At 43.4% G+C, this 72089-nt stretch overlaps 1 protein-coding gene across 1 annotated transcript; it reads right to left on the bottom strand.

The window, feature by feature from the left end:
* Window positions 1-1857: 1857 nt before the first annotated feature.
* On the bottom strand, window positions 1858-49536 carry PROX1 (prospero homeobox 1). The gene is made up of 5 exons (XM_068538421.1): window positions 49506-49536; window positions 39971-41762; window positions 32958-33065; window positions 26924-27118; window positions 1858-2326 (listed from the first exon to the last, which is right to left on the bottom strand). Exons 2-5 carry the CDS (start codon window positions 41693-41695, stop codon window positions 2141-2143), a joined length of 2214 nt encoding a protein of 737 aa, XP_068394522.1. The 5' UTR covers window positions 41696-41762; window positions 49506-49536; the 3' UTR covers window positions 1858-2140.
* Between the last annotated feature and the right edge of the window lie 22553 nt (window positions 49537-72089).

Here is a 72089-nt window from a genome sequence, read left to right on the forward strand (position 1 = left end):
ACTCTTGGGCGTGAAGCAAGGCGAAAGAGTGTGACCACAAGTTGAGATTGCTTCCCTACTTTGTGCTGATTTGATTTTTTTTTTTTTTTTTTTGGTTTTCATTTTATTCCAATGTGATGATTATCCGAACACTTCTTTTTTTATTTTTTTCCAAACAAGCCAGAACAAGAACAAATTGGCTCTGATAGCTCTGTGTAGGAGCCTGCGAGCTGGGCCATGTGTTTGGCTGTGGGTGCAGAGCAAGGCCCAGGGTGTTCCCGCCCGGGCCACTGCACTCTGTCCACACCGCAAGAGGCCGTGTCTCCTGAATGACGCAGGCATCATAGGACCGCGCCGTTTAACTTAAAGTCAGCAGGTTTTAAGGCTTTGTGCTGACAATAATTGCCTTCATACATTCCTGTCCATCAGCAGAATTTATAAATGATGTTAAATTACAGCGATTGGGTCACCTAGTTACATGGGTCAACCTACAGTCTCCAAAGTCAAATGTAATTTTTATAAAAATCAAAGAAAAAATGATATTTATGTTGTATACGATCTAAATACCAGGTTTTTTTTGTTTTTTTTTTTTTTTACTTTGTCACTTTAGGAGATGTAGATCAAGTTACCAAAGGGGAGGGAGGGTTCTGGAAAACACTATTAGAAAAAAAAAGGAATTCTTACTGCATCTGCACACAAAACCCATCTAAGAAAACAAGTGTGAATGCCATATGGCTTTTTAAAAGCAAGTATGGGACTTTGTACACCTTTGAAAAACTGGAAAAAAAAAATAAAGAAAAAGAAAAAAGAGGAGAACCATTGAAGAAAGCATGAAATAGCAGCTAGCTTTCTTATGTGTGCTGAAATTGTGTCTTTTGGGTTAACTCCCAAACTCTCCTATTCTATACACTCTTCACGTTTTGGTCAATTACTAGCTTCTGAATTAGAAGAGACTGTATCAATTTCTTTAAAACGCTGTACCTAAAATGAAGAAACACTTAAAAATTAGACTGTCACCACTTTGAATATCCATCAGGGTAGAGTGGAAATGTATAGGAAAATAGGTCATTCTCATATGTACTCCTCTCAGGAGGGGAAGATCGCATCAGCTAGCAGCTGTTAACAAACTTATAGTGTAGGCAGGAATTTTATGGTCAAGTTGGGATGTCCTTTATTCCTTACCATAGAAAGGAATTCGGAAAATAGTGTTTTTTGGAAAAAAAAGTGTTAAATATTAAACAGAAATGATAATTCTTTTAAACCACATAAACAGAGTTTAGCAAAGAATAAATTTGAAACTTATGTGCCTTTTAGTATCTGAAGCAAGATAAATAGAAAATGATAACACGTTATAGGGGTTTTTCTGTATGAAGAACGATAGATACTCACTTATTACCAAGAAGAACCTATTGCAAAATTTCGAGAGGTGACTAGAAATCACATGAATTTCCAGTCTCATTTTGAAAGAGTCAGTTTTGTACAAAACTGCTTTGCCTCCAAAGAAAATGGTACTAGCTTGTGGTGTTTGCCATTTCTCTTAGGAAAGACTTGACGGTTAATGATTATGTTTCTTTTTAAAATTTGGCCTTTTGGGGTACTTTTGAAAAGTGAGTTGTTCATCTGCCACCGGCATTATTTTTAAATGTGTGATAAAAAGCGACTTACTGAGTTCAAACCAAACAAAATATTTAAGTTTATCAAGTGGTTTCATTGAGCTTTCCGACCTTCTCAGCAGTAAAAACAAGAGACACATCACTAACTACAGAGTAGTGTTGTGTCACGGGTCTCCCTCCGCCAACCGCCATGCGCAATAAACCATCAATCCAGCAGAAGCATCTTTTAAAAATGCCCTTCCTTGCTAATATAGACTTTACACACGTCAACATTCTTTTTCCCTGAAAATTAACCCTATTTTAAGTCTCCAAATGTTAAGGGCCTTGGGCAAAAGTAAACTAAAGGCGGAAGGAAAAGAACCATCCCCTTGCAATGGAAAACAGAAGAAAATGAGAGAAAGATGATGAGGAGGAATTACCAGCTGATTTTGTAACACATCCATGCCTCCCATACACATATATATGAAATCAAAATCTAGACACGGATAACTTGGACATCCAAAGGGGACTGCTACTATTCATACATTCGAAAAGAGTTGTTGAAATTTCTACTCATGAAGCAGCTCTTGTAGGCAGTTTGGGGATTTGAAAATCTCAGGGACTTCACTATCCAGCTTGCAGATGACCTTGTATATAGCCTTCTTCCAGGAAGGATCAACATCTTTGCCTGCGATAATGGCATTGAAAAACTCCCGTAATGTGATCTGCGCAACTTCCAGGAATCTCTCTGGAACCTGCTGATACAAGGAGACAATGGCATTAATAAAGTTTTCAGTTTCAAGTCTCCAGTTCTTCAAAGGAAATTGAGCTAAGTTCTTTCTTTCAGAAAGGGGCTTACATGACACCTGCATTTTCTAAAAATGGCCGGCCTCTATTCTCTTATGTAAAGTCGTTATATATAGTAGCATTGTAATGTGGGGTTGACAGCTTTATAGAGTTTTAGAAAAAGACTTGTGCAAAGGATACATGCAGAACTACTGAAAAACTGGGATTCCATTGTGAATATCTGAGTAGAAAAAAGGGGACATACCTCTGGGATTCCTCATTTCATTAAATAGGTGTATTCCAGAAGCAAGTCTCCACCTAATCGTTCAGAATTTGAATCATATTTCCATTATGAAAACAAAGTGTGTTCTCAAAAGTAGAATAATAATTGGCCTTTGATATAAACTAAACTAAACCCACACTATAGATGAAGATAGATAGCGAAAATCTTAGTTTCCTGCTTGTAGCAGAGGATTGTTGACTCAGATGTTAAATTGTATATTAAAATAATCTGCACTATAAAGTGCAGGCATACCTTGTTTTATTGCGCTTTGCTTCACTTTATTGTGCTTCATAGATAGTGCGGTTTTTACAAATTGCAGGTTTGTGGCAGCCCTGTGTGGAGCAAGTCTATCGGCGCCATTTTTCCAACAGTATCTGCTCACTTCATGTCTCTGTGTCACGTTTTGGTAATTCTCGAAATATTTCAAACTTTTTCATTAATATTATATTTGTCATGGTTATATGTGATCAGTGCTCTTTGATGTTACTATTGCGAAAAGATGCAACTCAAGGCTCAGCTAATGCTTAGCATTTTTAGCAATTAAGTATTTTTAATTAAGGTATGTACTTTTTAAGACAAAATGCTATTGCACACTTGATAGACTACAATATAGTATAAACATAACTTTTATATGCACTGGAAAATCAAAAAAATTACAACTCGCTTTATTGCGACATTTGCTTTATTGCGGTAGTCTGGAATGGAACCTGCAATATCTCTGAGGTATGCCTGTCCTCTATGTACAAAAAAAAGAGTAAGATAATGATATTAACACTGAGTCCCAAAATACAAAATTTGTACTGAATCTTAAAATCCTACATTGAAAAATACTTTACCTTGAGATTAGAATTGCTCCATGAGAGAGTGATTTATGCAGCTGATAGCAATAATAAAACCCCACATTTTTGGACTGCTTATTATGTGTCAGGCACTGTGTTATGTACTGAGTGTGAATTATGTCATTCAGTTCCCCCAACATCTCTGTGATTATTAACCCCATTTTACAGTGAGAAAATGGAGGCTCAGAGAAATTAAGGGAATTGTTCAAAGTCATTGTACTCTAAGGTAAACATTCTTCAAATATTCTTTTCAGAATCCCTATCTGTTAATCCTTTTCTCCCAGAGCAGTGAGTATATATGTGGGTGTTTTGTGTGTGTGTTTATTAATTGTTTATTAATAGTTGTTTATTTAATAGTCTAACCTCTGTCTAGGGAAAGGAATAGCTATTGATGTACTTATTCAGTATTCTTTGTAAGTTACATGGTAAAGCATGGCCTGTCTTTCCCCACAACAAGGAAATGGATTCACAGAATCATTCCATGTACTCATAATTTTCCAAATACACAATGACACTCTGTAGATTTCTTTTAGTGGGGTACTTATACATTAATAATGTTTTATTTTTACAGTTAAGTGTAGACCTATGAGAAGTAAAATGCACTGCAGTTATATGTGTAGACAGATCTGTCTACACATATACAAGAGGTATATATTTTCATCTTGGTTCATACTTACCCCTCACCAAAGTAAAAGGGAGGGATTGTCATTTTGAACACATTTGATCCCTTTCTCCACACCTTTTCTCAATTTGTGCAGTGGACCTTTTTATAATGATAGTAACTGTTAAAGAAAACGAAAAAGATACCAGACATCCCTGTCTTAGATATTTGGAGTTGGACAAAGAAGTTCAGTGCATCCCATGGCAAGTCACTTGTCCTTTGAAGGAAACCTAATAACACCCCAGAAAAAAAGGGCCCCCATCTGGGGCTGATCAGAATCTAGAAAAAGTGAAAAGCTTGAGAAGCCCCTCCCAAAGATATTGGCTAGTTTCTTAGGACACAGTCCCCACCACTGCCTGGAAAATCATGGAAACATCACCTTGTCCCCCATGGATGTGCAAACCCATATACCCCAAAGGCCACTCCCTGCTGAGAATTCATCTGCATTTTCAACTGAACTTTGATGATTTTCTCCCCAACCTCCTGCACGTACATGAGTATTTGTGGGATGGGAAGGGCCTGGAAGAGCAATCACCCCTCCTAGTCACCTTATACTAAATAAAAAGTCATTAAGCAGCCTTTTTGAGTACTCCTCCCTCTTCCCCAAAGATGATCCTTCACATTTTATCAAGTGGGCATTATTGAGAGAGGGATTCTGGCTGGAGAACAGTTATGCAGTGCAACTACCCGCTCTAACTACTAGGTTTGGGAGCTGTTAGCCAAATGCTACAGAAACATCATCAGAGTGGTTTTCCTGGCCATTGGCAACAGACCCACGATGAAGATCTATGTTCCTTGAATACTCGGGGATGCGGCCTGGCCTGGCGGAGAGCTGTAGGGACAGAGGGTATGGCAGCGGCTCCAGATGAAGTCCCACCCACTCCAAGGACCCCCAAGAGATCTGGGGAGCCAGGGGCCAAGGGAGCAGGCCTGATGTTTAAGACAGTCAGAGGAGGGAGGTGCATCTAGAATAGCATCAGCCCTGGAGGAGGGAAGAAGCGTAGTTCTAGGGTTTGCGTGAGAACACCTCAAAGTAATTTCTTTGGGGGTGTGTGCAGTCTCCACCCTGTTATTACTTATCATTCACCATGCTGGTTACTGGTTTTTAGTGGGTCTTACCCTGTGTTAAACATTCATTTCTTTTGGCAGTAATCTTGGGCTATCCTTTAACATCTTTTGTATTTGTGTCTTGATGTTATTTAACTTTTCACCTACTTATATCTAGTTGTAATGAATTTATCATAAGATGTCTTTAGAGAAGAAGTCCTGGCTTCTATTCTGCGTATCCCTCACAATGCTTCACAGAGTTCTTTCGCATCATCTTTGATAAACAGCTCATAATGAGACCCTGCCTTCTGCTTTGTTCTACACTGCTCTAGAGTCACACTTATCTTCTCCCTAAAGACTTAAAAAAAAAAAGGAATTTTAAAGTAAGGATAGAAAACAGAATTTAAAGACTTGAAATAGATCTCAGAACTCATTTTATAGATGGAGAAACAGATTCTATGAGATGAAGAAATTATGAGATGAAGAGACTCATGTGAAATAACTTATCCAGGTGTCTTTCCATTAAACCATGCTGGTTCCTTTTTAATGCAATTTCCTACTTATAAAAGGCATCAAAACCTTGACAAGCTGTGGATCTGTGGTTTAGAAAAACCACGGAAGAGCTAGTAACTTCAAAATAAGTGCAAATGACACAAAAGATTCCCAAGAGGAGACTATGGTTATTGGTTTATGTTTGGGAAGGGATGAATTCTTTGCAAATGGTTTGCTAATTTCTTGCTTACTTTGAGGCAATACTCATGCAATTGATTGGGCTAGGTAAGAGAAAGTTATAATGAGACCCTCTAGTACTAGAGCAATTAATCTTTTTTGGTGGCTCCAGAGAGGTAAATTGATGGGTAGCAACTGATCTGAGTGCCAAGGAATTCCATCCACAGGTAGAACTATCACCCATGAAAAAGAGACCCTTACCTCTCTGCCAGAAGTTTCCCCAACTGCATTTAACAGAGTAAGGGGCGGGGGAGTCCTTTCTGATGTTTTTTTGGGGGTATCTTAGAATTCAGGGTTATGAGAACGGTGTTGCCCATATTTTTTCAGTACCTCTTCACACCTAATGGATTTCCAATCACTAATAAACATCTGCAGAAAATCCCTTAGTGACAAGTAATCCCTTATCTAGGTTTCTTTTAATAGAACCCAACAATCTGCAGAATGAACCCTAGAGTATCTCCTCAGCATCAGGTGGCAACAGTCAATCAAGTCCCTGGAATGCAAGACAATGCAGGCCACTGGGAGGGGGAGGGAAGGCCATGCCTTTGGACATGCCACAGGGGAAAAACAAAAGGCTTCCAAAGTCTCTGGCTGGGACTCTGAGGCTATTGTGGGAGCTGCAGTGCTGAGTGTTCTTCAGGAGAGGAGAGTGGAAACTTTGCTTTGATAAAAGGCGTCCCAATATAGGAACCTCACCCCAAATGGTCTTGCCTCTCCTTGACTTGATATTTGGAGGAGAATAGAACTGCGGGGAGGTACTTGAATGCACTCATACATTTCAAGGGGGTTGGCTATCAGCATCCACCCATTTCATCACAATTGTTTGCACTTGAGTCTCCTCAGAGCACATGAGGGCCCTGTGGGCTTAGATGAAACGGGAGAAACGGGAGGATGTTTTCAAGTCCGTCAGCCCGTGTCTGAGTTGCCCATATGTGCACACAGGCGCGCGCACACACAGGCGAGCGCACACACGGTGTGTTGGGTGGGTGGTTGTTTTGCTGTTCTTTTTTTTTTTTGTTTTAATCAGAATGAGTGGCAAAGACACATTTTCCCCCCGTCTTCCTCCTCCTCTTCCCAGTTGCTTTACCTTCAAGGATGATTTGTTTTATTAAACTGACTGTCCCTAGCCTCTGCAGTACATAATAAAAGCCTGACATAGCAGGCTGCCTGCCTTCTGTGTCCTGCAGACACTCATCATAAGTGTCAGGACATACCAAGGTTAGCGGTCACTGGAAGTGTGCTCACTGGCCCAAACCTTGCCAAACGCTCTTGGCAGCTGAATGAATGTCACAGAGAATAGAAGGGGAATTACAAAGGTTAAAAAGAAGACAGCCTCTCCTATTTTCTGGAGATAGAGAAGCTGATTTTTCACACCTCTGAAACATCCATAGGCTCGTCCATCGGCCTCTTGCAGGGGACCTAAACCCTGCCCCTTTCACAGCTCCCTGTGGATACCTTTCCATCCTCCATCCCCTTTAAAAACTGGTCCACTGGCCTAATTTCATCAGTGGAATGATCTTTGCTGAAATGGACAGAAAACAAACCAGGCATTGACCTCTCTCCCTGGCCCCTCCCCAATAACCAATGGCTCAAATGGCTTATCAAGCTAATCAATCAGTAGATTACGATCTTATCAAGAGAGATCATCTTTTAGGTTCATATTTTAAACAATTTTTTTTTTCAAACTTCAGTGGGGAAATGGAAAAGGAAACATATATATGGGCAGAAGTGGCTAACTGATGGGAAAGTAAAATCCTGGCTAGTATTCTGGTGAATTAGTTTGCGTGTGTGGGTTTTCTTTCTTCATCCTCCTCCATTTAAAAAAAAAATACTATAAAAGGGCAATAAAATGCTGACTGTAAGAAGACCATGTCAAGGAGAAAAGGGTACTGGTATTTTGGATACTCTTCACTGCTCGCCTTGGAGAGAGAGTTATTCTTGTCACAAACCCTTTTGTCTGCATCTGCTGACTGCTTGCCTGTAGCCAGCAGCATACTTTAACTGTTTTGTCACCTCCTAACATCACATGCATCAGCTGTTGGGCTTTTGTTACGGGTATTGTAGAACTAATCCGCTGTGGCTGGTCTACTGTGCAGTAAATAAAACAGAAACGGGCTTCTCAGACAATTCTGCATGAATATTTCAGATGGCTTTTACAACTCCGATTCACAAAATCAAATAAATAAATAACTCCCACAGTCCCCCCCAGCCTCTACCCACACAGAAACAAAACCCCTCAAACTAGACCCAGATGCCTCCAACTCAACTGCATTGAAGGCACTGACTTGAGCCTTCAAGCAATTGTTTGAGTGAAGTTGAAAGAATAGCGATCTCTAAACTTCAACACTGTGGTGTTTGTATTTATTATTAGAGTTAAACACGTCTGATTCCGAAAACTGGGTAAGAGGCTTTGAAAATCTCGAGAGCTACTTTTCTCCTTGGGCTTTCTAAAAAAAAGATGTAATGCCATCAGTAGTATATAGTTAAAGTTGCCCTATCAAACCGCTTTTATTGTTTCCATCTGCATTTTCTTCCCTTCCACTCATCTGAAAGGGGTCAAAGGAAGATGCTTGTGCATCTAATTCATCCTAAGAGCCTTTCCAAAATGTTTAACCTGTACTGGAGCACGAAAGGAAAAGCAAACTTTGGGCCGGGATTTTTGAAACTGAATTGACGTCGTGAGTTCTCTTAAGGGATAAATAATGTACTAACCATATACAGTGAGGCATTTTTCTAGACGACTTCTAAGTGTCTTTGGAGAAGTTAAAAAGAAAAAGGGCATCTGTACGTGGCTGCGTGCATGTGCACACACACAAACATCAAGATCCTAGGAAAGGAGACAAAGTTGAAGTACTTTCCCGAGCATTCATTCACCCTAGTGTGCACGTGATTCCTCTAAACAAATTCTCCCATCCCTGATGTTTGTTAAGTAAATATTGATCAAGGAGAGACATATCTCCTGACGGCAGTGGCACAAGCTGGGGACTTAGACTGCAGACAGAGTGGACTTAAATGGATAAACTCAGATGCTTTAGTAACTCCTCATTGAGATTATCAGACAAAAAGGGAAGAACAGATATGTTATTGCTGTTCCTCTCCACTGTCTCACTCTCACTGAATTCTCCTGCCAGAGGTGGAAGAGGGCAATCGCGGAGCTATGAAAGATGGTGACAAGATGCTGTGACTAGGGGGTCTCCCTTAGCAGTCACACACGCATTTATCCTGTGTGTACAGCCGCAGACTAACTGGCCCTTCAGAAGGGCAGAAAGGGTGCAGGGAATGGTGAGATTGTGTTCCAATGCCCTCTCATTATGGGGAAGGATTGGATGGGAAAACAAGCACGAATGTACTTTGCAAAGTGTAAAACAGTATCCAAGTGTAAGGTGGTGGTTAGAACCTTAAGGAGGAGTCCATCCACTTCCTAGGAGCCATTTCACTGTGATTATTAAGGGTATGCAAAGCAGTGTCTTGAGAGATGCTTTGAGGTGGTTCATGTGGCTGATTTTATTGGCCGAGTCAACACACTGAGAAAACTTGTTTTGTGTTGCCCAAGTTTTATTTCAGTCGTTTCATGATTGTGACTAGAATCCTGTCAGGGGCTGAACGGCCACATAAGCTTCCCTGGAAAGGCCAATTTTAAAATCAACTCCAGAGACTAGGTTTTGTGTATTAGGCACTGAGCACCACAGTCAAAGAGCAAGGTGTTGTATTTAAGAGTTCCTACCAAATGGCTACATGGCGTTTAAATTTTAATAGGATGCTCGCACCTCTGTTTCAAAGGACTGGAATTATTCAGGGAGCATCGGCTACAAAACTGCTTGCAGACGCTACACTGAATGAGGCCGAGGAAGATTCTGCGGCCACAACTGGGCTTCAGACTAAAGTCTCTTTGACTCTGACGCTCCAGGTGGTTTCAGCTTTCAGGGACCTTACGGGATTAGGTTAGCGTGATGCCCACACAACTTTAGGCCTATGAGTGGGCTCACCTCCTACTTACGTGTTTTGCTACTTAAATATGTGAAGGCTAAATGCTTATAGGAAGTGGCTAGAGTTCAAGGCTATCCTTAAAACAAAACAACGAAAAAAGAACCCCCCCCCCCGCCATGTTTCCTCCGTCTAAGCAAAGGAACACATGGCAGTAACAGTCTGTATCATTTTTTTTTTTGTAAACCTTCAAAAGAACAATGTTCTGTTGAGCAAAATTCAGTAGCATTCTGTAAACATTAATTTAAGGAAATCAATAGACTCAGTGAACTAAAGCCATATTGCAAGATAAACTGGCCAGAGTGCCACTTTGTCAAATAGATTTTCGTTTTCTCGGCCTGATAAAGACAGTTTCAAAACGGGGCAAACGTGTTGCAACCAAGGTTTGAAAAGTATGTGGCCTTCAAACAGCCTGCTCATTCTTCCTACAAAGCTGGATAAACATACTTTAAAAATGATAAGATAGTTTAGAATTGATCTGGCTTTCAAATTTTACATAGGGTAGATTTCTTGGTTGTCTCACAGGAAAAGAGAAAAACAAAATAATGCGCGCGTTCAGAGTAGAAAATAAATGTACTTGGGAGAAGGGGTTAAATTGTCTTGAGAAAACGAGCTCTGGGGGCAGTGTCAGTTGATGCTCGACTTTAAAAAAAGAAAGGAAGAAAGAAATCTTTATTCATGCTGACCTGATGGGCAACAGGCTTTCTTGCCAAAATCCAAAAGCCAAAGTCTCTAGTGGGTTTGGGATCAGAGGTTTCAGCTGGTGCAAGCCGCTCCGTTCTGGGAGTACCATGCAATGTCATGTTAATATGCAAGGGAGGGGCTGGGGGCGGGGAGGCCAACCTGGGGAAGGGCCGGGGAAGGACCCTGAGTGAGCAAGATCCACGCAACAGCCTCAAGGTTTCTCTCAGCCAGCCTGCAAGAACTGCAGGGATAATTAGGAAAAGTGGCAAAAGGAAAGCCTGTCTCTTGTCTGTGGCCACAGCAGGGGCCTGCACTGAGCTTGTGGGAATACACTTCCAAGTGAAATTGCCCACCATACCCTGATGCCACACCAGCTCTTATAAATGCCGGCAAAGTGGCGCCTGGCTAGGACATGGTGCAAACAGTCCGTTGGAGGGAATGTAATAAAAAGAACGAATAGTCACATGGGAACTGCAAGGAGGGAGTTAAGGATCTACCTTGACTGGACAGTGGAACGCCATGGAAAAGGATGCCAGGCAGTGGACTCTGGTCTGCGGTGTGGCCGTATGGCCCTGGCCATCACCCCTCACACGGACTTCCCTCAACAGCACGAAGGAAGGGCCAAGGCTGCCCTGAGGAGTTTCTTTGTTTCCTCATCTGAATTTGCATCTTTTACCTTTTAAGAGTGGGTATTCACAAAATACAGAATTCACAATAAAATTCCTATACCTTTCAGATGTTGATAACATACACATTGATAAAATGTGCTGGGATTGAGCATTTTGAAAAATTGTGACTTTAGGTAATAAAAAAGACTGTCTTCACATTGATGCTACCTGTTAATAATTTGTGTATACATTTTAAACTGTGTAAACATTCCATTGGCAGCTTTGCCTATAGATACCAAGATAAATAAAACCATCTCTCCCACAGCCCCAGAAAAGGAAGTACTAGCTTGCTGGGAATGGAATGACAAATGTCTTTATAATAAACTCTATGAGGCTGTCAAAATTATTTTGTGCCGCTGAAATCTGGTTCACCAAATATACCTAAAGCGGCTAGTTTGTTTGCTCATGCTTGTCTTGGTGTTGTATGTATTAGGAAATACAATAGTTGTCGTGTTATTTGTTGTAATGAGTTAAATTTTCCTTCTCTCCCAAACATGTCTTAACACATGACTCCAAGTTTAAATGAGCATCAATCAAAATAAAACAAAAACAAAATCATAGAAAAGGCATCAAAAACTAAAATCTAATATTTTCTCCCATCCTTCCACCCCCGAGAGACTATAAAGATACTCTCCCATCTTAAAAACAAGGGTGAGGGCTTCCCTGGTGGTGCAGTGGTTGAGAATCCACCTGCCAATGCAGGGGACACGGGTTCGAGCCCTGGTTTGGGAATATCCCACATGCCGCGGAGCAACTGGGCCCGTGAGCCACAACTACTGAGCCTGCGCGTCTGGAGCCCGTGCTCCGCAACAAGAGAGGCTGCGATAATGAGAGGCCCACGCACCGCGATGAAGAGTGGCCCCCGCTTGCCACAACTAGAGAAGGCCCTCGCACAGAAACGAAGACCCAACACAGCCAAAAATAAATAAATAAAAACAGCAAAAAAAACAAGGGTGAGCTCTCTGCTGGAATGACACATCTGGTAGGCTGTTCGGATAAGATCTGGACCGAGACTACTGCATCAAAGAAGCATAGTTTTGGAACTTCAGAACTAGAAAGGATCTCAGAGAGTTCATGTTCTACCAAAGAGAGAAAAAGCCTCAGCCAGGGGTCGGCAAACTTTTTCTATAAAGGGCTGGACAGTAAATACATAGGCTTTGTGGACTACATTTGGTCTCTGTTGCATATTCTTCTTTTTCACAATGCTTTACAAATATAAAAACCCTTCTTAGCAAGGGTCATAAAAAAACAGATTCAGTGCCAGATCTGGCCTGTAGGCCAGAGTGTGCCAAACCCTGCTCTCAGCCAAACTTAAGAGCTAACCACTTTTCTGAAGGCCTAATGCTCTTTCATTCTTCTCTAATCCTGTGTCCCTCACTGGGTCAGCAGACTAGTTGTTCTTGCAAGGGTAGCTGGGATCAACATACCCGAATTCAACCTACATTGTCACGCCACTCCTCAGATGCGTGTAAGGCTGGCCGTGTCTACAGGAATAGTTAATGGACCACACAGAGAGATGCGAAGAGCCAGGTGGACCTCAGTCTTGCCCTGCTTTGACAGGGAGCTTTTCGTTAGGAGCTTTCCTGCCAGCAAATATTCAAACGAACTACACGGAGGAATCTATCCCTCCCTCGTGACACAGGTAATGAATCGGCTTCGATGGAAAAATAAGCAGTATACCAGTCACTCTGCAGCCTTAACTAACTTCCCTTCAAGTCAACCCCATGAATTATGTGCCAACCGCGTCTGAGTTCAAGACAGGCTGATAGTGCTTGAAGTTTAACTTTTGCTACCATTATTGGGTGAGGCAGTAGGATAAATAGGGCCAAGCTTGCTGCCCTTCTTGGATGGGAGATTATTCAAAAACAACATGGCATCAACTCTCCAATATTGCATGAAGGAAGCTGGGGCACAGATAATCCACAGTTACTCCTGTTTCGTTGGAGAATGCATTACGTGATTGTTTTCTGCAGGGGTTTACCTTCATGATCAAGCTTTGCCCAGGCTAACATCAAAATTAGTCTGTGTGCCCTTTATTCATGTGGATGGAGCAATGTGAGTGAGAAGCCTAGGGAGGAATTGCTAGGAAGTGGGGTTGAGGCAGGACAATGAGAATAGCATTGCTCAGAGTAAGCACCAAAGAAGGCACTGGGAGATACGGATGTTAAATGAACAGAGCTTCGGAGAACACCAGGTCACGGGAGACACCGCCTCTCTGCTGACAACAGCTGATGCATCCCCAATAATATCTGGGTTGTTTTGGGAAGGGACTGGGATGAAAGGCAAAAAAGTCAGAAAAATTCTGCTTTGTGTTCTAGGGAACTCTATGGGTTTCTCCTCCAGGATTACCCTTTGCAAAACTAAGCATGAGCTGTATTTCAAAAGCAACCTAAGAGTTTTGTGAAGGGCTTTGACATTCCTTTTTCAAGAAAGGTAAATATCTTGGAAAGTCAGAGAAATAGATTCCAGAAGGGCCCCGGGAGCCTTTGGAAGTCCTCTCGAACACCTCATGGGTCCTACCGACACCTCATGGGTCTTGAGGTAATGTTTGCGGTGGGAAGACTTAGGATGCTGTTGAGACCTGGGACTGGCCCTGCTGAAAGGCAGGGTCAGGAGTCTACATACAAATTATTTTGTACACCTTCAGGTCATTTAAGATGATAAATCTTTGGGAATTCCCTGGCAGTCCAGTGGTTAGGACTCCACGCTTTCGCTGCTGAGGGCACGGGTTCAGTCCCTGGTTGGGGAACTAAGATCCCGCAAGCTGCGCAGCACAGCCAAAAAAAAAAAAAAAGATGATAAATCTTTGAAAAATACTCTCTGTATTAAAGGAAGTACAGTGGCCTTGAAAGCATAGCTGACTTCTGCTTTTGATCATGCCTCTGCCTTCACCCCTACTCAAACCCCCATATCTGTTCTTAGTGAATATATTACGTTTTACTAAAAGTCATTTTTAGTACCAGATTTTATTTTCCACCGTTAAGGTCGCCTTAAAAAAAAAACAGAGGTTGGGTACAATTACCGTAAGAAAGATAGAAAAAACATATCCAAGTGACCTGTGTGAGGATTTGATACCTCCCAAACACAAACTTGTACATACAAAATCCCAGTGGAAAAGACATTCCTGATTGATTACTATCATTTGGGACGTGCTTAAAGGGAAGGGTGATGTTGCTTTTACAAAAACTATCAACCAAGCCTAGTAGTGACGGTAGTTATACCATCTAAAACAACGAGTTCTGTCTCGAAAGAGGGGAGATGTTGTATAGTCTACAGAAGTTAATACGTATTACACAGGCCGATTGCCTGGGCTGAGTTGTGGCCTCGGTGGAATGTGTGTGGGGACAGGTATACAGGCTCTCTGTTAGTTTGTTCAGGTCCACATCGTCTCCTAGAAAACCCACAGGCTTGAGGGCTTCTCGGATGAATGACCTCACTGTTTGGCTGCCCTAGCCACCACAACAAAGTGAGCAGCAAATATAATGCCAATAAATTGTCTATGAATTTGAAAAATTCGCCTCTATAATCCCAGCAAGGGAGTTGCCACATCTCCAAGGGCACTGTTAAAAGATCTGCAAAGAGGGCCATGGGAGAACACTAAACTGGGCACCCTGGAGATTTTTACTGAGATAATTAAGCCACAGCAGCACCCCAAGGGTGGAAGTGGTTCCACCTGGTTGCCATCTGTATTCCCAGGGTCTCCACAGTCACTGCTTAAAGCTTTGCATCCTGCACAGGACTTATGTAGAGAAGGCAGAATGTCTTCTGTTCTAGAATCGCAGAATTTCAGAGCTAGAACAAAGCTCTGTCTTGAATCTTATCACTTTACAGGTGAACAAAGTGGAGCCCACAGAGGCAGGTGTTGCCAGGGGCAGACCCTCCAATCTGGGGCTCCTTCCACACTACCCTGTCATCTCGTGGCTGCCCTTCTCATCTGGAACCCATGACTCCAGAAGCCCGGAGCTGTTCCGGGCTGCTGTCATCTTTATAGCCAACCCTGGGGCAGGAGGAATCACTTTCTCTTTTCAAAACCAGTTTTGCACTGACTCTTTGTCCCAATTCTAACGGGAGCTCTCTGTTTGCTCTTCTGTTTGTTTGTTTTCCTGTTTAGGGTCAGCAGGAAATGATGCAAGAGTTGGATTACTGACAGTGGCGACAAGGTAACTTTTCTTTGGCTTGACAAATGAATGAAAGCAAATGCTTATATAGCGCTGACTTTGGGCTAACATATTCATGGGCATTCATTTAATTCTCACAACAACTCTGTGAGGTAGGCACTATCATTTCCCCCATTTTACAGATGAGGACACTGAGGCAGGCACAGAGAGGGTAAGACACTTGCCAAGGTTTCACTGCTAGAAAGTGTCAGTGCTGGGATTTGATCCCAGGGACTTGTTCCAGAAACCATGCTCTTAAGTTCTACACTATTATTAGTCCAGGACCACTGACATTGGAAAGACTCCCCCAAAGGAAGTCCCTTTTAAGATCTCAAGGTGACGTTTTTATATAAAATTATACCTACTTGTAAGTGAACATTTTGTTTCCTGCTTGAGAATAATACAGAGATCAGAGCTTTCTTGCCTTAGTTGTCATTTTTATAGACTCAAGCCCAAGGCTAAGGCTGTGTCTTCATGATGTCAAACACTCCAATACGTTACCTACAAAAACACTGAAAACATCTGCACAGCAGGGTGGATCTGTGCAATTTTTATTTGGCTGGATATGTTCCGTAGACACAATCAGATCTGCAAGAATACTTGCCAAGGGTCTCATAAATTGGTCTCATAGGATCATTTTAACCAGTAAGTGCTACTGAGATGCTAGTCAAGAAATCCAGCTTCTGAGGATGAACCTTGGGGGCAATCAAAAAAGTCACATTGGAGGTGTATGTGAGGTATAAAACCCGTGATGTGGCCGCCCACTGGAATTCTGCCCTGTTGTCCTGTAATTGTAACTGTCCCTCAGGAAAACATGGTCCTGCCGGAAGAGCATTACAGAAGGGCTGCTAAAATGATCAAGCACAGCCCACTTATTGTATGAGATTAGACTTTTAAAAAGGATTAGAGCTCCTTAATCTGGAGAGATGAAGATTAAGAGGGAGTAATGATCAAAGTCTATAAAATCAGAGAGGAAATGGAGAATATGGCCCCAGTCCTGTTCACAAATCCCAGGATATTCTAACAAGGGATATCCCTTTGGAGTTCCAGGGAAATCACTTTAACATCCATACAAAGAAGATACTATTTTCACAGCAGGTAAGAAATTTAGAGAATTACTACCTTGAGAAGTGGTGTATTCTGAGAATGGAGTTACATTCTTAAAATGGTTTAAATAAACCCAGGGGTGATAAAACCATAATGATCTAAAAATGGCAGGTTAGGAATGTTCTGGGGACATCCTGAGTCTTTTGAAAATGATGCAATCAGTGACAGGTACCCGCCTCTCTCTACATGCTCCCTGCCCAGGGCTGGTGGCCTACTGATCTGGCCACCTCTGTCCTCACTTTGTTACCTGGCTTGTTCCTAATATTCAGAACAGGGGTCAATGACTGGTAAGCTCAGAAACCTAGTACAAAACAGCAACTCGGGCTTCCCTGGTGGCGCAGTGGTTGAGAATCTGCCTGTCCCTGCAGGGGACACGGGTTCGAGCCCTGGTCTGGGAAGATCCCACATGCTGCAGAGCAACTAGGCCCGTGAGCCACAACTACTGAGCCTGCGCGTCTGGAGCCTGTGCTCCGCAACAAGAGAGGCCGCAATGGTGAGAGGCCCGCGCACCGCGATGAAGAGTGACCCCCGCTTGCCGCAACTAGAGAAAGCCCTCGCACAGAAACGAAGACCCAACACGGCCAAAAATAAATATAAAAATAAATAAATAAATAAAAAAGATTACTATTAAAAAAAAAAACAAAAACAGCAACTCATTCCTCGGAGGGGGTTTTCTTTAATCCTTGCCAGGGTCTTTGTCCTAGGATTCCGAATTAGAATTCAGGACAATGATCTGACCATGCTTCCCATAAAAATATGAACTTATTCCTTTCGGTAGACCTTAAAATTAAAATCTACATTTTACTCAAACAGAGGGACGTTGGAAACATCTTATGTTGCAGTGGTGGGGGGATAGAACTGGTTAAACTCTCGATTGGAGAAGCTGCTAACACAGATCAATTAATTCACATTTAAGGGGAAATTAAACATACCGATTATGTAGTACCCATCACAGCCCAAGATATTAAGCTCTAAAATTTACTGCAGTTAATGTAGAAATCAGCACACCTTAACAAAAGCTGTGGCTCTGTCAAATATATAGAATAAAACTTGAGAGAAATGTTTTAGCTCGTTTCCAAAACAGCCACGTGTTCGTCACTTTCAATATCTAATAATAGGTCATTGTTGGGGAGCCAAAGGCAGCCAAAAATAAATAAATTTAAAAAAAAAAAGGTTATGACAGCAGGAGGAGGGAGCAGGGGATTTTGGGAGGGGGTAGAGTGCAGACGAAGATTCCATGCAGAGAAAAAGAACCTTCAGATGACTATAACATGCTCAGCGAGGCATGAAGAATATTTTCTGTACTCACATTTTAGACTGCTTGCTGAAGATTGGTAATACGTGGCAATGTGCAGAAGGAAATAAAAGAGCCAAGGAGAGGGAAGGGGCTGCGGGAGAAAGGCATCCATCTCCAAGCAATGTCTAATAACTCCTCATTCTAACCCTAAGTACCATTGTAAGTTGGGAGCAATCCTGTGGTATCTTTTCAAACCGCAAGTTTGAAAACGTTAGTCCTCACGTTGGGGAGATATTCAGAATCACTATTCGTTTGGGGAGGAGAAAAGTAGGAAGGTGGGAAGGGGTGAGGATGGGTTAAGGGGTAAAGAGTCGCCTTGTTTCGCGTCGTACACTTTCAAGGGCTCTGGGCAAAAACACTGGGACATCTGGAGTTCAGAAGTCGAGGAAAATGGGGAAGAACCAGGAAGATGAATACGCGATCATCAGCTACACAAAAGAACGGAGCAGAAAGAAGCCTGGATTTGGGCACTCGCGTCTGGCAAGGAGGCCGCCAGCAGGGCTAATGAAGCATTTGTGGTGCAGGACGATTGCCAGCGCAACAAAGAAGATGTGCTTGGGCTCTGCAGATGTGCCAGGGCCCCCAGAGCAAAATAATGACATAATCACCATCAGTGTCACAGACCAGACTGTACACAAGGTGACAGGGGAGCAGGGGGGCTGTAATACACACACGGGGAGGACTCGCCAGGGCCCATGGCGTCTGCGCCCTGAGGCCTGGGATGCAGGCAGGACTACCTGCCTACCTCTCTCTAGCTGTATCTCACATCCTAAGGTGAGGGTTGTTCCCCACCATTGGTGGCTGTGTTTTATCCAATCCCAGCTACTCCTGAAGAGGCCACAGAAATCTGAAAAGCTTACGAGAGATTCAGACTGGTTGGAAAGGCTGGAAAAAGAGAAGGAAGGGGAGAAACGGAAGGAAAGAGTTTTGAGTCAAACTCCCTGTGATTCTGCTAAGTTCTGTGCTCCAACTTCCACGAGCCCGACCCTAGCCATACAACCCGAGGGACAAACATTAGCATGAGTGTCAAGGTTTCCTGCTGCAAAGAAAATGCAAGAAATATTTGGGGGCGCCTGGGAGGGAGGATCACACAGTAGCAATAAATGGTCCACCTCAAAGCGAGCACGAAAACAACAGGAAGGCAGGAGGGAGCTGCCCCTGCCCATTTTAAACAAGGTCTCTCAGCTGGCCTCGGCACCTGCCCTGTCTCCGGCTTCGTAAGGTGGGTGTGTTAGTACAGCTGTCTGGCTTTTAAGTGACTTTTGTCAGTTTGAAAGTGAAAAGTCTGTTTGAGGAGCTGAAAGAACAATAGCCCAGAGGCCGGAAGAAGGGCTGGCAACACAAAGGACTTAGACTACACTACTGTCCCTTTTCATTGCTTCTAATGAAAGATTCATAAGAATAACTTTAATTTTTTATGATCCCCTTTTTGGTATGACTCTATTCGTTGTGTCAACTTCCAGATCCAGGTTCTCTTTAAATAGCAAAGGGTCTGTGGTGAAAGTGTCTTCAAAGAGCAACAGGGACAGAATAGATTCTGGCCATCCTGTAGGCCCCTTTCTCCAGAAGACGCTGCTCTCAGGGACACAGAAATGCTCTTTAAATACGGTTTCCTTCTGCCTTGAGGTCTCCGTGAACACTGCAGGGAAGCGATCTTAAACCTCTCTAACGTGCTAGTTCAACTGCTCCTAGGAAGAACGATTCTATTTGTTTTCTTGGCTTCACTCTATTTAACAGGAACAGTGGTATAATCATCATTAATCGCTCTCTTTTCCCTTTACTTTTCAAATAGCTGTCTCCATAGTGCATCTTTATTTGGTATCTCAGCCAAAAGGGCAGGGGTGGGGGGGGGGGGCGGGGCGGCGGGGAACAGGTTGTATTTGTTTTATGTCCTGTTACCAAATAGCACTGAAGACTGGCTTGAGGCAATCGTTGAAGGTGAAACAATATTTTAAAACGAGGATGATCTACTTTCAAGAACCAAAGTCCTACGCTTCATCAAAAGAATGTTTGCAAAAACACTCATTCTGGCAAATGTACACTGAAGTGGTTAAGAGAAGAGAGTGCATGATCATTTCATTTTCTGCCCTATGGCTGAAAAAGAACCAAACAGTTAAAAGTGCAATAAAATCCTGGGGGCGGGGCTGGGGTGGGATGGGGTGAGGAAATGTGATTTAAAATGTTATCTGCCACGTGAAAAGGGATCACCAACTTTTGAACAAGCCTGGGGTTCGCTCAATGAGTTTGTTTAATCTAGGCGAAATAAACAGGCTGCTTTTCAAAAGGTGGTTAGACCTGCAGACATTTAATCCAGGATGGGCCGAACACAATGATACCGACCCACTGAAAGCTCCAACCACCACCGGCGGCTCTCAGCAGAGGATGGGCTCCCTTTCTCCTATTGATAACCCTTTGTGGGGCACAGAGAAAGAGGCGAGGCGAGGAGAACTGAACGTCAGACAATGGCCATCATGCCACACACTGTCTCTGAACTTTCCTCGTCTCTGAAGGACAATTAATTATGAAGGCCTTAGGGGTAGGTCGAAGCAAGGGAAAAACCCAATGCTGTCCCAGCAGTGGACACGGCTGCCACCTCTGTGTTTGCTAAATGGCTTTGCCTGTTGGGGTACAGCCACCAAGAGAGCCAATAGATCACTGGGCGGGGGGAGGTGTGGGAGGAAAGCAAAAGATTTTTTTGTGTGTGCGCCTGCCCTTGTATAATTCTATTCTCACTGTGAACTCATCCATACACAAAACACAAGGACAATTTTTTTTTTTTTTTTAAAGAGAGAAAAGCCACAGGGTAGGTTGCAGCAGAAACGGCCTCTCAGTGGTGTGTTAAAAAGGATGGTCTTTTCACCAAATCATTTCACAGAGGCAAAACAGACAAACACAAAGAGTTGAGACTTTTTCTCTGACATTAAATGGAGTAACTGATAAGGTCAGACATATGATACCTAAAGACATGAATCTGTGAACTCTTGAAGTCAAAGGGCCTCTCTGTGCCGAGGAACAATCTTTCAAAGGAAATAGATCATAGAACTCCACTGAATCTGCTTTAAACTTTATGAAGCAGGAGGAGAAAAAGCTCTAAGTAGGGAAGCTTGACAGAAGAGCCTTGAACTATTTTCTGAAGGAAAGATGAGACCCTCCCTAGGCTGCCACAAAACATCTTTTTTTTTTTTTTTTTTCTAAAGGCTCCTCTGAACTTTGATACCAAGACACTGCCATTGAAAGCTGTATAATTATGTGCTATAGCCACTGTAGAAAATGCTTTGTTCCCCCCAACAAAGGACAATAAGCAAAGTAAAGCGACATTACACTGTATCTTTTTCTTTAAGAATGTTGAGAAAGGTCATGGAATGCTATAACTAATAAAGCTGTTGAGTAAGGAGGTTTTAACGTTGATCTTACTGTGCCTGAATGTAACCCAAAGACAAAAAAGACACAGGGCGCTAAAAAATGCAATGACATTACCAAATAGATGATAAACCAATGGGCCTGCTTCATTATACTGATCAACACCTTGAATCCCAAATGGACAGAGGTGCAAAAATGAAGCTTCAGGCACACCTGTGCCTGAGGGCACCCTGTGCCCTCCCCCACCCCTGCCAAAATCCACCCCCCCTTCCCCACCCAGCCTGGCGTCTTTACTGCTCCCTCCTTCAAATTTCAGGCAATCATTCTGTACAAGGAATATGTTCCCAGACAGCCATGTGTGTACATATATTTAGAGAACATTCATTTAGTCTCTTAAAAGATCAGTTTGGCTTGTCAACGGGGGGACTGACAGGGAAAGAAATGGTAAAGGTTTCTTTTCCTCCTCGCCACCCACCAAGAGTGCGTTGTGTGATCGTTTAAACGGCACCTCGGCTTTGAGGCCAAAAGACTGCCAGAGCAGTAAAAGGGTTTCCCTCCTGTGCCAGTTTTCCAAATGATCACTCATATTTAAGTATCTATTTGGAGCCGAGGGAAGCGCTCCCTAAATCCACCTGTCCTCATTTTTTTTTAAAGAGGTGACAGGGCGAATGAAAGACTTCCAAATATATTAAATCTTCTTAAACGCGCGTCGTGTGGAAAACGGGAGTGGGCTGGGCATGGGGGTGAGCCTGGTGGAGGAAGTAGATGCACTATATGTGTTTAAGTGTCATGTGTCTGGGTGGGTGTGTGCGTGGGGGGATGTGAGGAGTGCTGCCTTTTCATTTTCTCTTTCCAAGAGGAGAGTGAGAAGACACAGAGAGAGGCCTGCAGAAGCACCCTTCTTGCCTGTCACGTGACACCTAGAGAAAAGTCAAACCACAGGCTCCACGATGGAGCGTCTGCCCCGTGAGTTATTAGTATCTTAGGAAATGACATTTACAAGCCCGCTAATCAATGAATCAAGTTCTCTTTTCTATTTGTTTCTAAGCCTTCCATCCAAAACCCTGGGTCTTTATGGAAGGCAAGGGAAGTTAGTCACTCCTCCTGTGAGTTTGGACCCTGCCCGTAGTTAACTGGCTAGCCACTAATGGCCCACGGGGGACGCCTGGTTGACCATGGCTGGGGAAGAGCTAGCTCATGGGAATGGAGAAGGAGAAGGAGTGTTCAGGGCAGTCTTGGAAATTGATCGTGAGCCTTGCCTTCTTTCCTGCCCCAGTTGTGAGGGAAACAAGAAAAGCAATACAGTCCAAGGCACATGCCCCTACGGTCAGAAGGATCAGCCCGGATGAAGGTGTCTGCTACATTCTCTCCCCAACCTCCACGCAGGCCAGCCCAGACCCCAATCTCTGGGTCATCCTGCCTTTCTCAGCGGCCAGCCTACCTCAGTCAACCTAGGGTAGTGGTCTTCTGGCTCCATGAGCAGTGCGTTTAACCTTTGTGACTTACACAGATCGGTTGCCTTAGTCGAGTTCTTTGCAAAAACGTGTAAACCTGCCTTGGAAACTGACAGCACGCATTGCCTTCTTTCCTTGCCACAGTTGTGAGGGAAACAGAAGTAATAAAATTCAACTCCTATGCCCCTGAAGTCAGAAGTATCAGTGATTTAAAAACTGGGAAGGAATCCCAAACCTCCTTTCCCTCCCTATAAAAATCAATTTTGGAAGCTCTTCAAAATGAAGTGAGAATGAAGCATGGAAATATATACCATAACACCTGGAACGACAAATTTATTGTTACCAATCTCATTTAACGTGAGAAGCAGGAGTTAAAAATGCGGCCTGTCGCTGAACGTGCCTCTCTGAACACCTTCACGGGCTCGTGTTGGGAGGGAGATGCCCGACCCCTGTCCTGTAGCCAACTTTCTTCCCTTGAGCACAAGCTGAAAGCGTGGTTCTTCCCCCCCTACCCGCCCCCTTCAGTGTCTTCTTCCACATCCCCTGGGTCTTCTCAAGCTCTCACCACCCCAAGTCTGAATGCCGTGCCAAGAATCTTGGCAATTGTGTAAACTGATACAAAAGGCAGAACAGGCTCTCCTGTCACTTAGAAGGTTCTGACTCATACAAGCCAGGAAATGTGCAGGGTCTAGAAGAGCAGGGAGATGCAAGCCACTCCCTCTGCACTAGTGATAAACCTTCCCCATCTGCTTTATTTTCCCGCAGGCCAGGGGTCAGCAGCCACTCCAGCCTTGAGAGCCATCAGCAGCAGGGGCTGGAGGGGGGTGGTGCTTAGCAGTGACAGAGGTGCCACCAGCAAGCTTATGACAGAGGCAGAGATGGAGCAGAAAGCTGAGAAAAGACAAGGGTAGGAGGAGGGAAAGAAGGAAGGAGAAGGTAGCAAAGGACAGAAAAGCGTTAGCCTCACCCTCGCTCTCTCTCCCTGGCTCCCCTGTTCCCACCCATTTAGAACTACTTTAAAAACAGTATAAAGCTTTAGGCAAGCTGAAGTATTTCTTGTATTAATATCCATATCATTAGTACTCACATTAAATTAGTTAATATTGGTAGACCACTTAGAAGAGTGCCCAGAACATACTAAACAGTCAATAAATGTGAGCTATTTTATCATTGCTACAAACCACTGATTAACTGATTGAGAAATTTTAAAATGCAATCAAGAAGACGTTTTATTATTTGGCCAGCCAATAGTTGGTTTAATATATTCCTTTAAATTGATTGGATCTTTGGGCATCATGTAGGCATAACTTCAGTCTCTCTACTAGGCCCCATCTCTGTTTAAAAATTTAAAAATAAACCAGGTGTACAGTTCTCTACTTTGCCATCTTCTTCACTTGCTCATTTTAGGCTACAGATTCACTTGACTTGCCCTTCAGGGGAGAAACTTAGATGCAAAAGTCAAGCAATGCATGCAATAGCAGCTGAGGTATCAGATAGAGGTGCTGGGTCTACTTCTGGCTCAAAGCCACGGTCCACACCAGAAGAGCAACAATGATAAGACCAGTGGCTTTTTTTTTTTTTTTTTTTACAAATTTATTTATTCATTTTTGGCTGTGTTGGGTCTTCGTTGCTATGTGTGGGCTTTTTTTAGCCACAACTACTGAGCCCGCGTGCCACAACTACTGAAGTCTGCGCGCCTACAGCCCCTGCTCCGCAACAACAGAAACCACCGCTATGAGAAGCCCGCGCACTGCAACGAAGAGTAGCCCCCACTCACCGCAACTAGACCAGTGGTTTTCTAAGCATTTCACTTAAGCACTGACCTCCATGCACAAAGGCACAGAAAAGAAGGATCATCTTATCTGAAGCTTTTATTAGTAAGTGCCCCAAACTGAGAGGCTAAATTAAAATCTATTTCATGATATTAGGATCATACATGGTGGTAGGGGTGTGTATGTGCATATGTGTGGGTAAGTGGAGGGGGCAGGGCAGAATCCAGCTCCTGCTTTGTTCTCAGCACATTTCCGGAAAGAGCCTAGTTTTTACCGAAGGAGGAATAAGGCCCAGAATAGTCCAATAACTTGTCTGAAGTCACATGAGAAGTGACAAAATTGCTCCCTGGGCCCCATACTCTTTGCACTGAAGCAGTCTTAAAATAGACACTGCAGATAAAGGAGAGGTGGCCTGGCTGGAAGTGGATATGATTCACAAAGAGAGGAATATCAGATGTTAATCATATTAAAGGAGGATTTAGATGATGCTAAATGGAGCAGCTTGTTGGGTATCTCTTGATTCCAGCCATCCCTTGTTTGTGTCATTTTGGCCCTTGCGCTGAGTAGGGGATTAAAACCAACCAGGTAAGGTTTAAACGACCCTAAAAAGTCCTAATGGGCACTGTCAGGGTTTGTTCTCTTGAGTATGTTCCTGGGCAAAAATGCACAAACCATCCCATGGATCTCGGGCAATTCTTTTATGAAGCTTGACGCATGCTGCCAAACGAATATTTATCATAATAAACTGTAATTAGTTCACTAGCACACCGTTGAATTCTCTTAGCTCAAAGTTGACAACAATAGACTTATCAGAAAGGGGGTGGGGAGAAGTGAAGCTTTTAATAAGATTTCTTTAAAATGTGTAGCCATCATCATCATGCAGGGGAAACGGGTTCGATCCCTGGTCAGGGAACTAAGATCCTGCATGCCACAAAGTGTGGCCAAAAAAAAAAAAAAAAAGTTTAGCCATTGTCACATTCTTCAGCTTTAGAAGAAATCTTGCTAGAGTGTTCTGTCGAAACAGTAAACCAGTGCTCTATTCCAACAGAGACTTTAAAATACTGAAGCAGTAAGTACAAGAAGGATCCTCACTTTTAATGTGTTTGGCCAAAGAAAAACTTTGCTTATAACCCATTTGGCAAGAAAAATACATTTGTATTGGATAGCAAAGAGAAATTGGTGGCTTGCAGTATAAACACTCCAACTTTCAAGGAAAAACCATGACTTTCCCGCTGCTAAACTTCCCCATTCAGTTCTTCACAAGCCACAAAAACTGATCTGCTAAGACCACTGGGAGAAGGGTCCCCAAAGGAATGGGCAAGCAGTTGGGGGCAGTGGGGGTCAGGTCATTATTGACAAGGCCAGACCAAGGTGGCCCTTTCTCCTTTGACACTGAGAGCTTTGTGGGCATTTGGGGGTACCTATCTGCGTAAGGAAAGCAAGAATATTAACATAAGGTCCGCGCATGAGCAGATGTAGGGGAAAAAATTCTCCTCCTCAAGGTACTACAAGAGAAGGACCACCTTTGTCAAGCCACAGCCTGTCCATTCTCCTCATCAGAGGTTCAGCCTGCAGAACCCTTCCCACATTCCCACTTCCAGCCATCATTGCCCCAGTCAGCAGGGCTCAGCAAAATGCTTTTGTGGGTACTGGGAGATTCGCTAGTGTTGTCTCATGGAAAGTCATCATGTTCAATGAAAAATGCTTGCTGAGGCACCACATCAGCCAGTAAAGAAATGCCTTACTCATAACCACACATCTCTTATTGTTGCATAGATACGGCTTTCTGGGAATCATCTATACTGCTTCATATGTGCCTGGAATATGCAGGTTGCAGACGCATACAAGTATGTATAAGACCGTATGAATGAAGAGCAGCAAGCTCGTGAAGCTGCACGTATGCAAAATGAACACACAAGGTTGTCCTCCCAAAAGAACAAAAACAGAAACAAACGAACAAAGATGTCCATGGGTCTCTTATAATAGGTACTTGGTAAATTCTCACACCATTTCTTCCAGAAAGGAAATGAATGCTGATGAAAGTTTGAAACCATGGAATCACTTCCCCATCAATCTTTCTAGACTTTTTAAGAAAACAGCTTTTGAAGCTACCACTGAACACAGCATATGTCAACTCAATCCACATGCCAGAACCTAAATGTGAAAAAGGCCTATTGGGGTAGGGACCTCTTCTCTGGAAAGGGAATCACTCTGTGTGTGTTCCTTGCTGCCGTTTCTTTGGATTCGCCAGTTCCCTCTTGTGTGGCCACATGGGTCTTCCAAGCAAGCAGGAGAGGCAGGGGATGGGAAAGGAAACGGAAGTGGGTCAGCTCCCAGGACTCTGACGGGACCCACGGGGGGCTCTTCATTGCCACTCGACCTCTTAACCCTACTGGGGGATGCTTGTGTGAGATACCAAAGCAAAAAAAAAAAAAAAAAAAAAAGACAGATTTGGGGCATTTCTAAAGAAAATAATTTTTTTTTAAAAAAGGGAGATGACCGAAAAACAAAGATGAGTTCCTACCTCAAAGTCATTTGCTTTATTGTAGTGCATGTTCAGAGCCCTGTACAGCTCACAGTCTCTGGTTATAGACAGCTCTTCGGTACTGGTCACCCCATCGTTGATGGCTTGACGCGCATACTTCTCCATCTGAATGTAGTAAAACTCACGGAAATTGCTAAACCACTTGATGAGCTGAGAGGTAATGCATCTGTTGAACTGTTAAATTTAAATGTTGAAAAGGATAAGAACATTGCCATTTTTCTTCATTCATTCTTTAAGCATTTGAAGAATTTCCCCTCCCTTCCTTACTTGGAAAGGTATGTTTTTAATTCCACCAAAATGGTGGCAAGAGTGGCAAGAGCAATGATATACTTACGGGATATTATAAAACCGACTAACGATGGAAACTGCGTCACGACCCTCCACATCTCAAATGGAAACCTCATGTTTTAAATCTGATTTTCCTTAAGGTGAATATCTTATTTGAAACGTTCTTCATCTTTCAGCAGAACAAACTGCGTTTGTATACTTCTTATGGAAATTCGTTCAAGCCATAGAATCCTGGGAAGTCGTTATATTCAAGTACCAGAGATGGTGAGTCACATGACTTCACCACTAGCATGATTTTTTTTTTTTAAAGAGAATTTGTGTCACCACATGACAATCTCATTCAATGCTGGAAAATGGCTTTCACACAAAAGGGGAGGAATCTGCCACTTGCTTAGTTTTTGGTAATGGGTGATCCCCGTGGCCATCGGCTATGATTCCACTTAATGTCTGCACCCGGTACTCACGGCTGGTGCTGTCTGGTCAAACCTCCGTACTTGTTCATACACTTCCTACAGCCAGCAATGGAGAGGAGCCATGCCCCCTTCCCACTGGAGTCTATGCAGTTTGGGAGGTGTGCTTAAGACACAGTCCACAGACAGCATAGACAGAATCTTTATTACATTTTTTTAAAATGCCAAGTTACAACAACATGATTAGGCTTTAAAACTTTGTTTACCAAGGTTTCCCGATGACCTTTTAAATGAAGATGTCTTCCTGGATTCACTGCAAGTGATACCGCTCTTATTGACAGTCCTCTGTGCACGTAAAGGACAGATGCATCTCAACTTGCCAAGTCAAAACCAATAAATCCATAGCTTTATATCAGGCAGGCTGACAGACAACCCCCTGCCTTTTGTCATCACAGGCATTCCCTTCCCTGGGCCCCCAGAAAAAGATGTACATTCATCAAAAATCAACAAAGACCACTTATCAAACACTGGCCATGAGAACATCCAGACTCCAACAAGATGACAGCTAAAGTGTGTATCGGGGCTGTAATTACTACACAGAAAGTTGTTTCTATACCAGCAAAGATAATAAATGAATGAAAATTTATGGCAGAGAATGGAAGTAACAAGGAAACAGAAGCAGGGAGACTGGTGTTTCTCCCAAAAGGCCAACTTGCATCATAATTGCCATGGAGTTGCAAGGGCCCTTACAGATAATTGACCAGAAAATGATTAAGTCATCAGCAAATCGCTTCTGCTTGCTAGAGTTCAAACATGTACTTAACCTATCCAAGAATTATATTTTCACTCTGTGTGTCTGCTCTGTCTCTATTCAGCCTTGCGGGGAACCCGATTAAAAAGACAACTGAAGGACCCCCGTTATCTGATCTTCTGGTTGCCGATTTCAATAGAACTTAAACCCATTACGATTTGCTGAACTTGGAGTTCTTTCCATTTTATCTCAGCAGTAAAATACACTGTCCAAATTTCCAGACACTGAGATAAGGACTACAGGCCCCCGTGACGGCTTACTGTTCCTTTTTAATTCTTTTAGAATAAGAAACAAAACATTACAAAATGATAGCAGGCTGTGCACTGGGGAATGAAAATTGCTTTGACATGGAGATTAGGCTTCTGTATTGTTACAAGACATTGTCTCATATGGACAAGAGTACTGTAGAGGAAAAAAATAGAACGGTATTTTTTTTCTAGAATGGTCATGAATGACCTAATGGGGAAGGACAAAAAAGTAAGTGCACTTGCCATTATTTAGGAATGGGACATAAAGGGAGATTTAAAGCTTATTGTTAGAGAATGGAAATACCAGAGAGGAAGAATGGGCAAAAACAACAGACTCCCCAAACATGAGACAAGGGAAATGACCAGCGCAACAGCTTGAAGAGCAGGGTTTGCTCCACAGGGAGGGAACTGAAATGTACTGAAATTCGTTCGGTTTGGGCTGCTGGCCACACCAGCAGAGGCCGGCCCCCTCTTTTCCAGATAGTCACCTTGGGGGAGAAAAAAGTGTGCAACTTGAAAGAGTTAATGTCCCCCATTCCGTAGTGGCTTCCCAGGAAAGGATCAATTGTTCTATCAAGGCAAGCTCTGTCGTGTTAATGTGTTACTGCAAAAAACGATCGCTACAATAAAGAGGCTGTGTTTCCACAGCATACGAGTCTCTGTGACTTTGATTAATGCTTCCCACGGGACATCTCAGCCTCAATATGGGCTGGAGAAACTTCCTAAATATTCAATGAGCACGGTCAAAAGATGTATAAAACAAATCAATCTGACACCTTAATCTGGCCGGGCAGCAGTTGACTCAAGGGGTGGAGGGAATGAGATACATCATTTAACACCGCCGGCTTGAAAAGCCGTGCGCGTCTGTTCTTCAAAGCTAAAATGGCACTGAATCTGTTGTACTTAGTGGTCTAAGAGTTCTTAGTTTGTACATTAAAATCAGCACCCAGCAGTGCCCAGGAAGACGGTGGAGGCCCGTGGATCCTCGGCCTCTGTCTCCCACTTGCCCCCTTGCCCTTCTTAAAGGAGCTGAAGGCCCATGAGCTGAGCTTTTTGTCCAGCTGAATGTTGGGATGAGGGAATTAACTCGGACTGTCTGTGAGAACACGGAACTTTGTTTAGATTCTTACTCTGGGAGTTCAACTAAGACGGCCCTGGTTCCGTCCTTCATGTATATCATCACCATAAAAGAATTTTTCTCACCGAGCCAACGTCTCTGAATTGTATAGGATTGCCTCCTACCTCTTTTTTTCCCAAGGTAATTTAAAAGCCTTCACTTCCTTCCCAGAGTGGAGAGTGAAGCACTGTCTCCCTTCCTAAGGAAAAATACAAGGGAGGGAGGATCGTTCTGGTGGGGCTCACCTACCAGGAGCTGGTTGGAGATTAACTCAGTCCAGCACTACCTCCCAACTGTGTCTTGGATGGACACCTAGGTTACACCTTATTCATGAAACAAAATATTTTCCACTCGTGTGAGTCTCTTGGTTTTTTTACTTGCAAAACGACCTTCTGATCACTATTTGAAATGAAGTGACTCTGTGATTCAGAAAGGGACATTTTGCTAGAATTAGGAATTTTCTCTTCACGTATGTGGCCACAAACAAGTATATGCTTGTATCATTGCGACAAGTATTACTTGGTCCAGAGTCACAAGAATATGTCCTTTTCAAGATATATGATGCAGGGTTTCATTTCTGATAAAACGCTAAGTTCTCTTCTCCAATTTCTAGGGACTTCTCAATTCTGTGGTTTCTTGAATCCAGACTGAAATAAAATTTTGGATCGTATATCTATATAGTTATTTCAGCCTTGCAAATAAGTATCCACATTTATATATCTATATCTAGATAGAGATATGTATATATATATATATATATATATATATATACACACATACATACACACTACATATATATATATAACATAACATACATATGCATGAGTATATGCATTGTCAACATTCAAATTCTGGATTTTCCTTAATATTAAAGAAATCCAAGAATGCTCTGCCATTGCTTCCTAGAAAGTTTCTGGAACACCTTGCCTGGACTATCCTTCCCTTTCTATGCATGACTTTCCACTATCATTAGTGTAAGCTCAGGGAATATAAATTCATTTATTACTAGCCAAAAAACACAATTAGGAAAGTTAAAAATGTATAATTCATTCCAAAAATAAAAGAGGAATGACCTTCGGTGATTTCCTGCTTTGCATTATATGCCCTACTGTTTCCCCTCCATTAGAGTGGATAATTGGGAGTTAACCAGACTCACGTACACTCTAACAACCTTCTTTCCCAGTATGGATAGAATATGGATGGAATCTATAATCTGAATATTAATGCTTTTTTAAATGAAATAGTCACCCAGGTATTTAATTGTTATTTACATAGAGTGAGTGATTATTTGCAAAGCTGAATTACTAGATGTATTCTAATGGAATGGGAACAATTTCTTGTTGGTTTACAGTGCCCGGTATTTCTAAAGCTACAAATCCACAATCTCCCCCACCCTTGCCCTTCCCCCCGCCACACGTGTGCAAAAACACGAATGCTTCTAATATTTACATCTACTGTTGGATAGTGTTGCTGGCTCAGAATGGCTGCTACTTTCCACCCTCCAGGTGTCTGCATGTCAGTGGTAGATGAGTGATCCCTATGTATGCAGTTTGTAAAGCTCTTTGGCCTCCTGAATGAAAGGATATTATATTATAGATAATATAAGGTGTTGTTATCATTATATCACAATACTGCAGATCACAGCAGCAAGAGGAGGGAAGGAGGTAACATGGACATCTACACACACACACACACACACAAAATAACAATTTTCTCCCTCTCCTCCATGTCCCCCCCACAGAACTAAAGTGTCGGGAGGATGCCCTGGAAGAAGAACTAGTCTCTAGAAGCTGGTTGGTCCTCAACCAATCGACAAATGCCCTGCAGTTTGTCAGTTTCAGATGGTCCCCCACAAGGTCCAAACCCTGTTGTGCTTAATGATTCTTATCCAGCTGTTTAAGTAACTGCCTCTCTCTGCCTTCCCATCCTGCACAGTTTGCTGGCACTGAAGGAGGAGGAAACATGCCTTCCTTAAGGAGCTCAGCCAGGGAAGGAGAGAGATAAAAGGCTGAAGTTGCTACACAATTTAAAAGCAAACAGGAGGGAAAACAGAACTTTTCTTACATGGCCAAGTAAAACATCAGTGAAGGCAAGACTGAAATGGGTCGGCCTGCGAAAGGGGCCAATGAAACAACTCAGGCATTGGGCACAAAACCCACTGCAGAGAGAGGGGAGCCGTGGAGGAAGGAGCACATTTTGGCAGCTCGTGGGTTCCCCGTGGCAGAAATAAGAACTTGTACACACGGGGGTGGGCAGGAGAGGGTGGGGGGAAGAGCACCCAGCCTTAATAAACTAATCTCGGCTAATGTAATGTTTATCGAGTTCGTTGGATAATGATACCATGTGTGTCATTATCATCATCAAAACCCAATCTATGTTTTAAAAAGTTACAGATGATTAACACAACATCAAGTTGTTGCAAACAATTACTTAAAACCCACACATAGACACAGACGCATACACACACACACACACACACACACACACACACACGCAGAACCAGGAGGTCCCCATATTCTGTAGAATGAGGGAGGCTGCAGCTGTAGGCCGACAGCTTTCATATCCTCATTTGAATAATGTGTCCTGAATCTGTCACTTTATTCATTCTCCTTATGCTCAGTGTACTCTACATCAACAACAAATTAAGTTGTAAATAAGAGACAATCATCACTTTTGTTTTTAAGCAGCTACTGCAGAGAGAATTTCAATGTACGCTCCTTTCGACAGGGGGAAAAAGAGGTGCTAGTGTTTGCTTTCCTAAGCACAAATATGGGGAAACTAACAGAAACAAAAACAGAAACAGTTTACTGTGGCTGAGGGGAGGAAAATAAAATTCTCTAAAGCACGTCCCTCCAGGACCAACTGAAATTTCTCCCAAGGAGTTAAGACATATAAAGACAGAGGTTAAGTTTCCCGGACTAGAATGAAAATCTGTGCACCCAGTCCTTTGGTCTTAACACACAAGGAGCCTCCTCTTTGCTTGGCAAAGCCTTAGACCAAAGGACAAATGCATTAAATCAATTACAGCGTAGGTGTATTCACCAACCAACTCCACACTCATCTCCATTAACTTCCAAGAGTTCAAATCACTACCTCATGCACAGAAATTGAAAACGTTAATAATGAAAGATGTCCTTACCTTTACATCAGAGAAGTAGGTTTTCAGCATGTTGGAGCTGGGATAACGGGTGTAAAAGAACATGAGCTTTGCTTTTTTCAAGTGATTGGGTGACAATCCTTCCTGCATGTAGGATGCAATTGGTTAAGGAAACAATTTCTTGAAACACAAGCACCTACCATCCCTCCCTTCCCCCCCCCCCCCCAGGAATCTGGAGGCCCACCCAGCAGCCATAGGAATTCTGGAAGATAAATGGCGCTGGCCATGACATCCATCACTAACTTGCTGCTGCCTGCTCAGAATGACCACTGCCGGTCAGAAATTGCCAAATATAATGGTGAGGATGCACAATTTAGTTGCGGAATCCTGGAGACTTCGCGGTGAGGATGGCAAAACATTCCCCCTGTTTGAGGTCCTTTTGCTATCTATACGTTCACTTGTTGCTAAGGAGACAAATGCACCCAACAGGTACTGCACGACTCTTATCGTGAGAGTTTTTTTCCTTCTTCACAATTACAGTTCTGTTTGTTCTCTCTGCTCTCTGCAGGCGACATCCAATTATTATACTAATGTACATGAAAATATAAAATGCATTATTTTGAACACTGTTAGGCAGGCTTCACATCTACCTTTCAGCGCTAACATAATGGAGCAACTTGACTCACTTTCTTCCTGTCTTATCATTATATCCTTTTAATTGTTTCCTTTTCAATAACAGCTAAAACTTGGGAGGGGTAGTTTGGGCACCGAGAGAACAGGGAGGGGGTGTCGCTTTTGTTAGAGCAACGATCCAAAACCAAATACATTTTGCCCCTCCTGGATTTATAGTTAACTCCTTCGAGAGTGGCACAGTGGTTGGAGCTAACAAATCAATAAATGTGGGTTAGCAGATCAATAAATGGCCACTTACCCAAAATAAGAAGGTCTATTTATCTGGAAACATCATTACCTTTTAGATCTGTAAACAGCAGCAACTAAAACAGTTCCCAAGAGAATGTTGAGCCTAACCATAACAATCCAGGCTTCCTGATTCTCCCCCAGATTCTTGGCACGACTCAGCAGACTCGGAGCTGGGATGGCTCTGGTCACATCTGTGCCGCAGCCTGGCCCTGCCATTTCCTCAGCAAATTAATGGCTTTATAATTTATCAGAAATGAAGATGCACGTGGAGAAAATCAATGTGGTCCCCCACAAGGTCAATTAAGGGTCCTTCCTAGAAGCTTCTCTAAGGATTTTCTCTTAAAAGAGAGTCTGGGAAAAAATAAGGGAAAAAAAGAAAAGAAAATATGCACGTGTGGGTGTGTGCACACACACACACACACACACATAAGCACACACACACACTTGGCTAACAAACCCAACAAAAATTTCACACCGTATGAAGCAAGGTCAAATAAACACAGATATTTAGGAAAGGTGAAAGTTTCTAAATTACCACCATCAAGTACAGCATGACCAATCTTGGGAACAGAGGGAAACCAGAAAGTTCCTAGAGAAGCATAATCGAATTAATATTGATAAGTTCTTGACTACTTATAACAGGGGGTTTAACCAGATATTCTGCTGAGAATTTGATCAATTAGCATTCCCGTTAATATCACGCAGTTTGAAAAAGATCACCTTAGTTTGTAAATTGAAAAGTTAAATATTGAGCCTTTTGTTTTCACTGAAAATAAACACTGAAGAAAGAAATTTTGATGTTTTATCTGTAAGCCAAAGCAGTTTAACTGAACTTGTGTTTTTGTTTGAGATCCTTAATGATTACAAAGACGATAATTTATGACTGACATACTTCTTGTGCCAAGGAAAGGGCTGAAAGGCCCTCCAGTAACCTCCATTAGACTGAGAGAGGGGACTAAAGGAGCCCGGCACACTTCAGGACCATCTGTCCAAATGGATAAGTGAAATAATAGTTGCAAGCTGTCTCCTATTGCCTCGTGATAAGAGTTTTAGGCAAGTCCAAACTTTGACAAACATCCTCAGATCTGGGTTCTAATCTGTTCTTTCAGAAGGCTACATCCAAACAACCTAGTACAATTAATTATTAGCAGGGAAAAGTTCCAAACCTTTTCAAATTTGGTCTCATACAAAACGAATTGTTTTGCTGTGGTTCTCAGTTATTGAGCCACCAAAACTTCCTGAAGCTTTCAGTGTCTTTAAATTATGCTAAGATGTTTTCCTCTTTTTTATTTAAAAAAACAGAGCAAAGTATCCATCGTATTTTGGTTGGGATTTAGAGGCTTTTTATTTCATGAAAAAAAATCATCCTCATTTGAATTTCTCAAGTCCGTTTTTTTGCTTTAAAATGCTTCCTGTTGGAAATACTTGGAATCAATCAGTGGAAATGAAACACAGAATACATCTTTATTTCTTGCTCATCGTGTAATTAAGATAAAATTCCCATAAAATATATGTTTCTAATAAACTATTAAAAATAGCTAATGAAAGATTTAAAAGCCAACAGTTAGATAATCCTTTTTTTTTCTCTTCAAAATAAATCTGAACTGACCAATTGGTTAATTTCCCTTTTAAGTGCTTGTGCTGAAAAGCAACTGTTCTTCCAAGAAAGCACTAGCTGTTTCCAGGATACTTACACACGCACAATGACTCATGACGGAATAGATTCAGTAAACATACAGCTGTACTGAACACGAGCTAAGCTCCATTCAAGGCCAGGAAAGAAAATGAGCACAAATAAATATTAAGGAGGTAAAGGGGGGTGGGGAGAGGGGGGATGGAACGCAAACAAGATCTGTCCCGGCAGCTCATGTGGCTTTGCCTCAATTCTCTTAGCCATAGCTTTGTGAAGACAGATGACATTCAATTCTATGTATAATGCAAAATAGACAATAACTGCTGAAACTTGAGACAGCTGCCAGGTGTAAAAAAAAAAAGGAAAGGAAAAGAAAAAGAGAAAAAAAGATGATAAATCCATAAATTAATGAAAGACATCTGCTCGGGAATATAAAAGATCAGAGAAGTAGGGTACTGCAGCTGAACCTAAAATGGTGTTCAAACAACCTGAGAATTTAAGTGTTGTCTGTTTACCAAGCACAATATAACTTCACCTAAACAGCAGCCGCGGGAGAAGCAGCAGAGGCAGCAAAAAGGCAAATGGGAGAATAATAGGTTGTGAAGGCTGCAGGAAGAAAATTCTTTTTTTCCAACTGAACCCTGAATTGTGGCTAGAGGTTTTACATGCTGCAGTTCCAACCAAATGGATCGGGACCACTTGCTTACAATTTCTAAAACGCTTTGAAACCCGGAGACTTTTAGCTTGCTCCTTAAGCTCTGATTTGCTATGTTTCTAGCTTTCCCCGCTTAGGATCCTTAAAAGGGGAGAAAAGATCTAAACTCTCACATTTAATAAAAGGGATAGAGCAAGTTGTTGCTCCACAAAGAAGTTTAACATAATCGGTGGGATGTGTAGTTTATGGATATATTTTTTTTTAATTTACTTAGTCCATAATTGGGGGGAGGGGGAAGGGGAATCCAGAGTCTTCCAACCTTTAATATACATGTTTCCCTACAGCTAATACACCTAACAGAATTCCTATGGCCCCGCACCACTTCCAAAAATGTAAAAGATCAACTTCTATGGATTAATTCACATTTTAGAAATTCATTGTTAATTCAGGTTTTCTAGATGGATTTTAGTTTCAAATTATTAAATCGTTTTCCTTTTTGAACGTCACATATTTTTTTAACCTTCTCCCTAAAAGTCGAACAGGGAAAGCTGACTGTCACGGAGAAGAGGTTCAGTTTCTTCCCTTGCATGTCTTAAGTGCTTAGAACACCGCTCTTGTGCTTTAATTGGGTGCATGCAAATGTTTGAGGCCCGAACAAGGCTATTTTTCTTGAGATGCAAAGAGCATGAATGACAAGGCACATCAGGAGGAAAAACAATTGGCTGGCTGTTTCTTTTGGAATTTGAATAAAATTCAACATTTGATTAAATAGATTCATTTGCAAAGATACTGAACACATTTTTAATATCCAAGACGCGACCTTTTGGTGCAGGTGCACTGACGTTCACTTTACCATGCACACACACTCACTAGTTCCTTTCTATTAGAAGGGATAACAAGGTAGTGTGCTCTATTACGTAGAACATATATGCCTAATGTGCTGGACTCAGAATGGATTTATCCGATAAGCTGGTGTTCTTAATAGTTCTTATCTTGGCTACTTTGTTCAGGGAAACAGATGATGCTTTTTGGGGTGGGAAAGAATTGTTCCTTAAGAATTCAATTATTCATTACACTTTGGAAAGCCATGGACTAAAAATAAAAACAATAATGAAAATCATGAAGGTACCATTTCATCCCATTTCTCCTCATTTCTATTGATCTTTTCTAAGAGTAACTGCATAACAGGTTCACATATGGCCTTGTCTACCTAAACTGAAGTAGGATGACTTGCTGTGGTTCCCAGAGATTTCTTTAAACTAAAAGCTTGAGAATTTCGCCTAAACACCATCAGGTAAGTCAAGGGGAGAACTCATCGCCGTACAAGGATGGAGACAAGGGAAAAGCAGACCCAGCCTCTCAACAAACACTCAGATACTCACTGGCTTCAGAGCTGTGTGAACTCTAGAAAAGGATGCTTGCCTATCTTCTTCCTGAGAAACAATATAGCAAAGAGATAAAGGGCTAAAAGGGCGAGATCATAGAAGGGAAAAGAGAGAGAAACAGAGGCTGGAAGGCCAGCATGTGGGAAATGTAATCATTCATTGCAGCAAGAGGCCAAAATTATTTAGCTACACAAAATAAACAACTCCAGGTGTAAGCAACTAACATTTCATATGAACACAGGTGTTTCCAAACCGTCGCTGTTGAGCAGAATCTTCTATGGTAAGAGAGAGGGGAAGTTATTCCTCTGAAGAAGATGCAACTAAATTCTCTTTAAAGTCTTTGATATGTATTGAAAGAAAAGGAAGTTCTTTCTATTCAAATCCTCAGAATTCCTCAGGGGATTTAGAGAGGGTGAGACAGTGAGCATAGCCAACACTTAGAGCAATCTAAAGATTTTTTTCTTAGAAGACCCAACTTATTAAAAAAAAAAAAAAAAAAAAAGCACAGGCATAATTATCTGGATACGGTGACAAGTCTAAGTAAAAAAAAAAAAAAAAACAGAAACTGGAATCTTGAGTTAAAGAGTTTAGTATGGCCTTATAAGACTTTGAAACCTGGCTTCAAATATTCATCCAAATGGGCACGTCCCTTTCCTGTGTGTGTGTGTGCGCACACACGCGCACAAGTGAGAGAAAGAGAGAGAAACAACCCACCATCACTACAACTGGCTTCAAAATGAAGTAAGGGATCTCTGAGGAGCAATGGGGTCTAGCTCTGGACATGAGCCTGGTATGAACCCCAGAAGATGCTCTCCTGCAGAGGGTAAAAAAAAACCATTCAAGGTCTGTGTCTATGTACTTTGCCTTTCTCATCACCAACAGCTATATTCCAATTTGACCAATGTTTAGTCCCTGCTTATGATGTGTAAGGCATGGTGCCTGGCGCAGCTTTGATTCATGACTGGTGACTTTAGATCTCTGAAAGTTAGAAGTTAAATCAGCAGCCAAACCAAGACTCGATTTCTATTTGCATCTTAAGTCCTCAAATCTTTCTCTCAAGACATTATTCTCTTCTTCCTTTCTATGGAAAGAGACTCTATGCTTAACTGCCCAAGTGTGTCTCATACTTGTGGCTCACATTCACCTTATCAGAAATCTTCACTGTTATCCTGAGTTGGCTGGAAGGATGACCTTCATATCAAGGAAAACACATTTCCACCATAGCTGGGACTTTGCACTTACATGGCAGCCTCTGGAGTAGGGTTAGATATGAAAATGTCAATCTCTAGTCATCAAGACGATTGCTCAAAACCCTCAATTTAGCAACAGCCAACTTAATCGCTAAATTTTATATCCATCTGGCAATTTATATAAAAGAAATATGTCTCTACTTGCCCCCAAATGCTACTATTCTACTCCCCCAAAACATCAACAATCACAAGATTTTTAAAAATTTACTGAAAGGACCAATTTACAGAGAAAAAAAATCGGGAGTTAAAAATAGCTAGCGTTCAGGACAGGTCTAATAAAAAAATATAACTGGCATCTCTACATAAAAGTAAGGTTCAAAATATAAAAGAGACATAGAAAGAGGCGTTTTTAAAGTCGAATACGGCTGAGTTTTATATTTAATTGTGCTCTCTCGCTTTCCAAAATAATTTGCTTTGTGTATGTTAGGACAAAAGATTTCTGTGTATGGCTGAACAGAGGTTAATCATGCATAGAGGCAGCTGCACCAGACCCAAAGAACAGACCTTGGGTGAACGGGAGAGAGATGGATACCGTCTGAATAAATCAGTACCTGTATATTTCCTTTAAAACAAACAAACAAACAAAAAACCACACCTCACTTAAAGAATAAGGAGAGACTCTAACTCCCTATCCACAACCATCTTTCTCCCACTGCAGCCTCCCATCAGTAGACTGTTCCTCATAAGATTTAATCAGGCCTTCTTTAAACGGACCAGGAGCCTTATAGATAGCTTAAGGGAGAATTCTTCTTATGGAGTCTTAGGGATCTGAAAACTGATTTTTCTCTCTTTACTCTGCTATGAAACTTACTATGTTAAAATAAAATCTGATAGAATTCAATATTACAATGAGATCTTTTTTTTTTTTCCACCTTTAAATCTACTCTTGGGGGAAAAAAAAAAGGATAAGAAGATAATACGGGAAGAAACAGCAGAAAAAACACTGCTGCAAAAGCACAATTTAAATACTACCACTTTGGGGCAATTAACAACTTGTGAAAGTTACAAAAATGTTGGTTTCCTGTGAAGCTTTTGTGCAACCAGAAGTGCCACACGCGTGCTGATAAAAGCCTATTACTCTGAAGAAGAGGAAAGACTGCATTCTTAAGAAGATTGTAATCTACATCATTCTAAATAATGTGTAAACCTGACCTTCTGGGAAGCCTTTTTGGTTTGGGCTTGTTTTCCTTGGGGGGCAAATGAAAGGATATTGCACTTCCCGAATAAGGTGAGATTTCGGACATGTCTTGAAGATCGCCACACTCGGATTTGATGAGAGACAAGGAGAGCCCTTCTGCGGTGCTGGGTGGATGTGCTGGTGAACAAGGATGGTGGCTCAGGTGGTGGGATGACATCTTGGTCCTCAGACTCGTGGTCTCCCTAGTTAAGTCTAAGGATTCAGGAGAGACTCTGTCTTTTCCCGAGAAGGAGCCGGAGGGAGCACCTAATGGACTCTGAAACGGGTAGGCCATCAAGGGGAGGGGAAAGGGGTGGCGGAAGGTGGACGTGGTAAAGCCTGCGGTGGCCGACAGAGGCGACTGGTGCAGGGGCTGGTGGTGACCGCCGGCTGGGGGGCCGGAGGCAGACTGGTCAGATGAGTTTTTGCGGACCACCAGGGGCAGTGCTTCTGTCTGGTCTGTGGAACTGGGCATCTGCACATTGCCAAAGGTGTCCAGGGGGTTCGGAATGATGACGTCGCCAAAGCACTGCAGGCGCTGGTTGGCGGTGTGGAAATTGTGGTTCTCCCCGTTGACTGCAAATCTGGCCTGGGGGATCTGGAGCGGCGGGAAGACCTGAGGAACCTGGCGAGAGGGTTTGGCCGAGAAGACTTTGACCACAGTGTCCACAACTTGCGACATGGCAGTGTTCAGTTCCTGTTTCAAGGTCTCGGCCAAATGTTTGCCTTCGGGTTGTAAGGAGTTTGGCCCGTGGTCTCTTTCTTTGTTGTTGCCTTCTCGCTTCGGCTTGTTTTCGGCCATTTCCTGCTCCCGGATCAGGGCCCGGGCTCGGTCGATGAACTGCCCCGGGTCCAGCTCGCACATCTCATTGTCTGACCTCCCCACGGAGTCCTGGGCCCTGGCATCCAGGATCTCCGAGCGCATGCTGTCTTCAGACAGGTTACCATCTTCATCATTTTCAGAATCAGTGCTGTCATAGATCTGGTAGAACTTTTCCTGCAGCTGGCGCAGCTGTTTCTGCATGTCTTCCAGCTGCTGTTTCAGCTGTCGGCGCTCCTCTCGCTTCTGTTCTTTGCGGGCTGAAACCAGCTGCTGGAAACTCTGTTGCTGCTGCTGGGGCAGCTTCTGCTTGCGTTTGTTTTCTCGGTAACTTTCTCGGGGACTCACAGACTGCGGGGCCATATCTCTTTCATTGTCATTGCCCCGTAATGCCACACTGGGGGAATGGCTCATACCCCGGATTATATTCTCAACCCGGGCGCGCTTTGCTCTCAGGTGCTCGTCACATAAGCGATCCATATCAAACTGGCTCATAGTAGGCCTGCCAAAAGGGGAAAGACACTCTGGGGGGCTGTCTCTTGAAGAGTTGCTGCATATATCCTCCTGATGTACTTCGGAGCCTGTACTAGAGAGACCGCTGGCTTGGAAACTGGGCTCCGTGCCACCATTTTTGTTCATGTTATTTTTCAACAGCTGGGAAATTATGGTTGCTCCTGGAAAAGGCATCATGGCATCTTCATATGAGTTCGCCCTCTTCAGCAGCTTGCGGAGTACATTTGACTTTTCCCCATCTGCATGCTGCACCACTGAATACTCAACATCCTGCTCGGAACCTTGGGGATTCATGGCACTAAAAAACGTTGCTCTTGCCTTAGCAAAAAATGCAGATGCTGTCCCTACCGTCCTTTTCACTCCAATGTCAACTCTTCTCCTCTTGGTTTGCCGGCTTAAGAGGGCTGTGCTGTCATGGTCAGGCATCACTGGACAGTTATTGTGCCATCTTCAAAAGCTCGTCAGCTGGGCACAGCTCAAGAATCCTGGGACCCTGGCCAACAGAACAAAAGGACTGATGAATCATTTTCTTTAAATTTCTCCAAATTTCCTGACCTCAATCCTGAATCAAATGCAAAATGCATAGGCTCTGGGATTTATGGCACATTACAATTATTGCAATTTATTATGCACTCTGCTTGAAATGAAACATTTTTAAATATTTCTGCTCCACTGGTTTAAGATGGATTAAGATTAAAAAAAAAAAAAAAAAAGCAAAAACTGCTTAAGCACCAGTAATATGATTCTCTTTCACAAATGCCTAAAATGATACTGTTTATCTTCAGAAGAAACAGTAGATTATAAGAACACAGCCTCTGACAACCAATTGATTAAATTTTGGGCATTGAGATGCGTATTACAAAAGAAGATAAAAGTGGTCTATACTTAAGAAATAAGGTAAAATTTTGAGGATGCGTGAAATTTGGATGAAAAATTCCATTTCTGCAATAAAATTATTGTGGCTTTAACGCTATTAAGGGGAAAAAATGACTCTAAAAATGCAAATATTTCACACACACCCTTTATTACTGAATTTTAAAACGTTTTTGTCATATGTGAAATGGGGAGGAGAACACCCCTATCAGCATCTTTCCAACATAAATGGCCAATTTAGCATGGAAATAAGTGCACAAATACTCATTTTACAAGTCTGCTTACTTTGCACAGATATGCGCTCTTTATTACTAAAATCACATTTGAAGACGGTATCTGTTGCTGGATTTTAATGTAAGTATGAGAATATTTATAAATTTTCATGATGTCGTTTTGATGACTTCAATTATTATAAAGTTGGACTCAGTGCAGAAGAAGGACATTGTCACATTTTAGAAATCAATATGTGGAACAATAAATTGAGTTAGGCAAAGATAAATAACATCCTCAGTGCTAGTTGTTTTTCTATAATCTGCCAAAATAACACTTCAAATGCCTGAAGAAGCTCTTTAACATACACCATTTGTGAATCTTATATTTTGTGCCAAGTTAAAGGATCAAAAAAACACAGGGGGAAGAAAAAAGGCTGAAGGAAGATATATAAAGAAGAAAGAAAATAACATCAATTAAATATGTGAGAAAGGGAAATACCGTCTCTGCATATGAACTTCCATTGTATCTTGGGAACACAATATAAAAAGGCACTTGCATTTTATAAAAGGCACTTGACACTTTTTGTGACGTTAACCAGTGATGCTAACCCCAAATTTTGTATAAATGTTAAGATGTCGCATCTTTTTGCTTACAATGAACGTTTTATGAAGAAAATGAAAATATTTTTTTTCACACAGGGTTTATCTAATATTAAACTTCACGTTTGCTTAACAGAGCACATCTTCACAATAACAGGGTCTATTGCCAAAGGCAGCGTGCAGAGTGTTTGGAACAGCTCCCATCTCTTTCGGTTCACCTGTAAAAACATCTACGTGCTCCCTAGGACTGCATCTGTGGCTAGTTTTAAAGAATGACTATCCATGCAAATAGGCATAATTTCAGCATGAAATAACCTGTAAAAATCAAGAAAATGCTCAATGCTTAGATGGCCATGTGTATTTTTTTAAGCGACAAAGATTTCATCATGTAGCCCTTGTTCTCAGTTTTTATATGAAGATAAAACATTTAAATAAAGGCTGTATCAGAGTGTCAAGAAAGCAACATGATGCTTTTTTGGATGCTTGAGGGTAAAATACTTTTTTGTGTGCCTCAGGATAAAATTTCCTGAACTTGGAATGGAAACAGATCTTGATAACTCCAATATATAGGGTTCAAAATTGAATTCAAGATGATTGTGACCCCTCACACATTAATAAATGAAATTGGTTTCAGGAACACAAAAATGCAAGGGCAAATATTTCACTAACATGTTAGATCTGATAAATCAGGTGCAGCTGTCAGGTGAGAGAAAGAAAAAAGGGGAGACGGAGACAAACAAGAAAAAAGATGAATTATTTTAAAGCTCAGAAAGACTTGCATATTGAGGTGGGATGTCTTTGTGAGGAGGACTTTGTGTGTGTAGATTAGCTTTTCAAAAATAGAGTTTATTGCCATTCTTTAAAATTTTTACCTCTTGTCTTTTTGGGTGCAAATCATTTTCTCTTTAATATCACCTGAAAAGCACACAGATCACCAATCAAAATGTTGAACAAACTTTCTGCAGTATTTTCTTCCCCTGTTCCTCTTAACATCCAATCTGGGTTTTCCCCCTACCCATCCTTGCTACAGGAAGAGCATCTCTGCAACAGAGGCTCAGAAACAACACTCTGGTGTAAGGGATGAGCACAAGGTCATCCCCAGCCATCCTTCCCTTCCCAGCTGCCATTTACTTCTGCGTCAACTGCACTTCCTCTCATCTAGCCTAGGTATCAACAGCTGTATCCCTACCTCATGCCTGAGCCAAGGGGAAGGCTGTGCTCTTCCTAAGGTAGAAAGAAATCATATTCTCATCTTCAGTGGAGAATACATGTTAATTAAACGTGCTTGTTGGGTCTTTTAAGAAGAAAATATCCTGTAACTTCTTTCAAATTCACCAAACGAAACTGATTTTTGCAATTTTCTCTCAACTGGTCAGCATTCTTGGATTAAATAATGATTTGTTTCTGTTTGGGGCTAAGAAAATTTAAATGCTTTTAAGTCTTATTGTAAAATGTACAGCTGAGACATAACAATCAGGACAAAACAAATGAGAAAACTAGGAAAAATTATATAATCCAGCAAGACAAGGCATGATATTAGTAGGCGTGAATAAATAGATCTCTATGTATAGCTTTGACCTAAACTCAGAAATAAAGGTATAGTAGTCATACACATTGGGATAATAACCCATGAAGGCTATAGGCAAGATTAAATAATTATAACTGGTTGACTGTAGTACTTTATTAGCATCATGTTTCACAACCAAGATGATATATATATATATATATATATATATATGAATATTTTGCCGCATAAGAAAATGCATTGTTAAATGACTATAATGTAAATTAAATCACTTGAAAACATTTTCAAAGGTGCTTCCATGATTTCCCAATTCAGAATTTAGAGAATGCTATGGAATTAATTTATCACTGATATCATCCTGTCCATTAAGATTTTTAAAAATTCCTTTATTTCTCAATATATGTACTAAGCCATATGTTTCAACTACAATTATTATTGATTCTCATATTTTAATTTTTATACTAATTTTGAGTTTAACCCAGCAATATGAACCTTTTGATCAGCACTGGTGAACATCAATATCAGCAAGTATGCAGAAAAATACTGACGTAGCATTTGAACCCAAATGTATTATCGATTGGATACACATATTCTATTCCTGTAAACTCCTCTGTAATTAATATGAAAATCTACATAGAATATTTTTATTATTAAATATTGTGTTGTACCACTTGGCATCTAACTACATAAACACTTGAATAATTCCTATACGAAGGGTATCTTAACATTAGCAGATTCCCCCCAGAAAAAGATAAGAACGTTCAACTATGATCAAGTCAGAGTTTAACTACTCCCAAAGATTCTTCATTAAAATCTGAATTATCTGAAGAATGTCAGATAATTTAACATGGAGAATCCTAAGGAAGCTGATGACAACGTTAGTAGAAAAGAATTTTCAGGGAAGCATTTCAAAGGAACACTGCAGTGTGAAGTAGAAAGTGGTGAAGTGTTCTGCTTTAATAAAGAAGTTATTTGGGGAAGGGGATGCAACTTCTCTGCCTCGATCTGGAGTCCAGATTCTAGACAAAGAAGTGATCACTATGATTATTACTCAAATAGTTCAGTCAAATCTTTCATGAGAAGGGGAAGGGTAAGGTTGGCATGGTTTCCTGCTTGGATTATTTAGACTATCTGTCTTTGTTGATAAAATGATTTGAAGAAATTGCTCAAGCCTACACTTTACTTCTTTTAGAAAACAACCTTTGAGTGGGCCTCTGATCTACTTGGGTCAAGCCGGTTATGAAACTGCAAGTGAAATAACACTAACAAAGAACCTGGTAAATCCATCTGGAAATCAGTAATTCAAGGGGGAAAATCAGATGATTTGATTTAGGTACTCCCTCACCCCTGCCCCTTACCAAGCTGTCCCCTTCACTGTATTTAAGAGTTCATTTCTGCTAATTAGCAACTTTTCCTTTGGAGATGTTTCTACTCACTATCAGGCTAAGAAAGCCTTTGATGTTTATTGTGAAGAACCCACTTGACATTAGTTAATACTTAAATTAACTAACATTGTATTGTCAAAATCTTATATCAGGCTTAAATTTTCCTATGATAATAGAGATCTCAAATCAGAACCATTTTATCTTAAATTCCTCCATTCTATCAAAAATTTCATACATTTTTCACCTGCAAGATGAACACAGAATATTTTCTGAGACATGCCTAAAATATTAAAAAGTAATAATTCACCAAATTAGTAAATAAAAGAGAGTGAGAAATAACTTCAAGAAGAAACACTTACATTTATTTTTTTCTGAAGAGAATTGAAATTCTCTAAATGTTCTTTGAAGCTTTCGAATACACCAGGCAATAAGGTTTTAGAAATTCCTTATGTATATGTCCTTTCCAATTTATATAGATACCTAATTAGAACCCAGTAATAATATATCATGCACAATCCATCTTCATATTATAAAATCAGTAACATTTTATAATCTTTTGTTAATCTTGAACCTAAATATTCCTTATATTTACAGTTGCAAATGCAAAGCAATGCCTCTAAGAAATTCATGAAAAAAGGCCTATTTCACTTCGAACAAATAAAGAGTACGCCTGGCAGCTAGGTTATGTTTTAAGATTGTAAGTGCTACTTACAGAGGAAAGATGCAAGGGAATGAATAAAGTGAGAACAAAGATGCATGTTAGGTATGCATGACTTTTTCCCCACAAGGTCTTGGTGATTAAACTAAATAGAATTCTGCATAATGGACACATAAAAATATCAATAAGTGCCAAGCACAGATAACCCTTATTAAAAATAAAGCAAATGACATATCCATAGATGACATTTTAGTTATGAAAGAACTTCAAAAGCATCCAAAGAAAGTATTAGGAGGAACTTGGATGTTTAAGTCAAAAGAATAAATGACACATATTATCTCATTTTCATGAAACAAGGATGATCACCCAAGCCACCAAACCAACCAACAAAAACCATTCACCATCTAATCTATTTCTATGCAACTCAAGAAGAAGACTGTTTAAAGAAAAAAAATTAAAAGGTCAGATTTTGAGAATCCATATACAGTGCTTACACTGAATGCTCAATAGCTTCCCTCACACATGAAGCCACAGTCCTTACTTTCATCTATTTTACTATTGCAGAAACAGGTCCATGTTGTAGCACATGGACAGGTTAACCAAATTACTCCCCTTTTTCTTCTTCACCAGCCACAGCCCATTTCATTTTGAAAATGCTCAGAAGTTCTTGCAAGAAACTTCAGAGAACTGACTGCCTACATCTTGCATCAAATAGAAAAGCACAGTTACCTCTCACATACTTGAGATTTTCCTTCTCCATCAAAGTAATAACTAGGACATCTGGCACATGTCTGGTACAATGACAGGCTCCTTCTACTTTATGAGAGTATTTAACATACGACCTGAAAGAGTTTATGCACATACCTATTCCTTCTGGGCAGGGAGAAAGCATGCTAAAGAAGATAAGCTTTAAAAACATAACACTTTCAAACTGACTTTGGTATTCTTGGCAGTTACACACAACACCCATGGATGTCCAAAACATACACACACACACACACACACACACACACACACACACACGACGCTCTCACTACTCCCCCCGAATGCCCCCAAAGACCTGGGAAATAGGCGTAAACCAGAGGGAAGCAAAGGGAAAGTCAATCTCCCTCCACCTGCTGCCTGAAGTGGGGGTACTTTCAGCTGCCTGGCAGACAGGAGCCCGAGACACAGCCTCAGCAGCAGCCTGCCAACATCCTTAAGAAAAATAAACAAACACATACCAACTTGTCCTCCACCCCCAACCAAAGAACTCACATGGCAGGGCTCAAAACATAACAACAGCGCAGTTCCCATTAGCCTGGACAATCCTATTAACCAAGGCAACCATAAACCCATAAACCTCCACAACCCTGGAGCACACCCTGAGGTCTGGAACTGTACAGACACACACAGACACAGAGGAAATTTGCACCTGTCTTTCTTGACATAACACACCTGTCAGGCCCTGCCCATGGCGCAGCTCTCGGCTAATAGACCTTTGTCTACCTAATCCAGGAAAGGACATTATTATAATTTTTTTTTTTTTTTTTTCGTAAAGGAGGTTATAGATGGGAGAGAAGGGGTGGGGGGTGAGAAAAAGAGAAGAGACTTCTAGCCTTGACTTTGAGAGCAGGCCACCCTGTGCTTGCACTGTTATTATAAGCTCAAGGAGACAACACAGACCTTCTGGGAAAAATAAAAACAAGCAGGTGAGTTCCCAGCCTTCCCCCCAGGCGGAGTGGGTTCTGGATTGCCAAGAACAGAAGTTTCACACTCCAACCTGCCTCCTTGGGCTATTTAAGACTGTCGCTCAACCCCTCCTCCCAGTTCTTCTCTCGGCCAACCTGGAGGACTCTCAACTTCCGAAAAAAAGCTGAGAAGTGGCGGGAGACCTGTGAGTCTCTCTCCAAAGCTACTCCCCCTTTACCTCCCTCCCGCCCCCCCGCCCCCCTCACCTCGCCCCTCCAATCCATACCCTCCACCTACGTTCAGTTTTAGCAGGAGGAGTAAGCGGCGGGCACAGCAGAAGAACCAACAATTTGCTAAACTGGGCTTTGGGTAATGTCTCCCCCCAACTTGCCCCCGTCGTCCCCCTCCTTGCCTGTTCAGGCAAGATAGCAGCTCTTCCCGCCCCCTCACTATTCTTCCCAGTAACAATCACTCTCACCTCTTCACTCCTCCCTCTCCAGTCCTCCGAAGTGGGGCAAAATTGCAGGTACCACCCAGACGAACCAAGATCAGATCGAAGCAGCCCAACCACGTCGACTGCCAGCGATGACTGCGAGCACATCCGCTGCCCAAGAGCATCCTCTACCCCAACCCGGACCTCGATCCTTCCATCCTCCCGCCGCGCTTGGGCCCCAGTCCTCCCACCACAGGACCCCTGAGGCTCCCTGTGCCACCTTACCCTACTCAACTTGACCTAGCCCTGGGTCCTGGGAGCACAGGGGAGGGGCGCCGTGCTCGTTTCCCAGGACCATCTCTCCATTGCTCCAACCCTGATTTCAACATTTCGGCTTCGACAGCGTTTTGAGAGGAAAGTAACAGAGCGCCCCCCCTCCTCCTCCCTCTCCCTTCCTCCCTACTCCCTGGCCCTCTGCTGGGGTTAAAAAGGAGAAGTGAAAGGTATGCAAATGACAAGCAAATTGGAAGATCCTGGAAGAAAGGCAGCTATAATAAACAGGACAAAGAGCAAGGACGTGGGGACTAGCCCAGGAGTTTTCACCGGGGGAGATGGGAAGGATGAGGCTGGGAGGAGAGCGGGGATCCAGACGAACAAAAAGCGACCCGGTCCCCCTCGCAGTCCTCTCTCCTGAGAAGAGAGGGCAAGAGAAAGAAGGAAAGGAAGGAAAAGCCTCCTCACCCTCCAGAAACAGTACACAAAAGGTGACAAGATCAGCGACAAGTCCAGCACTATCAGCCTCCCCCCCCCCCTCGCCAACACCACCCCCCAGCCACCAGCAGGAAAGAGAAAGAAAGAAAAGCCAAGCGGATCACTTACTCGTAGGAACTGGGAGGAGCGGAGCGCTGAGTTCCACTGAGGCTTCTGCTTAGAAACTGTTTAGACACTATTTTATTATGATTCATTTAAAGAACACCATTTTCTCCTGGGGAGGGTGGAAAGATGTTTACACGAGTATGAGTAATGGGAGTCTCTTTTCTTTTCTTCTCATTCAAGAACAAGCCGGTACAAGTGATTCTGGAAAAGGGGAGGGGACTCGCGAGGGGGAGAAGATACTTACTCGGTGCAGAGAGCAGTGGGACCGAGCCTTTTTTGCAGGCGGAGAGAGGAAAACACGCGCGCGCACACGCACGGTGAGATCTTGCGGGTGATGAATATGATAATTGGACAAGGGACGGTGAGTCCGTGCGGGAGCGCGCGAGCGGGCCGACGGGGAGAAGGAGGGGAGAGAGAGGAGAGGGTGGGCAGGGAGAGGAGAGGAGGAGAGGAGGGAAGACAAGAAGAGAGGAGAGAGGGGAAGAGAAGAGGCGAGAGGAGAGAGGAGAATAGGAGAGGAGAGAAGAGAAGAGAGTAGAAGAGGGGAGAGAGGAGAGGAGAGAAGAGGGGCGAAGCGGAGAGGGAGCAGGCGGACCCGGCGAGAGCTCTTTTGCGCCGCTCTGCTTTCCCCGGCTGCAATGGTGTATTATTTCAGAGCGCTCCCTCAGCTGAGGGCTCCGCTCCACAACAAGATTTACTTTAAGACACAGCTGAAGGAAACAGGAAGACTGCACGTCACAGTCTGACTGACGTACCCGGCCCCAGCACCCAATCGCGAGGCGCCTTCGGATTCAAGGGGGGATAGCGAGGCAAGAGAACTTGGGAGGAAAAAAAATATAAAAGGGGTGGGGGTGAGGGGCTGGGAGGAGAGGAGGGGAGAGGGGCCCCGCGCTCCCCTCCCCCGCCTCCATCCCCGCCCCCACCCCCCCTCACCCGCGCGCAGCCACTGCTTGGGGGCGACCGGATCGCCGCGCCCGGGCCGGAGCGAGCCATCTGCGGGCGCTGTGCAAAGCCGGCGACCGCGCGAGCGCCGCTCAGCTCACACTCGTTCTTCCAGGACGCAGGTCTTTTTTTTTTTTTTTTTTTTCCCCCCTTCGTTTCCCAGATACAGCTGATCGAGTTCGCTGAGCGGCAGAGCGAGTGAGCGCTCCTTGGACAGGGGTGGAGGAAGGCACAGAAAAGTATACTGGAGAAAAAGTGGAGGTTTTAGGGGTGGGGTGGTCTAAGAGGAGGGAGTGAAGATCCTCAAAACTTTCCACTTTTTAAATGATCATAGCTAGTATCAGGAATACATGTCACCCTTGCTTCCTTTTAAAGGAGAGGTGGACAAGAAAATACAGGTAGGTTTGGGATTAAAATAATAGGTGCCAGAGGTTTCACACCGGCTCCGCTGCATCTGATATAAGAAGACCAGTATTGGCTGAATCCCAGTCAATCTCCCGTCAAAATTGTTAGGAAGAATATTTGTCCTTGGTTACCTCTAACAACTTTATTTGGATTGTAGGTACAGCAACCTTTAGGGGAAAAAAAATGTTACAAACATTACCACGCGATTACTGCTCAGTAACTCACTCAGCCCAGAATGATTAAAGAGAGAGGTTTCAAATAGGATTTACACAGTTTTGACCTCTGGGTAACAAACTTTAAAGTATACTAGGTAAGAAATTTCAAACGCTTAAATTTCGGGCTTCTAAGTCAAGCCATAGAAAATTCACTTTGGTTTGACATTTCTTGGACGAAAAATAACCAGCAAGACTTCTTGAGATAACGTGGCTCTTAAAGGGCTTCTTGGGATTTGAAAGTTGCTAATGCTGAAGCGCAAGCGCCCAGCCGCAGCTAGAATGTCTCTTTCACCGGGCACAGTAAACGGCTTTTAATAAAGCAACTGCGCTTATGACTTAAAGATCCTATAAAAGCTAGGACTTGCAAGGGCTGCGAAGCAGAAACATTCATACCTAGTGGATAAGACACTCATGTTTTGGTAGGATGGGGACAAGTATTTTTCGTGTGTCCCTCGAATTTAATCAGATCAAAGGTTGAATCGTGTTGCGTCGTGACAACAGAGTGTTTGTGAAGTGTGTTACAAGTATACTGGCCGATCATTACCACCATCTTCTGCAACACACGCACGCACACACTTTTCCTAGGACACTTACAGTCTCAGCCTCAAATTCATCAAACTGTGAAGTCAAATCTTTGAATAAGAATAGTGATGGTACTATGTTCGAGTCCATACCCTGTAGGAAACTTTTGGCACGGGACTCAAACATTGAAAAGAAGAAGAAGAAGAAGAAAAAAAAAAAATCAGGCCGGCCCGGTTAGGTGTTGGGGATAAGAAAAAAAAGACTTGCTTGAGCATCTCCAGCCTTCATTTCTCCCCTTTTGCCGCCTCCTGACACTCCCCCCCCACCCCATTATGGAAACAACACAGACCCTCACAAACACACTACTCACACTTCCAATGATCGGCTACTGTATCAAGTGTTCTAATTGAGAAGGGACAATTTAGGCTGGGGACAGAAATAATCTATCAACGTGCCCATTACATACAGGACGGAATAATACTTCTGTTGGTTGGGTCCTTTCGAGGGAAGCGGGTGTACTGAGCGGGGAAATGTGGGTTCTGTGAATGAATCAAGGCTACTTCCTTTCTTCTTTTTCGTCCTATTATTCTCCTCAAGTATTCCAGTATGTACATGTGAGCGCCAGCCCACAAATAAACTGGCAGGAGTAAAGGATACATGCCCTCCACACCTTAAAACCATCTGCTCAGTTTGACATTTAAAAGGGAGGAGGGCAGGGAAGGAGGAGGGGGAGAAGGGGGAAGAAAGGAAGCTGGGAGGGAGAAAAGGTTCAGACTCTGGAAGGAAACGGCTTGAACTTTAGCCCACAAGTCAATTGCACCTAGCGCTCGGGTGCACGTTTAGCACACACTACGCCCGGGAAGTGGCGGCGGGAAAAGTTCCCTGCGAGCCCCAGTAAGTCCTTTATCACTCCCGGGGGAAGGCAGGCCCCAGTCTTAGTCGGGGTAACCCGCTTGGCGAACAGGAAAGCTCCCCCACTCCCAGCCTCGGCGACGGAGGCTCGCGGCTTGCCAGCTCTGCAGCGGAGGTTCGCAGCCCGCATTTGGGCACAAGAGCGGCTTTTTGAAATAGCGCGCGCGACGCTGGACGAGCGAGCTCGGTCCACAGCCCAGCTCCGCGAGCTGCGTACGCGGAGCCCGGTCCTGTCCCCTAATGTCTAGGCGACGTACAGGCCAGGCTCCTGGCAACCTCTCTTGCCAGAGCTGCGGCGCTCTCCCGGGTCTCGCGCCGCCCTGGAGCAAGGCGTGAGGCCCGAGCCCCCTATCTCGGGCTACTCCCGGTTTGTTTTCTGATAGGCGAGAAGCGATCAGTCAGCCCCGGAGACAAGAAGTCGCCTAGATATTAGCTCCATCTCTGAAACCAGCGGCCAAGCCTAGGGTCAGTCCCTTTCTCCGCCCCAATGCCAACACAACCCCAATAACTTAAAAGTTAACACAAGTTCTGACCGGTCTTCCAACAAACCCCATCCGTGCAAGCTACATTTACTTATTTATCTGAAGAGTGATCTGTGCGTTCTTCGTCAAACTCTTGCACTTACCACTTATGCATCTGGTTCTGGGTTAAACACACTTCGCCTTGACATTTTCTCGGTGTATTTTACCCCTCCGGGTTCTTTCTTAAAGCCAGTAGGTGGGGGTAGGAGAGAAGACTGCATATAAGTAATTTAAAACCTTACAAACAACCATCAGCAGATCTTAAACAAACCAATTCTGGGAATTTCAACCAGACCAGTTGAGAGACAAACGTGGATGTTTATTTCAGGAGAAAGATGCTGGAGATCCAGCCTGGGCACACACACAGCACCATCCACCACTCACCACCACCACCACCCTGAAGAGAGGAAGAGAAAGAAATAAAAACCAACTCTAGGGTGCAGGCCGGCCTGCTTCAGGCTGTCTAGAGGCAGACTAACTGCCTGCCATGTTCTCTCTCTCTCTCTCTCAGTCCCTATGCCCAGTGTGACGCCAAGCCCAACCTGGATTTGTTCTGAATGGGGGGGAAAGTGAAATGCCACGAGATCAGTAGCAAGTAGCAGCTGCACAGTTTCTCTCCTGGGAACCCCACTGCTTAGAAGCCTCCCGAGTGATGTTTGTTTAACCAACAGCTTTCAAAGTAAACAGAAGCGAATCACTCCAAAGAAGCTGAAATATAACCCTTACAAGAATTTGGGGTCAGGGGTGTTGGCAGAAAAAGGTAATTTTTAAAATAATAAAGCCCCCACCCCCAAATCAGGGCCCACCACAAAGCCTAAAGGAGCCTAGAATTGTCATAAAAATAAAAAATTAATTGAAAGGATTCCTTACAATAAAGTGACCTCGAAGAAAATCACTCTTCTCCCACAAACACACTCCCGCGGTTAGAGGGGGTTGGTTGTCAGTGACTGAAGGGGCACACTACTACTTGATTTTATGGGAGAAGGCGAAAACAATCAAAGAGAGGTACGTTCCCTGCCCCGGAGTAGAAAGGAGTAGGCTGGGAGCTCTGCGTCGCCAACCCTGGCTCTGCCTCAGGCACCGAACTTTCCAATATCAAGATATTAACAGATGGTGGTGAGCACATGGAGGGCTGTTACTTACATAATCCAGCCACTCCGCCTGGCCGCGCTGAGCCCGGCGAGGCGCCCGCCAGGCCGCGCGCACGCCTTCCGAGGGGTGCCGTTGCCCGCCCCCCACCCCCCACCCCCCGAAATAACTTGACTTTCTCCAACCCTACCCGGCTCTTTGAGGGCTAGGATTTGGAGAGGTCGTGATTTCAGAAAAAAATACACATCGATCTGCTTGTGCTTTATCCTCTTCAGTCCACAGTAGTGAAGAAGCCAAGGGCACAGGGAAGTGAAGGGGACGCTTTCGGGGAGAACGGGGCGCTCTCCCTCCGAATCTGGGGGTGCTAGGGAGCGGGATTCGCGCCATTTACAACCCTCCTTCTTCGGCGCGGACCAGCATCTCTTTCCCTGTCCCTGAAATACAAGGGCAGTCTCGAGCTGCAGCCGGGGGGCATGGGGTGGGGTGAGGGTGTGAGTGTGAGGGGACGCGTCTGCACGCGGGGGCGCAGTGGGCAAAGTTACGCAGAGCCTCTGGGCACCGCTACACTTCCGAGCTTCGGCAGGATTTTAAGCACTGGTTCCCACGCGCGGGGAGCCCCTTTCGGGCCGGGTGGCGCCCGCTGCCTGCACGCCCTCAGAGCTTCCCCGGAGGCCCAGGCCCTCCCCGTGTGCCTGTGTACCTCCGCGTGCGTGCCCGGGGACAGGTTTGTTTGACGAGCCTCCTTCCCGCTGGCGACTCGGGGCCGCCGAAACTCGCGCGGCACACGCCTGCGTGTGTTGGAAAAGTTTCGGGTCGGGAGGGAACGCTGGGAGTCTCCTCTCCGGCCCCAAGGCGGCAATGGGGCTTCCTCGCCTGCAGCTTCCTCCCGGTCTCCTCCTCCCGCCCGGCCCTTCCTTCCTCGCCTCGGCCCCGCGCTAGGTGTCGCGGCCTCTCTGGCCCGGAGACGTCGCGCGCGAGAAGAGGCGGCCGTGGCGCCGCGCTGAGGGCGGAGGGCGGAGGGCGCGCCCCTCCCTCCCGCGTGCCCCTTGGAGTGTGGGTCGCCCCGCGCCAACCCCGCGGCCCGGGCCTTTCCCGGGGGCCTCCGCACGGCCCCGCTGACCCGAGCTGGGCACACGCCGGACGCAGAGAGCAGCTACCTGCTCCCCGCGCGCCGCGTAGCTGGGAACGTCCGACGCCTCCGGGGCCGCGCGGCCCCGCGGCCGCCCCTGCCCACGCCGCCAGCCTGTTGCTGCGGGGCCGAGGCGGCGGCGCGCCGGTGGACGCGCTTAACCTGGGAGGTTGGGGCCACCGCCGGGGACCCAGAGAGGGGCGGGGACCTCTGGAGGGCTGGAGACCTCCCCTTCTGCCCACCCCCTTTATTTCTTCGGTCTAAGGATATTTGGCCGTTACTCCCAGCTTCCCTTTCTTCTAAGTCAAGGGTGTGAATTCGGAGGAGATGCTCTTTTCAGGGGCTTTGATGGTAGGATTTAAGTAATCCCTACTGCCCATCTTACAAGGTTTTTATTCAGGACGCCAGTGAGTTAGAAATAAATAGGTGTAGGCCAGGCGCACGCAGGGAAAAAGAGAAGGAAGCTCCCAGTTTGGATTTCTTTGAGGGGAGAGAGTGACTCTGGAAAGTTGCATTTTGTTTAAATTAGAGCAAGACAAAGTTGAAAGCCAGATTTCTATAATTTTTCTGGTAATATTTCTTTTATGAAGTATCTAAGTGTCTGTTTGTCATCATTTTGAGATCAAAAGGAAAATCCATATGCTGCATAGTTTTTCAAAATTGCTATTTATATATGTTTTAAATGCTTTATCCAACGCGGAGAAGGCTGCTCAGAGGCAAGGCTGGTGACAGGGATAGCGGGCTGGTTTGAGGTGGAGGAGCGGTTCCCAAGACGGGGCTAGTCAACAGGAATCACCAAGGAAGATGTTCAAAAATAAAGATTTCTGGGCCCCTGCCAGCTAGGCAATCAGCAGGAGGACGTGGAAATCTGGGGGTCATACTGTGTTTCCAGTTAACTGCTCAGCCAGTCGCTGCCTCTGTGACCGTGGGTGTGTCACTTTATCTGAGCCTCAGTTCTTTTTATCTGTTAAATGGGGATAGTATCCAACTCCTAATTGTAGAGGGTTTTACATAAGTAATATTGTTCAGCACATGACTGGTGCTCAGTAAAAATGGAACCTATTTGGTCTACAAATGTGTGTTCTTCACACTTGCGCTGACCCGTACTCCTCCTGCACAGAGCCCTCTCCCACCCAATATTTTGGCGAAGCTAAGTGGACTGTCATTTGATGTGTACGTGTATGCACATTTTAGCTTATGCATACTTGCTACTTTGGACACTTTATATGCTCACCTCTCACCTTTTAAGCCATAAAAAATAGCATTGGTGTATGTTTGGAAGCTAGGCCCGGTGCTCTTGGACTTAGAACTGTCCATCAGTCCCACTGGCAGACAGGAGGCATTTACCGATGTGAAATCCATCTTTCTTTCTTTCTCTTTCTTTCTCTCTCTCTTTCTTTCTCTTTCTTCCTCTCTTTCTTTCTTTCTTTTTCTTTCTTTCTTTCTTCCTTCCTTCCTTCCATCCTCCCTCCCTCTCTTTTCCTTCCTTCCTTCCTTCCTTTCTTTCTTCCCTTCTTTCTTTCTTCCTTCCTTCCTCCCTCCCTCCCTTTTCCTTCCTTTCTTCCTTTCTTTCTTCCTTTCCTTCCTTCCTTCCTCCTTTCTTTCTTTCTCTCTTTCTTTCTTCCTTCCTTCCTCCCTCCCTCTCTTTTCCTTCCTTTCTTTCTTTCTTTTCTTTCTTTCTTTCTTTCACCTTCCCTGCTTTATAGATGGCAGACCTTTCCTACAGAAGCTGCCTGTCCCACCAACAAAACCACAGGACAAAAAGTTCTATTCAAAGAGGGAACAACAAGAAGGCAAAAAAGGGCAACATTCCTAGGTAAACTAAAACAAGTGTATATCATCTACCATATGTTTTTACATGTGTGAATGAACAAGTCCCCCAAATCTGTCATGTAAAATACAACCCTTCTTAAAATTATGTTCGATCCAATGAATAGGAACACACCCCAAGGTAATTAAGGGAGAGCCCAGCCAAAGACAGCTGTGAGAAGGGAAAGAAAGATAGAAGGGAAAGAAAGATAGGCGGGAAGGGGCCATCGCTGGCTATGACTCTGCAGCAGGGTGAGGGGAAGAAAGCCAGAGGAATGGAATGGGCATAACCAGCAGAGAACAGATCAAGAAGGCTGACAATTTTAGAACTGGAGATGGCTGTGAGTGGCTAATTAAACATCCCAAGGAAGGTGTTTTGCTGGTATCCTCAGAAGGCTTGAGATTAGTAATCACTGCCTACTCCTGGGTTAAGGAAGAGATTTCCCACTTGGGGCACCCGAGGGCCCAGCCCCTAGTGAGTGAGCTCAGGGGCTGGGAGTGGGCACCCTTTACTCTCTGCATGAGGGAAAGCCCAAGCTTGATCCCTACATGCCTGTCCTTCCAGCGTTTGTGGATATCTTTGGGCCAGTGTGGAAGATTCCTGCTCTGTGACTACTGGGGGTGAGAGAGGGCTATGTCTGTGACTCTAGGGGACAAAACAAAGGCCCTCAACAACCACAGAGAAGCACACATCTGGAGCCAGGCTGTAGGGAGACAGGTATCAGATTCTGGTTCCTTACTCCCAAGCACCCTCCTGGTGGTGGTCGTGGTGGAAGGAGTACTTTTGCCTATTCTTGTAGGGGAGGAGGGCAGGGGCAGAGGCTGAGAGGAAGATGTGGAGGAGCAGGGTGGGGTGGGGGGGTGGGAGAAGGGGGGTGGGAGGGGAGCGTGTAGGAGGGTGCCGGGTAGGGGTGAGGGGAGATTATAGGTGAGGTGGGTGGAGGTGGGGACTAGGTGTCCTGCACAAGGTAAGGGGCGGGGTGGGTAGCTGGCAGTGGGGCTGAGGGAGTGGAGTTCGGGGGAGAGGTGGGGTTGGGAGTGCGAGGGCCAAAGCGGATAACTGGAGGGGATGGGGGGTGCAGGAGGTCGGGGGTGGGCGAGGAGGCTGGGGGGTGGGGTGGCGGAAGGGGTGTGAAGTGTGGTTCGAGGGACGGAGTAGGAGGCGGCAGCGAAGGCGAGGCTGGAGGCTAAATCGGACCCTTGCTCGGGCTCGCGGGAAGGGCGCCTCCTGCCAGGCTGGCGAGGCTCTGGAATGCTCTGGGTCACCCGCTGATCCCGGTCGGCGGAAGGCCTCGGGCAGCCCCCCTCCCGGCAGCCGCCTCTCGGGGGCGGGCAGCCCGGGCTCCCCCGTGCGCGGCGCTGTTGGTGCGCGTTCCCGATCCGGAGGGGTCTCACCGTGCGTCCCCGACCCGCGGCTCCCCGCGCTCCGGCTCCGACTGGGGGGGTCCCCCCAGCGCCCCGCACGGGCTCCGGGCAGCCAGCTTCCTCCTTCCGCCCAGCTCCACCTCCCCTCCAACCCCATCCTAGGCCCCAGGGTGGCTCCCTCACTCCCCCAGGTCCCCGAGTCCCCATCCTTTTCCCTCCCGGGGCAGGCGGAGTTCACCTAATCTTCGGGGGTCTCAATGCTAATCTTCGGGGGTGGTGCCTGGGGGGAGAGGGCAGGAGGGGCTGCGAAACCCAAAGTGGGTTCAAAGAAGATAATTACTGTTTGCAAGACACTGCTGAGCGTGGCAGTTGGTGACCCTGTTGAGAGAGCGAGTGGACCGGACGATTTTGGTTCTTATCCAACACGGAGGGACAGTTATGATGTGTTCGATTTAGCCAGGTTTCTGAAACCTCGATTCGGAGCAGGAGTCTAAAGGAATCTGGGTGAGGGACAAAAGTGTCAACACCTCCTTCTCTCCGTGTTCCCAAGTGGTCTTTCTGCGAGAATATGGGAGGGAGGGGCATAGGCATAGTGATGAGCAGTGATAGATAATTCTAGCATCTTCTGAGCACTTCCTACCTCAGAACTGCGCCAGATGCTTTATGTCCAGCACTTCCATTTTCTTCTAAAATGCCATAGACTCTAAGACACACCATCCATTTAAATGTGCCCTTTGGGAGAAAAGGAAAACATAATGACCTTAAATGCACAATCGATTGTAGGACATATTGATTTCAGGAACATAATAAAATATGAGAAAAAGTGAACCTTAGCAGTGAAGAAATAAGTACATTAGGTGTAGTTCTCCCAACAGCCCTGATGAGAATTATCCCTGCTGTACTGTATGGATGAGTAAACGGAGACGGGGAAGCTCTCACCACCTGCTTAAGGCCACAAAGCCGGAAAGTAGCCGTCAGAATCGGAACACAGGTTTGCCTGCCTTCAGAGCCGGAACAATTCCTCCTAGGGCACAGGGCCTCTGCAGGGATGGGGCTTTGTCAGCTTCTTCATAGCCCAGGTTCTCTCTTGACCCTTTTACCATCAACACTCCCTCCCCCACCCTCCAAGTTATGGAGATTTCCAGGAGGACAAAGTAATTCATTTGGGGGAGGGGGTACAAAATAGTCAAATTACATTTTTCAGATTCAAATAAAGTCTTTAAAGGGTAAAAACCATGCAAGCCAGGTTTTGCTGTGCACCGCAGGAAGTCGAATTCAAGGATCCCTGTATTGCTGAAAATAGAATTGTAAAAAATAAAAAGGGGTGGAGGGAGAAAGTGAATGAAACTAATCCTATTAAACGTGGTAGCATGTTTCTGTGGCACGCAGGGAGAGATTAAGCACAGGAAAGGGAATAAGTACTGCTTCAGTTTCACTAAACTAATGTGACAACTTGTCATTGGAAATCTTTGCAGCTTGTTAGTAGATGACTAGCTGATTCAGAAGTGTTTTCTATCATTCCCTTTGTGTCTCCCATGAGTTTTGTTTCTTTTTTCAATTTTCTTTCTTTTCCTGTTTCTTTCTTACCCATGCTGCTCTATTTTGCTTTTTAATCCTGCATGTCTCCTTCAAGTCAAAACATTTAGCTGGCTCTAATCAAGATTTAGTTTTGAAGATGCCCCTTGACCTTGTCTTGCCCAGAGAAGCCCCAAAGGGGACTCACTGCTCTCCATCCTCAACCTGGGGTCTGTCTTGTGGCTTGAAAAACCAAGCTTCTGGGGAAAACCTCTCATTTCAGATTTCAGATTTCATTTTTCTGCACTCCTTCTTCTTTTCTTCTCTTTCTTTCTTTTTTGCTTTATCCTTTTATTCTCTCCTTTTTGCCTTTCATTTTCATCCTTTTTTCCCCTCACTTACCCCTTTCTCCTCTTCCCTGTTTTCCTCTCTAATTTCCTTCTTCTCTCTTGCTTTCCTCCCATCTTTGGCTTCATTTTTTCCCCTAGAATTTCTTTTTCCTCTTTAATACACTGCAATAACTCTCTTATTCTTTCTTTCCTTCAGATAAGACAGTTAAATTGGCAGAGAAAAGCTAGGAATCCCTCATGGTAGTTACCATGCTGGATTAGTTCCTGGCGAAGGAAAGGAGGCAACATTCTGGGGAAGGGGCCAGGGCGGATCACAGACACACAGGGAACAAAGAGGGGATCTAAATCGTGAGGAAGAAAGAATTTTAGGCTTGGTCACTGTCTTTCCAAAGCAGGTGTCCAGCTTGTTTGGAAGCGTGGCTCACCGTCCCTCTCTCCCCTGCCTTGGCCTCACTCTCTCCCACTTTCCTCCTCCCTCCCCCGCTCCAACTTTCCCCACTGGCTCACCACCAGAGGCGAGATGTTGAGTCAATGGAAAAACAACATTCGCCAACATTAAAGGGAGACTGTTTAGAAAAGGAAGGCCCTGCTGAGGTGCAGAGGAAGCCTGTACATTAACACGGGCCACCTCTTATCTGGGGCAGCTGGGCCCAAGCTGCCTGTGCTGATTCCCCAGCTTTGCCAAGAGGCCTTCAGCAGAGGCTGCCTGCTTTCTGGGGGGCAGGGGGGCTGATTCTTACCCACAGGCATCACCAGCATTTTTAGAAACACAAAGACATCGATTTTCTCCCAGGGACTTAATGGGAGAACCCAGGCCAGTAAGCAAAGTTTTGCAAAAGGCAGCACTGTTCTAGGCCTCTGTCTCTGGACATGCCTCACCATGAACCTGGCCCCTCTCACCTGCAGTCCTTTTGAGGACTCCCAAGCACGGGAAGGACTGGCCGTTCTGACCCGAACGTGAATTAAGGGGAAGGACAAGCTAAAGTGACCCAAAGGAAAAGAAGAAAAAAGCATGTGTGTAGGTTCACCCTGGCTCTAAATTGCTTACCGTTAAGTCTTGAACCAGCTCCTGATGGAAAGATAAGGCAAATCCCTAATCAGTCAATAATTAACCGAAGCTCCATTAATGGTCCAGTCAACCAAATCCTGCTGACACCTTCAGAACCCTGCTGGAGTGGGAGGGTTAGGTGGGACCTTTTGATAGAAAGATCTGTTTAGCCCGCTGTTCACTCCACTCACAGGTCACCATAGAAGGGGTAAAGTTATTCCTGTATCTGCCAGTGAACTCTTTTCTTAGTTTAACTCCTTTGGATAACTTTTTGAAATTTCACTTTTGGAAATCTCAATTGTGTGTGTGTGTGTGTGTGTGTGTTGTGTTGTGTACAGAACAGCTTGGGGGTCCATTCAGTTCCAGGTCAGTTTGAATCAAATCCCAGATGTGTTCTGATTGTTACTACATTATTCTTCCTAGAGGATCATATTTTATCTCCCCAACCTTGCTCATCTAAGTCTGTAGTTTATTCTCAGTGTCTATAGATATTTCTGTTCCTTGTTTCTCAATGTTAGCTCCTCCTCAATTTGTGATCAAAGCAGAAATATGTTGTAAGTAATAAGCAACCACACAGCCCTACCAAAGCGTGCAGATAATTCTTGAATTTTAAAGAAGTAGGACTTTAAAAGACTAACACAGATTTGATTTTGGTACTTCTGGTGGATCAAGGTCTTTTTATTTCCTACAGAAGCAAATTTTTAGAAAGGGTGAGTTTAGGTCTTACATTTTCTTTTAATGGAAATATTTTTATTTTTTGTTTTTGTTTTGCTTTACTTTGTTGTTCTTCTGTACAGCATTCAGTGTGCTACCATATGCTTGTAGTCAATCTATTAGATGAGAAAAATCAGTGTATTAAGTGTAGTGTGAATTTTTCCTAAAGTCAAGTTGTAAGTCATGATTGTGTGTCAATCAATGAACTTGGTTCCTAATTTAATCTGTTCAAGCCACTTGAAAAATGTGTTCTTTTAGACATGGGAGGAATAGGGTATGGGAGTGTGGCTTGATATGAATCCATCTCCATCACAGAAGAAAAACAACAAAAATGGCCTGTTTGCCTCCTAGGGTGTCAGGGGTTATTCCTGCATACAGAAGATGGTTCATCGAGCTACACTTCTGTTGCCTCCCCGGCTCGGCCTCTGTAATTGTCTGCACAATTATTCTCCTCTCCTCATAGAACTTGGTAGCCTGGGTGCTCAGTTAATCTTGGGCTGCTCGGGGGAGTTGCCAATGGGTAGAAATTCCGCCAGTGATCTGTGACACCCTTTTCCACAAATATTAATTGAGTGACATTTCTTTTTTCCCCCAAATCATCCATCTGTCCTTTCTTATGCAACCTTTGAGTTTCAAAAGGGTAGAAGGCAAGCTTTCTTTCTGGCACACATTTCACCTAAGAAGACAATCTATGAATTAGGCAATATAATCTACTTTGGCCTTGTAAAGAAATCTGAAAGATTCACCAGCCTGAAGCAACATGTTAAATATAAACCAATTAAATTCAGCCTTCTTTTCCTTTGCCCATTAAAACTTCTTCTCTTTCGGAAGGCAGCTGGTAAATGGCTATATGCAATGTTGCTGTAATCATTTGGGGGATTGGGAGTAGGAAATGTAAGAGAGAGACAGTGAGAAGTTTTTTAAAATGTAGTCATTATTCAATTTGTAGGTAAACAAATCTAGGATCCAGTTTTCTTAGTTTTTATGCTAATTTTTGATTATCTTAAAACATCAAAATCATCTCACTGATAAGAGTGCTGTTAAGTAAAGCAGAAGACACACATCGAGTTGTCTGTGTGGTGGTTCTGTTGCTTGGATATTAAAATGAGATTTTAAAAAAATGGAACCGACATCTATTTTTCAATAGGTCGAAAGGCACTCATAATTACACTAATAATTTTTGAGTATCATACTAATGATGATAGGAAAGTGTAGACCTTGACAGTTGCATGTTTATTTACATTCACTATGAAAAAAAATGTTGTTTACCCCTCGAGAATTTCTTAAGGAAAAGAAAAATCAATCTCCATCAATGAGCAATATTTTTCTCCCCAAGGCATATTGATTTGAACATTGACTTCACAATGGGTGAGTTATTTCCCTCAGACCCCCTCTTATGAATTGTTAGGTGACATGTCTCTTATGAGACAATAAACATGCTGTTTCTCGTATAGTGATCGCATCAGGGAGATCCCAACTTCTGAATTGTGGTTGGTTTGGAATATTTCAGCTTCTGTAGGTCTGGGTTAAATATTTCTGTGGGATATATTCCAAGTTGAAAAAGTGTTATCACTCATCTTTCTGCCCTTTTAAATGAAGTATAGCTTTTTTGATGCTTGTGAAGGAGAATCTGGTGTCAGTGAATAATTCCCTTTTCTGCCCGCTCCTCCGCTGGACGTCCTCTCAGCTTGTGCGTGGACCCATGACTCATGTGTAGTCATGTAATGTCTTCATGATTCCCTTTTCTCCTTTTATGTAACAGGACAATGTTTCTCATTTGAAAATGAACCAGATTTTCAATTTACCAGAGAAACCAGTATGTAAAGGAACATGGTGGTAGGTGGGGAGGGAGGAAATAATAGGAAATGTAGAATTCTTGTTAACGTGATGGTCGTTCTTCAATTTATCTGTTAGAATTTGTGTATAATGTGTTTTCTTAATGAGTTTCTTAAAAGGGCTTATTTATCCACCCATTTATTCTTCAACAAATATTCATTCACACTCCTATCATGTGCCAAACACTGTGTTCAACGTTGGTTGAGCACAAGATAAAGAAGACCCATCAGAGGCATTCACAGTGGTTGGGAAGACATTAGGTAGGATAGTTATGAAAATACTTCAGGAGCCCTGAAGCTTTTCTTTATGGCAGTTTGGACTATCAAGGAAGCCTTCAGGGAGGAGGTGAGCATAAGCAAGTAATGAATCAGACCAGGGCCTTAGGAGAGGAACGGAAGTGAGTTCGTGTCCCTGGTACATGGTGAGAGAAATCTTAAGCAAGTTCCTGTACCTCTCTGGGCCTTAAGTTTCCTTGTCAGCAAATTGGGGATAATAACAATATCTGCCTTTTGAGATTATTGTGAAGATTAAATGAGAATGCATGGAAAGGCCTCAACACTGTGCCTGCCACAAAGTAGACATGCAATAAGCGTGTGCTAGAAAGGTTTGAAAAGAGTGACAGATTTTAGCATACTCTCTAACGTTGATCTGACAAATATTTATTGGGTACCTACCACGTGTCACATCTTAGTGTTGGGTCCTGGGCAGGAGCCCAGCAGTCTGTCAGGAGGCACCATGAGGGTGGAGTGAGGGGTAGAACGACGGATAACTTGTGCAAGGCATGGAGGAGACATTGCACATTGCATCTGTGGGGGGGGGGGGCCTAAGGTAGCCTCTCACTGCTGGAGTACAGAACCCAGGGGAGGCCTGGCAGGACAAGGAGGGGCCTCATGGGGCAGCGCTGGCCTCAAAGCCGGAAGGACCCAGGCACACATGTTCATTTGGGGGTTCTCAGTTCCCTTTAAGTTTTCCATGAATGCACAATGCCTTTCTGTAGCTTGGTTATATTCTCTTCAGGGACCGAGGCACCAATCTTTTTGCTGCTCCCACCCTCCCCGTACTACCTGTTGTAATGTGGAGCCTCTACCATATCCTCGATAAATATGGCCAGGTCTTCATACCTCCCTCTTCTCTGCATGCTGAAGTAGCTCAGCTGTTTCGTACACCCAGGTGATTTCAGAATGCTCAGGCTATGATGCTCGCTTTGGTGCTTATTAGAGAGATTCCTGAATTGGGAATTGTGATCATGTCACTGCCTAAAACTCTCTGTATTGCTCAGTAAAGTCCAAATTCTTGAGTGTGTCCTGCAAGACTTGGCATCATCTGGCTCCTGTCCACAGCTCCCACCTGATCCCTTGAAACTCTCCCCTCGGCTCCATGTCACTGGCCTTTTTTCCTGTCATTTCAGCAACAGGAGCTCCTTTATACATGTTGCTGCCTCTCTTTGAAAGGCCCTCCCTAACCCCTTCTCCAGACAAACTCCTCTCTTTATTTTATTGATTTATTGATTTTAGTTATTAAAAGTCCTTTGCTCAGGAAACGCCTCCCTCATTTCCTAATGATACATGCTCACAACACCTATAGTTTTCTTTTATTCTGCTTATCATAATTGAAATGGAGTTATTTGAACATAAGCCTTATTTATCCAACACATATTCTTGGAGCCCTTAATGTGGCGTAGATGTTGGGGATACCATGCAGTAAGGCAGTCAAAGTGCCTGCCCATGGCACTTGTATTTTAATAAGTGAGGCAATGAATAAGAAACAAATATAGGTATGATACAATGTTACGTAGTGATAAATACTATGGGAAAAAGTGAAGCCGGGCAAGGGGACAGATAGAACTGAAGATAAGCAGGAGATGGTTAAGAAGGAAGGGCTTTTAGGTTGCTTCCATGTCCAGGCTATTGTAAATAGTGCTGCAGTGAACATTGGGGTGCATGTATCTTTTCGAAAGGAATGGATAAAGAAGATGTGGTACGTATATACAATGGAATATTACTCAGCCATAAAATAATGCCATTTGCAGCAACATGGATGGACCTAGAGATTGTCATGCTGAGTGAAGTAAGTCAGACAGAGAAAAACAAATATCCTATTATATCACTTATATGTGGAATCTAAAAAAAGGGTACAAATGAATTTATATACAAAACAAATAGAGTTAACAGATGTAGAAAACAACCTCATGGTTATCAGGGGGTAAGGGGGGTTAGGGATAAACTGGGAGATTGGGATTGTCATATACACAGTACTATATATAAAAAGATAACTAATAAGGACCTATTGCATAGCACAGGGAACTCAATACTCTGTAATGGCCTATATGGGAAAAGAATCTAAAAAAGAGTGGATATATGTATATGTATAACAGATTCACTTTGCTGTATAGCAGAGACTAACACAACATTGTAAATCAACTAGACTCCAATAAAAAGTAAAAAAATAAAAAAGAAGGAAGGGCATGTGATTGTCCTGTCCAGGGTAGAATTTCCAATACCCAATGCAGCACCCAGCATCTAGAAAGTATCTGACAAATGTTTGCTGAATGAGAATCATATTGGCTCAAGTAGACTCAAGGGGTGAAGGGTACTGAAGAGGGCTAACTGGGTTGTATAGTTATGCATGTTTCCCCCCAAGGTCCCTGACTATGTCTGGGACAGTGTAGTCTGTGTTTTCACCCCATATCCAATATCTATGTCAAACCTAATTCCCTGTTCAAGTTGACTGTAGTCACACCTTTTGTGTTGTAGCTTTGCATACTTTCTTCTTAATTGCCCTGGGATAAATTGCAACTGGTTGGTGAATGAAATATTTATGCTTTGAAGAATTGGTGTTCTAATCAGTTTCTATTTAAACTGATGATCAACTCTTTTCAGTGAGGAGGAGGAGGAGAATTTTTTCTGTGATCTATGGGCTTCTAAATGACTAATGATGCCAATCTGGGCCTGGCAGATTTTTGCCACGACTTGGACAGACGTAGCACTCATGATGTTGTTTTACTTCTCAGCTCGCTGGTACACTGGTTCCCACTGCAGTGATTTCATTATTGGCATTTCATTTTCAAAGTATCAAATCTTCCCCTTTTGCATTATGCCTCTGTGTGGCTTGGACTTGAGGCACTGTCTGCCACTTTTCTTTCAACCAAGATGAACTTCTTAAAGAATAGTCTAAAGATTAAGCATCTTCTATTAGTTTTGTTTTGTTTTCATTTTGGTGGGTTGGGGAGAGAGAGAAATTCACATGCTCATCATTATCTTCTTCAGTTTGAATGAAAGAACTTTTGCAGATCAGTGTGGATTGAGATCCAGACAAATTGGGTCCATTCTCTAGACTTGGTTTAAAAAATTGAATAGCATAAAGGAAATGAGCAACAGGAATGGTTCCTTTCCTCATCTCTGGACCCTAGTGCATCTTTTCTTTTGTGCTGTCACCTGGCTTCACTCCTCTCTGCCCTGGGGGCCTTTTCTGGTTCTGCACTTCCATAGAAGTCCGTTGCTTTGTTTGTACCACTCTTTGGACAAGAAATGCCATTCAAAATCCATACTCTAGGGGAATTCCCTGGCGGTCCAGTGGTTAGGACTCCGCACTTCCACTGCAGGGGGCACAGGTTAGATCTCTGGTCAGAGAAGTAAGATCCTGCATGCTGCGAGGCACAACCAGGAAAAAAAAAAAAATCCATACTCTAAGTTCATTTTGGTTCTAATTCATGCAATTTTGACTATCTCACCCCCTTCTCTCTGTGCATCACTGTTTATCTCCGTGACCAGATCCCCAACTCCCCAACAGAAAATCACATATTTTCTATCTAGCATTAACCAACTTCCTCAACCATACCAGGCACTAATAATGAGGTCTTCAAATAGTTGCTGCTTGTGGGATTGGTTAAGAAAAAGACTGAAGAGCAATAGAATGTTTCCCCATTTTCACTCTGTTTCCTTCAATCTTATCAATTTGTAATTGTATATTTATTTATCTTTTCACTTATTGACTGTCTCCCTTCCCATAAACATTGGGAAAGTGTCTGCCTTGCTGGCCAAAGTATGCCCGATGCTGGCCAGAGTAAACATGTTCAGTGAATCTCTGTGGAGGGGAAGGAGCTTATTCAGGGTGGATTTCCACTCACCCTAAAGAAGTGAAATGAAAGCCAACTTTGGTGGTTTTTGTTTCACTGTGGGCAAATTCGTATGGACTGAGAAATTCAATTAACTGTATTCATCAATATTTGTCTCTGGGATAGAGTCGTGAGACTAAGACACAGAATTCTTGGTCCCCCCCCCCCTTTTGTGGCATTAAAAAAAAAAAAAAAACTTGGCATATTACACCAACCAGATTTTTTTCTTTGTCTCCAAGAAGCCTCAGCTGAACACTAGATCCCTCACCCAGTGTAACAATCAAAAACTCAGAAAACCTCAGCTGCCTCAGATGATGTCACAAAACCCTTAAGAATGCTCGCTGCTGAGTTGGGCACAGGTCCAGCAAACACAATTCTTTCTGCCAGTTATTCAGGGTCTTTGACAGATTAGGTGGTCTTTTTTTCTTCTTCTTCTTCTTCTTTTTTTATTTCCATCCTCTTAAAAGGCAGTTCAGTTTACCTCTAAGCAAGACATTAGCTCTGGCTGCCCCAAATAACATTTTAATTGAAGTCTCAGTCCAAACAAATGCCCGGCCTCTTTATTAACCCCAACAGTGTAATTTTTCAACCTAAGACTGATTCAGGGGGGAAACTGTCTCACTTAAACTGCCATGCAACGGAACATGGCAGTTTTCCTCAATCAGTTTCTTTTCTGACCTTAATTTGAACCTTAATCTCTTTTGACCATGTTCTCTTTATTAGCTGCTCATGGCGGTGGCACAATACTAATTTTGCTGTTTTTAGACTATCAGTTTACAGAGGTATTTCACTCCCCCGTCTGCCCCCAAATGTATTCCAGATTTCATGGACCTTTTTGGGAAAGGGAAGGTAATACTTAACCCTTTTTTTAGGTTTAGTAATTTAAATAGCTGCTCTGCAAAATGCTCTGTAGAATTTTAGACCTGCTATTTTTGAGGCACATTAAAGTTTAGGTACAAAAAATTATATACTTAACTGTCAGAAAAACCTAAAAAAACCTTTTAAATAGTAACAAAAGATTTTTCATCAATAGACAGGTCCACACTCATAAAATAACATGGAAAGTAAGGCTATTATCTTAATAATTTAGGCAAAACCAATATGTTTTTATTAGAAACCTCTAATCTTTTGGGGGGAGACCTGAATTATCCAGATAATTGCTTTCATTCCTTCCTTTTTTTATGCTTAGGAATAATCAATGAGTAAGGACAGAGACAATCATTTTTTTCTTAATTATACCTTCCCATTTTTTGACATTGGTAAAATGATCCAAATTAAAAAGAAAAAAAAAATCCACCCTTTTCAATAACAATGAAAAAAAATGTGTTTCACTATTTGGAGTCTACCTTAATATAACAGAACTATGTAGGTAGAAAAACAGTGCTTATGATCATGTGCTCAATTAGATTTATTATAGGTTTTTGTACTTTTTGACATTAGCATGAAAGCACATTGGTTATTATTCTTTCTAACCTAATTGAAGGCTTTGTATCTAGTAACCCCTCTGTTCTTTCCTTAATACAATAGTTTGTTGATTGCAAAAAATTACATTTCTGTGACTTTAAAGTCCTAGAACGAGGACTGTCATTGAAAGTTGGAGATTCAGCCTGGTGTTTGGAGGGCAGGGACCATGTGCCCTCTGGGTGTGAGGAGGTAGGCAGCTGGGAACAATGGTCTGTCCCCTGCGGTGCTCTGTGGCAGTAGCAGCATGTTGGCACGATAAACTTCGCCTTCATTTCACTGGCTCGAACAATTACTGGGATTGAATCAGAGTTCTCCTGGATCATAGTTTATTATATGTTATTAAATTCCATTATTCAAGAAGTTGCTGCTACAATTCTAAAACTTCCCGATGTCTCCCACAAAGTCCCCATCTCCACTCTCTGTGTATTTTCTTTTACGTTTATCTTCTGCTTCTCTGATAGCCAAGGTTTCTTTTTTCTTTTTCTTTCCCGTTGGTACTTATTTAAAGAGCTAAGAGCTAATTTGAAAATACATCTTTGAAAGGGCAACAAAAATGAGATGTGAAAAAAATGGTTGAAGATTCTTAATTAGTCCATTATTTGACATGCACGATTTAACATGGTATGCTTAGCATTGTACATTCCCCAAAAGAACAGGCTCTTTTTTTTTTTTTTTATCCCAAACTTTAACTCCCTCTCATTCATTATATCCCTTCTTGTCACTTTCCATTAGCTGATCATGACATCCTTTGCTGGAAGGGTGAGCAAGCAGATTAATTCCAAACTGGTGTAAGTGACACTCAAAAGACTGGCCTAAAGGGGGTTCTGTGATAGCAGCAAGCTCCTCAGCCCCTGGAGTTGGAGAATGTCATTTCAATAATATATTGGAGTCCATTGTCACATCATTTCTGTAGCAACTTGGCAACTTCCCAGAAGTGGCAGGAATGGGTCTTCTGCTGGAATTTGTGTATAGATAGCATCTAATGATTTTATAGGTGCTACTTATTATATATTATATAATAATTATTATTTATTTTGCCAACCCAAACCTTCTATCTAGCATCTTGCATTTTACAGATGAGGAAACTGAGGACCAAAGAGATTAAATAAATTATCTGTAGCTGATAAGTGGCAGAGCTAGGATTTTAATTGAGGTCTGGCAGACTCCAAGCTATGTCTCTTTCCATTAGAACAGGCTACAAGCATCACACCAATGTCCAGGAAACTTCAGCATGTCTCCCTAAATCTAAAAGATAAAGAAATGATCAAAAGCATATTCATTTTAATGCAACTGAAAAATATCCTGTCACCAGGCACATCTAAACAGGGACAGGGAGTGACTGAATGAGTCAGGGATCAAACAAACATGGATAGATTGTGTGAAGAAAAGAAGTGGAGAATCTGATGCTCTTCTCGGATCAGCCCTGAAGATGTGAACTGTTCCCCAGCCCATTATCCCTGCCCCATACAATCCCTCCCCTAGTCCCAAATGTCCAACCTTCGGAATTATATCCTCAGCCTTGGAAGGGGGTTGACCTGGGGAGAACTGAAAGGTTGCAGATGGAAGGTGTATCCCAATCAGTCACAGACAGCAATGAACTCTGGTCTGAACAGCGCCAGGACAGATGCTGGCTGCCACTCAGACCATCATTCCAGCTTCTGAACTTGTGTGGTCTTCTGCACCCGAGAAAACCAAGTTTTCTTCATTAACCAAGTTTCAGCTTCTTTCCTTCCTTAAGCAAGTTTTAGCTTCTTTCCCCAGTAACCCTTCAAAACATTTTGATTATAAAGTAGACAATATGGAAATAGAAAGCAAACATTAAATAAAAGTCCCCTAGTATTCTACCATTAGGGGGACATGGATAGTCTCATGATACAGATGTTTCTAGTCTAGGCTATCCATTTATATGCTAGGCGGTAAAACAGGGTGGTTACAAGGATAGACTCTGAAATCAGACCACCCGTCTTTAAATCTAGACACTGCCATCAGCAGTGTCTAGCCCCCAGTTTTCTCACATGTAAAGTCTCTCCCTTATAGAGTTGTTGTGACAATGAGCTAATGCCTGTGAAGCAGCTGTCCCATGGGAATCACTTACTGCATTTTAGATACTGTTACATATATGTTGGTCCTGTGTTCTTGTGTTCTTCGCTTTTTCTGACCATGCTCCCGTCTCCTCGAGTTCAAGCCTATAGATAACTTCATCCTCAGCCGTGATTCTGTCTCTTTTCAGTCCATTTGGTTTGACTGGCTTCCTCCTCACACGGCATCAGTGATTTTTCCAGGTCTCAATTACTGTCCAGTTCACCATAACTCTAATAAGCATTGCCAACGTCCCATTTCACCGCCTGTCTGATGGACACATTTTTGCCTGGATGCCCTGCTTACCCAGCCTGGCACCATGGCAAAGCCTCGGTGGACTTCCTTGTTCTCTTCTGTCTTGAACTGCTCGCAGTGAGTGCAGGGAGAGGAGGTATCAGGAGCCTGTGATCACAAAGACAGCATCGGTGCCCACCCACGCCTTCGGGGCCTCAGGAATGTCAATGACAAACTAGATATAGGCAAGTTTACTTGTTTAAACCATTTTAAATGTAAGAAAGGAGGTAATTATGAAGGGTTTAAAAAATCATCTTCATTTTA

Source organism: Eschrichtius robustus, chromosome 3 (assembly GCF_028021215.1).
Source record: "Eschrichtius robustus isolate mEscRob2 chromosome 3, mEscRob2.pri, whole genome shotgun sequence".
Classification (NCBI taxonomy): Eukaryota; Metazoa; Chordata; class Mammalia; order Artiodactyla; family Eschrichtiidae; genus Eschrichtius; species Eschrichtius robustus.

Bases quoted from the DNA above. Each gene is read 5' to 3' on its own strand.
- PROX1 (XM_068538421.1), bottom strand. From the start codon at position 41,695: ATGCCTGACCATGACAGCACAGCCCTCTTAAGCCGGCAAACCAAGAGG. The intron at 33,066-39,970 runs ATATCCTTTCAT...ATTGCATCCTAC, and splicing joins CACCTTATTCGGGAAGTGCA to ATGCAGGAAGGATTGTCACC. The intron at 2,327-26,923 runs GTAGGAACTCAT...TTGTATCAGCAG, and splicing joins ATAAAGCAAATGACTTTGAG to GTTCCAGAGAGATTCCTGGA.